At 42.9% G+C, this 72089-nt stretch overlaps 1 pseudogene across 1 annotated transcript; it reads right to left on the bottom strand.

Annotated features, from left to right (window-relative positions):
* Positions 1–14808: 14808 nt before the first annotated feature.
* LOC308421214 (proteasome subunit beta type-1-like) lies at positions 14809–70912 on the bottom strand (annotated as a pseudogene). The gene is made up of 2 exons: positions 70757–70912; positions 14809–15513 (listed from the first exon to the last, which is right to left on the bottom strand). The product of its transcript is annotated as a proteasome subunit beta type-1-like (transcript).
* Positions 70913–72089: the final 1177 nt, after the last annotated feature.

Here is a 72089-nt window from a genome sequence, read left to right as displayed (position 1 = left end):
TTTCCTCCACCCCCTCTTCCGTTTTCCTACCTTTCCCCTCCCCTGCCTATCTTTCCACTGCCCAATCATGTATCACCTTAACATCACTCCACAATTCTCCCTCACCTATCCCAGCCTCATCTGCTCTGAACCCCCCCCCCCATGATATTGATTCTATTCCCCGCTCCCAGGGAAATTTATGCATCTGCTCTTGTTACTTAGCCTCTCAGGCATGAAAGTACCTGCCTTTAATCTCAGCACTCCGGAGGGAGTCTCTCACATCCAGGCTATCCTGGTCTACAGAGTGAATTTCAGGACAATCAGGGCTACCCAGAGAAACACTGTCTCAAAAAAAAAAAAAAAAAGAAAAGAAAGAAAGAAAGAAAGAAAGAAAGAAAGAAAGAAAGAAAGAAAGAAAGAAGGAAAGAAAGAAAGAAAGTATTTTATTTTATCCAGGGTTCTTGTCCTCCCTGCTGCACTGGGCTGACAGCTTACCCCACACAGAAGCCAAGGCTGTATCAATGTAAATCACTTGCCCAAATGTTGATTCGGGCCTGGCAAGTCTACAAACAGAGGACTTTTAAAGTAACAAAATGAATTCTGTATGTTTGCCTTCTGTTTTCTTCTGCTTTCCTCTGTTCCCTAGTTGAACTTTGGAATCCTCCTGCCTTTGAAATGTATCTGTATGATCTACTGGCTACCCCATTTTCCTTGCCTTGGAATGCTACACGCCAGCAGTAACCTGTGGCAGCTAGATGCCTGTGTGCAGATGTTGAGGATTGAGTTTCCAGCCCCAGGGAGGATCTTGGCTCAGTGTCACTGGCTTACCTTATGTATTTTCCAGACTGTATTAAGTACACATTTCCCTCGGCGGGGAGCAGACTCCCTTTCTTCTCTGCAAGCGACTGATGCATTGCTAAAGCCGACGCTATCCTGCACAAACTGCACAACCATGCAGCTTGCACCGCTCTCACCAGGCTGGACCAAAGACACAGCCTTTACCACACACAATAAAAGGCCTTGTGCTGCCCATACGGAGGCCACAATGGGACCCATCAGCAGCTCTTTCCTTGCCAATCCATAACAACTGGTGATCAAATCCCTCTCTCCTCTCTCAGAGCCCAGGCTAAATTTTTAGTGAAAATCTCTGCACACACATCTTTAGCGAGCCACCTAGGAAAGGGTTTCTCCTTCTTCCACTGTGAGAGATTAAAAATGCTTTCTAGAAAACGGAACCCTCTACTAGCCAACAACTAGCCGAGATGCTCCTACGCAGTACCCCCCCCCCATTTCCCCTGGCTGCCCCTTATTTGCATCTGAGAAACTCAATATTACCCTGTCTGCTTGCCCTCCCAACTGCCAGTTACCCTAGCTGCCCTGTGCCTCCCAAAAGTACCTCTCCTGCTGTGTGAGTCCTCAAGGTGTCTAGAATCTGATACAGTGGTGTTCAGCCCCACAGCAAGGGGACATTCAAAACATGTAACAAGAACATCTTGTGAACAAGTGAGTTGAGCACCCTGCTGTACTGCGTTCATACAGAGGTAATGGTGAATCAACTGTCACTACAGAATCCACTGAATCTGGGGTATGAAAGAACAGCCGGCCTTACAAATCTGTGCTTTAAAAACACCCACAGGTTCAGTGAACCAAGAACTCAGAGTGCTATTTCTAACTTGAGTTGGAAAGAAACATCACCTCTTCTCTCTTTCTTTCCTAAGCGGTGTGTAATTATAATCTTTGCATGATACTGTCATGCCATTGGGAAATATAGAACATCCAGAGCCAGGCTTCTCAGAAACTTCCCACTCGCATTGAATGACCTCGGTAGGTAGGCATGCAAAACAAATATTTATTGGTGATAAATCATAAAAAATATACTTTCAAACAATCCTTTGTGGTAAAGGCAACTTTTATTCTTCTGCATAAACTGTTGTTTCCGAGGCTTATTGCCTCTGTCCACTAACCTAAACCCACTCCTGGAAGCTTCCAGCCCACACACAGTCTTATCTAGGCCTAGAATGTTTTCATTATAGACTTACTGCTAAATAAGCTCACCCTTTCTAGCTCATTCTGAGCCCTGGCTGGCTGGTCAAGTCAGCTGTTCTGACTCAATCTCCTCTCCATGCTACTGATTCAAACTGCCTTCTTTCCATTTCTCATTAAATCGCCCTGCTTGGCCTCAAGCTAACTCTAGCAATCTGTCCCAATCTTCTGGTTTCTTCTCATTCTCTGGCTATTGCTGTCTTTACCTGAGTCTAGGTTGTTCTCTCTTGAACCTCTCTCTGCAAAACTCTCCCAGTAAAACTGCCTGTGAATTCTATAGACTGAGTGAATGTAAGTAACTAGAACTCATGCCTCTGACTCCTGAGTGCTGGGATTAAAGACATGTACCACCATACCTGGACCTAAGCTCTTCTTTACCTGAAATTTCCTGAATACCAGGATGGCCTTGAACTCAGAGATCTGCTTGCCTTTGTCTCCTGTGATTAAAGACAGTTGGATCTCACAGACCTAGATCTTTGAAAGAGATCTCTTGCCAGAGCAGCCATATTCCAAATTAAAATTCCTCTACCCTTTGGTTTACGTGAGAATTTACCATTTCTTTGGGATGAAAGCAAACTTACATAGTAATGAGAGAGATGTGGTGCTTACTTTTATATAAAGAGTTACATGTTGATGGAATATTTGATGGGGTAAAAAGCTCTCTAATACTTTTTAAAAACTGATCAACATTTTAATTGTATAATTACCAATTCTGAGTATGCTGTTCCATATAAATACAGTACAAAATGCTGGAAATGTGTTTAAGCCCATTTCAAAAATTGTTGGAAATTCTATCCTATTCTAAGCCAAAATTAAATCAAACGTTCTAACACAATATAATCTCGAGATGTACTGAAAAAATGGCAATAGGAAGATATTTAAAGCCATTGCGTAGAGAAAACATTTTGTGTATTGCATAGATCGATAAAAAAGCCAATAGCCTATGGCTTAGGCAGGAAATATCATGTGTAGCATTTGGACGAGAAAGAATTCTGGAAGAGAAGAAGGCAGGGAGATTTTCCTGAAAGATGTGACCACACTGGCACATAGTACCTGAGCATAGGTAGCCAGCCATTTGTCAGATTGTAGACTAGAATAAATGGGATATTTTAAGTTGTATCTAGTCAGAAAAGGCCTAGATATATGGTCAAGGTATTTGTAAATATATTTAAGTCTGAGTCTTATTTCTGGGAGCACGGGGCTGGGAGGAAGAACTGGGGCTAAATGCCAACACTGTTGCTTTCTAGGATTAAGGCATTATATTTCTACAAGAGCAGAAAACTTAACTTATAGGAAGAGCATTTCAGTTCATAGCATCTAGCAGTTTTGAATCACGATGTCTCAGAAAGCATTTGTTGGTTTGCATATGATTGTAATGTGCAGTGCAGAGGTCATAGGAAGTGCTCTTGATCAAGGTTTCAGTGAAGCTGTATGATGTGCCTCGGGTCAGATCGGTCAGAAACGCCTCAGATTCAGCATCCACTTTTATTGATCTACTATTTGGTCAATGATCATTGAAACAACCTTTTTTTCCCTTCCTACATAGTTTGTGACACCAACCCTCCCCCCACACATCCATTGGCCAACGATGACTTTCTGTGGGCAGCAGTGGTGTTTCATGATGGATGTAAAACCAAACAACCTAACCCTGGCCATAATGGGGCCAAGAAAAATAAAAATTTGTTTCAGAATTAGTGGGGACTGGTAGATTGTCCTAAAGCTGTCCATATTTTAATGTTAATGCCACTTCCCCAAGAAGGGCTGCCTAGTCACATACTCATGAGGTGACTTCACCTGAACCTTCCCATTTTAATTAGAAAAATAAAGTGAAGCCAGTGATTAGGCAGGGTAAGGGAGGTGAAGAAAGAGGTCAGAGGACAAGGGAGGAAAGGGAAACTCTAACATGGAGATTCATAAAGACCAGCTAGATCCAGGTGGGCTTAATTGGCATTAAATAGCTATAAACATTTAAAGATTTTATAGGGCTAATATCTCATATAGAAGTGTAGTTTGTATCTTTGTCTATTTGATGTAATTTTGTTGTGTAGAGGGTTTGTGGATTGAGAATTGAATACATAAACCTGTATAAAAAGCTATCAGGCTGTAGAGTTGTGTTTGTGTTGAGTTTTGGGGTAAAAAAACACCCCAGAATGGAGGTAGTCACAGGCAGAGTAAGCAAGGGAAGGGAGTTGCACCAACAGAGAGAGATCGAGGTGGGTGGCTGGGTCCAAGGGACAGAGGTGCCTGCAGCTCCAAACTAGAAGCAGTGCCCTCGGAGTGAGAGGCACGGGGCCTATAAAGAGATAAACCATTTTTTATTTTTTAATATTTATGCAACAGGGACTGATAGTCCAAAGTTTGATCATGTGTCAGCAAAAGACAGAAACAGATAAGAACATGCATTCAGGCTGGATGAACTGGCCAAGATGGTGGACCGACAAGGAAAGATGGAAGATACGAGGAAGAGAAAGGACTTGCTGATCAGGGCTTGTGTTCTCTCTCTAATTATCAACTGTGATTGGAGACTTGTTTGACTTCATCATCCTCCGTAATGAGACAATTCAGGGAAGGGAGGCGGCACAAGATCAAGGATTGAGAATGCTAAGTAAGGAGTCACATCAGGAATGTGTGAAAAGTCAAACTCTGAGAAACCGAGGGAAAGCAGACATGCTTTCTGCTCCAAACTCCTACACTAAATGGAAGAACTTTGCTCTCACCCTGACTCCCGGTTCCAAAAGCTCTCAATTTTTTTTTTGCCATCCAACAAAGCAAAAATGCATCTTTCTCACCTGTGGCACAATGGATAAATTATTTACAAAGCTATAAAACCTTTTTGGTCAGTCATTTGAAGAGGCTCCCTTTGTTCCATGTGACTCAAAAGCAAAAGCACATTGCAGAGATGCCTGTTCAGTCGATCATGTAGTCAGAAAATGGGCTAATTTAGTCACCTATGCCTTTTTCATGTGAAATTATTCTTGCCCAATAGGCACAGAAAGATCCTGGGTTTTGTCTGACAACATCTGTTACAAAAAGCTGGGTACCATCACAATAAATTTCTCCTGTGTCTTTTCTTCTAAAGATGGTAAAGCCATCAATCACAGACATTCTAGGGGGCCAAAGCACCAGATATGCTAGTCTCCCCAGTCTGAACTCAGTATCTTAGACCAATATTTTCTCTAGGGATATCTTCCATGTCTGGAAAAGTCAGTCCACATAGTAGAGACAAGATCATTGATGGTAAACAACAGAATTCCAAAGGTCTACAGATAGTAGCCTATCAGAAACCATGACTCATTCCTGATTCTCTGTGAAATTTTTAAACCGTATTTAACTTGATAACCTCTTATGTATTTTTAAGTTGAATGGCTTAAGTAATATATAGGCTTGAAATCTATAATGTGCTAAAACCTCAAAATCTTAATCATTGATAAGATATTTCTTGTCACCAAATGAAGCTTCCAGTTCTAGGACTGGGTTGCATCTAATTGAACTGTTGGCCAAAGGGGTCCCATGGAAATTCCCCAACAACTCAGCTCATTGCCAAGACAATAGATTACTCTCTGTGAATTGATAGCTAGGGCCCATTGTTGAAGATAACACACAACTCATTGGACATGGAGAAGGCTAGCTAGTGTCTATGTGGAGCCTTCACTGCTATGATTTAGTGTCTTGGGTTACAGGAGCGTCTCTGCAAGCTACCAAAAGAGAAATGGAAACACCAGCACAGCCACAAAACCTTTGATCTATATTCTGTCCTGCCTGCAAAATATTTACACACAGAACTTGTGAGAATAACCAACCAATATCAGATTTGACTGAAGGAGCCCATATCTGATACCACTTGATTGACCGAGAACCAGTGACTAGATAGCCCAGACACCTGGGATAAAAACGAAAGTAGCAATAAAATGACTCCTAATGATTCTGCTGTACTCATAGACCAGTGCCAACACTAGAGAAGCTTCCTCCAGCAGTAGACAGGAACAAACACAGAGACCCACAGCCAGGCATTATGCAGAGTAAGACCTGGGAGCACATAGCTCTAAATGAGACATCGCCACCAAATCCCTCCCCTCAGAGCTCAGGGAACCCTGTAGACAAGAAGGCAGAAAGAGTGTAAGAGCCAGAGGGGATGGAGAACCCCAGGAGAACAAAGCCCTCTAAAACAACCGGGCAAAACTCTTATGAACTCACAGACAGTAAGGCAGCAATCTCGATGCCTATATGTCTTCTGCATTTATATTTAGCTTTCCATTTGCTATTTCTATGTGACTCCTGAATGGGTGAGCGAGCGGGTCTTTGATTCTTGTAACTTCTTTGGGCCTTTCTCCATTCTGTTGGTTTGCATTGTCTGGCTTTGATGTTATGGTTTGTGTTTTACTATATTTTGTTATGTTTGACTGTTCTCTCTTAGAAGCCTGTTTTCTTTTCTAATGGGAGACAGAAAGGAGGTGGATCCAGAGTGGAGAGGAGGTAGAGAGTTGAAAGAAGTAGATGGAGAGGAAACTGTACTCAGGATATACTTATGAAATGAGAATCAATTTTTAATAAAAGTGGGAAAAGAAAATGCTCTTGGTACATAATAGTCAAAACATTAAACATATAGAACAAGAAAGAACATTAAAACCTGTGAGGAAAAAAGACCAAGTAACATATAAAGAAACACCAATTAGAATAGTAAGTGGCTACTCAACAAAGACTCCAAAAAGCCACAAGGGTTTAGACAGATGTACAAATTCTAAAAGCCAGCCCAGAATATTATACCCAGCAAAATGTTCATTCACAATAGATGTAGACATTCCAAGGTAAAACCAAATTTTAAAAATATTTGTTTATAAATCTAGCCATACAGAAGTCACTAAAGGGAAAATCTAAAGACATTAACTACACTTAGGAAAACACAAGGAATAAAAAAATCCCAGACCAGCACATCAAAATAAAGGAAGTGTGTGTGTGAGAGAGAACGAGAGAGGTGCTGACTATTTTGCTTTAAAGCTGCAGACAAACAATGGCAGAAACAACAACAAGTTTACAAACTCATGGAAACTGAAAAACTCACCAATAAATAAAGAAAAAAATTGGGTCAGGGCTGAAGTTATTCATTCTAGAGTGAAGTGAAAATGTATACACAACATACCCAGATTTACGGGACACAGAGGCTCTAAGACAAAAGTTGGTAGCACTAAATGCCTACATAAAAAATTAGAAAGATCACACACTAGTAACTCAACCTAGAGCATGCCTAAAAGCTCTAGAACAAAAAGAAGAAATTATACCTCAAAGAAGTAAATGGTAAGAAATAATCACACTCAGGGCTCAAATAAACAAAATAGAAACAAATATTAATAAGAAAATAAATGAAACAAGAATTGGCTCTATGAGAAAATAAAAAAGATTGAAAAAATTTTTTTTGAATTAACTAAATTCAGGAGAACATCCAAATTAAAAAACTAGAGACAAAAATGGGGCCATAACAAGAGCCATTGAATATTTACACAATGGAGTACTACTCAGCTACTAGAAACAATGACTTTATGAAATTCCTAGGAAAATGGATGTATCTAAAGAATATCATCCTGAGTGAGATGACCCAGTCACAAAAGAACAGACATAATATGCAGTCACTGATAATTGGATACTAACCCCGGAAAGCTCTGAATAACCCAGAAACAACTCACAGGCTATATGAAGCCCAAGAAAAACAAAGGCCAAAAAGTGAAAGCTTCAGCCCTTCTTTAAAAAAACAAAAACAAAAACAACAACAACAACAAAAACCCAAAAAACAAAAAACCCAATAAGCGTATAGCACCCTCTCAGAGTGTGGTACACATAGACCTTAAATCATTAATAACTCAAGAGCTAAGAAGATAGCCTTGTGGCAATTTTTGGTATTTAAAAATCATTATGTTTAATCTTCACATACCAAGGAAACTTTGACTATTTCCATGTTGCATTTTGTTTTACATGTACTTTATGCTTATTGTAACTAGTAAGATTTCAATGCACACTATCTAACCTTTAAAAAAAATCAAGTACTAACAAAAATATATTCATATAGTTTTACGCCAAAATGCCTTTAAAAATCTGTACATGTATCTCTGTTTCTTTAAATAAAGTTGTAAGAAAAAGCAAAAAAGAAAAGAAAAAAAAAACAAAACAAAACAAACAAAAAAACATTGAGGAAATCCAGAGAATCATAATCCAAATTGAAAAAAATATGGATAAATTTCTCAGTGCATACCACTTACCAAAGTAAAATTAAGGTCAGCTAAGAAATTTAAACAGACCAGCAGCCCCTAGTGAAATCGAAGCACGAATTAAAAGCCCAGGGCAGGGAGGAAGGGGTCAGAGGAGTAGGACTGTGAGAACAGAAAGTGCAAGCTTTCTGCAGAGCAGAGCTTTCTGCAGAGCAGAGCTTTCTGAAGGACTCAGGACCTAGGGTAGGCAGGTCACTGCTGCAAGCACAGTTAGATCAAAGGTATCAACTTCAAAGACAGGATTTGAGGGGCCAGGTGAAAATGGCCCATCGAGGTGCATGTAACCCGACACTTTCACCTCTCAGACCCAAGGGTTTAGAAGCTATTCTCCCACCCACAGCTTGCTAACATCTTGTCTGGCTTCTGCTTCTGGCTGGTATCCCATTGCCTGGGTACCTGGCAAAGTCTCACTAATTTTTCCCTGAAGATCACATGAATTAGTTCAAGTTTCTTTCTATAATTACAAAGAATTTTGCACTCCAACCTCTACTAACCATCACGGTGCCCATTCGGACTGTGTATATGTGAAGCAGGCCTCCCAGCTGCCAACTCACCATTTACCAGTGAACTAGGGAAAATCCAGCAACCTTTAGGCTTGATAAGGGCTTAGTTTCTTTAGTCAAGTTTGGTAGGACATGGTCAGTAGTGATGCCAGTCTCTGATCAAGTGTGAGGATTTGTGCAGGGGGGAGGCCAGGCAAAAGCCCAAGAAACTGCAACACTAGGTGACCATCTAATGGTGCCTAAAGGATATCTAGTAGAAAAATGGTAGGGGTCAGATCAGGTTCTGGAATCCAAGCCCTGGTGTGAAAGGATGGAGACTCTGCCTTCCCAGAGATTTCAGGTTTAGAGCATTGGAATGAACTTAAATTAAAAGGGTTTAATATAAGAGTCTGTTTCCAGAAGCTTCCATCAAGTGAATCCCTAACGATCAGACCTGATCAGGGTCTGGCAGGGTATAAGATACTCCATGAACAGAAGCAGAGGCTTATTGATGTCTGAAATTGGAGCATTGTCTCTGGGCACCTGGCTGGTGAGTGGGAAGTGGGTTTACTGATAAGTTGGCCGGATTGGCTATCAGAATAGCGGGAGGCCCTTCACATGGGTCCTGGGCCTTCCAATTCATTCGCCATCCCTTCTCTCATCAGACCTGACTACAGTCCTAAGTAGTAGGGTGACTTATTACATTTTATTATGATTTTTAAGCACAAGCCATAACCTCAGCCGACGTGGATTATCCGACAGGCAGCATTAGGGATGAATGGTTACCAGACCTTGAATTCTTGCTGAAGCTAAGAGTAGCTGTTCCTTAATCTTCGCTGGATTGCAGGGTCACCGTGGGAAAACTGCTGTGTGATTTTCATTACTATATCACGATACCAGGACACTCTCTGAAATGTGCTGATACAAAGGACCATAAATGGCTTTTCACCTGCCCAGTGAGACCAGACCATAAGCTCCACTCTGGGTACAGGACTGCAGCTCCGTCCGTAGGCTTGAGAGGACAAGCGGGAGACCTTCCAGAGCCCTGGAAGGTATAAAGTACAGCTGCTTTCCCTCCTCCTTTCTATCGCTCTTACCCTTGCCCAGTAGACAAAAGGAAAAGACAGACAAAGGAAACGACAAGGGTAAAGCTCAGTGGCAGAGAACTCGCCTAGCATGCCAACAGCCCCAGCTTGCACACCCAGGGCAGGAGAGACAGCTATGTCTGATCTGCCCCTCACCAGCCATACTCTTCTCTCTACGCTAAATTACGTGACTGTATTTGCCAGCATGAGAAAATCTGCAGTGGGGTGGGGAAAAAAATAAGGTACTTAAAAATTCTGCTTTTAATGCAAGGGATGAGCGACAGCTGCCTTCTCATTGCCGGGATACACATGGGCAAGGCGACTTAAGGGACTGAGGGGACAGCACATCACAGTCAACATGGCAGCAGGAGTGTGAGGTGGCAGTTTCCCTGTCCCCAGTCAGGAAGCAGAGCTGGTAACTGAAGCTTTGCTTGTTTCCCTCTGTCCCTTCAGTGCAGGACTCCAGCTCAAGGGACTGTGCCCCTCACCCTCAGGGCGGATGCTTCCTCCAGTTAAACACCTTCATACATACATTTAGAGTGTCTGCCAGGTGATTCTAAATCTAGTCAAGTTAACTGTCAGTGTTAATTATCCCACATGTCCAACAACAGGAGCTCAGTAGGAGACAGAGCCATTCCGCAATCGTGAGTGCCGCATTAAAACAACAGGCAAACAAGAATATCTGGGCAGATCCTTATGAAGATGGGCTGCTAAATCTCAGAATATTGGAAAGAACCAAAGTTGTATTTTTAATTAGTTGATGTTTCTTTTTCAATGTCTAAATTATTAGTTTTTTAAAAATTAAAATTTTAGTCATTAAATGTATCATTAGAAAGTGTGAAGGCCTGGCTCCGGTATGTGTCTATTTCTGAAGAATATGTATGCTGAGTACTGAGCTTGAATCTGAAATGACCTCTGTACTAGTGAGTTTTTGCCAGCCTGACACAAACTACAGTTACCTGGGAAGAGGGATTCCCAGTCAGAGATTTTGCCTCTGTCGACTGGCCTGTGGGTATGTCTGTGGAACATCTTGATTAATAACTGTTGTGAGGGCACAGCCCATTGGAACAGTGCTACCTCTGAGCAATTGGCCCTAGGTTATATAAGGGAGCAATCTGGACAAACCATGGAAGGAAGCCAGGGAGTAGCTTTCCCCTATAGTTTCTGCTTCAAACTCTTAGGAGACTTGGCTTCCTTTAATAATGAACTATCAGTTATAAGGTAAAAGTAGCCCTTTCTTTAAGATGCCATAGTTCATAGTTTTTATCATTACAACTGAAAGCAAAAGAAGAAAAGCCCCAAAGATCTAGGAGATGGTGCCACACACCTTTAATCCAGGCAGAAGTAGTCCGATCTCTGAGTTCAAGGCCAGCCTGGTCTACAAAGGGAGTTCTAGGACAGCCAAGGCTACAAAGAAAAACTCTATCTCGGGGGGAGGGGGGCTTAAGCCCCAGTGATCAAGAGGCAATAGGAGTGTGGGATTTGAATGAGAAATGCCCCCATGGTAACCTTGAGGGGTATTTACGGTAATACTGGGTACACGGTAATACTTAGTCCCCAGTTGTTAGAACTGTTTGGAGGAAGTGTGTTACTGGAGACGGGATATGAAAGTTTCAATGACAAAAGTCATTTTCAGTTCATTCTGTTTCACACTTGTGGTTAAAGACACAAGCTCTCAGCTTGGATGGGCCACCACGTCTGCCACTTTTCCACGATGAACCCTTATTTGTTTTAGGATCATCAGCCCAAATAAACCCTTTCTTTCTATAAGTTGCCTTTGTAATGGTATTTCATCACAGTAATAGAAAACTAATATAAGAATCTTGAATGGGTTTGGCTAGTGGTCAGGTCATGGGGAATGCCTGGTAAAGAAAGATACTGCACACCCATCTCTTCTTTCACTTCCCAGGAGGTGAGCAGTTGCTGCTTCAAACATGCACAGGAGCAATGGGCCAGGTGGTCATGACTGGGAAGCCATGAACTACAATACATTTTTCTTTGAAATTTACTTCAGGTGTGTGTTATAGGATTGTAAAACTGACTACCACACCTACAAAATCAAAAGACAGAAGGCAAAATAAATATAACTGTGTTCTGGTGTTTTTTCTGGACTCCATTGATGAGCTGCTACTTTACACAGAGACTCCATTATCTGGAAACCACAAGCACAGTTCATGGAAAGCCCCAATAAATCTCAGCAATCCCACCAAGGGTAGAGCAGTAGGTCCTCTTCCATCTCTGCCAGTAACATAGGACACGAGGAAGCATATTTAGTAAGAAAAAATTACAAACAAGATTCGAAAAGACAAAAACAAAATAAACGTCAACAAAAATACCACCACCATCACTACCAAAGGGGGGCAATTCCTCTTTTTCCAGAGTCTAATCTCTGCAGTATGAGGGTTACCAAATTCTCATGACAGCCCCAAAGTTAGCCCAGTGCATGTAGTCAAAGTCACAGTGTCACCCATGAAAGGTTAAGAAAGTGCTGGTTATTTCAAAGGAGGGTGTCAACTCTATCCCCTGTTCTTAGGTGACAGAAATCTTGGAATCTAAAGGTCCCAGACTGCTTTGGGATAAACTGCACGTTGCACTAAGCCGTTGAGATGTGGGGAATTAGTTACTGCTAAAGCACAGCATGTCAAACTTCTTCTGATGTACCCACTGTACATAGTCAATGAGAACTCGAATCCAAGCTGGAAGACCGGCAAATGTCTACTTCCTTAATGAGGGGCAGTGATGACCCAAAGTGTCCTTAACCAGAATGCCATGGGAAACTAACACAAAGAGACGGTGGGGTAGGTGTGGATGGCACAGAGCTGTTAGTGGGTAGCACTTCCAATCTGGTCACATATGTATATACCTATAAGAGGGTATCTTCCCTAGCACAGGCTTGTTGAGGTTAGTCTGTGCAAAGCATCTCTGTACATTTTGTTTTAGTTGGCTTTCAGGTGAATAGATAATATATAAATACAGGCCAGGCAACACACAGATGTGCTTTCTAGTTTGTACATATGCCTCCAAGGCAATTATTATCATTAATATTATTAATATTGTTGCCTTTATTTTTATAGATGGGGAAACTGAGAATCAGAAATGTCAATGGCATGTGTCTTAGTCTTCTACTGATAGGAAGACACACCATGTTCATTAAATGAAATTCATATAAAGGAAAGATTCAATTTTGGCTTGCTTAGAGTTTCAGAGGTTTAGCTCATTATCGTGACAGGGAGTATGTGGGCACATTGCTGGAGAAGTAGCTGAAGAATCTACATCCAGATTTGCAGGCTGCAGGAAGAAAGACTCTGGGGCTTGGAATGTGTTTTTGGAAACCTCAGAGCCCACCTCCAGGGACATACTTCCTCCAACAAGGCCACACCTCCTCGTCTTTTAAATAGTACCACTCCCTGTTGACTAAGTGTTCACATCTATGAACATATTGGGGGGGTCATTCTTGTTCACAACAGGGGAGGCTAGGATCCCTAATCTCCATAAGTGCAAAAGAGTGTTAAGAAGTCTGATTGAAACCTTGTACGACTCTTGAGCTCCGGATAGCTTTTGCACATAGGTGATCCCACAGACAACCTTCTCTGTTTGGCATCCATCATGAATAAATCCACTTACCTAAACCCAGAATCAGCTGTAAGTGACAGGGACTGCCCCTTCCTGAAAATCAGTCTTATTTCTGCCCCAGCAGTGCCTTGGTGTCCCTTTTTATTAACTTAATGATGTTCCACAAAAGATGGCAATGCCTACTCTGAGAGATTTTCAAGAGAAATCTTGAAATGGCTGATCCAACAAAGCCATCAAATATAACTGTAACTTTCCAAGGTGTTTGAGGGACAAGAGTTAGTTTCCAAATGTTCCACTATCTCCCTGTAAGTCTGTGTTTCTCTAAACAGCTTAAAAAAAAAACCCAAACATTTTTTTTAAAGTTAGGAAATAAAATGTTTTTTAAACAAAGGGTGGAAGTCTACTAACCAGACTGCTTCCTGTTGAGTCAGAACCAGAATTAATTACCTCAACCACTCTCCTAAGCTGCTCCTTGTAAGTTGCCCATGCTTCCATTGCCCGTGCTCCTCTAAAAATCCCTAATTAAGTTCATCGGTCCTCCAAGTTACATGCAGCGAGTGCTTCTTCCCTGTGACAGCAGTGCCTTATCTGTGATGAATATCCGTTTATCTCCCTAGAAACATTTCACACAACATACGGAATGTTCAGAGCATTGCTTTTTCAAAAGCTACAATGATACAGGTTCCAAAGTGTTGAAGGATTTGGCAAGGAAGTGTGAGCCTGGATAAAGACTAGTGGGGAAAAGACGATTACCAGACACCTAAGAATGCCCGACTCTGCTTCTCTTTTTGCCTCTCTTCCTCCATCTCTTCATCAGCAAACACTGGTTGAGAACTCACTGCCACATTTGATGGGTTCCACTAAAGGTAGCTAACAACAAACAACAGGCTCAACCTGATCCCAGGAAGCCACCAGGTAGGAAAGCAAGTCATACCTAGATGAGCAGAATGGGAGCAACCCATGGTCCGCAGCAAGCTGAAGAAGATGCCTCCCAGGCATGTCATCTGATGTGACCTATAAGAAGGTTCCTTGGTTGCCATGGAGACAAAGTTGATGGGTGAGAGTGTACAGAATGCAGAACCCTGGGAACTTCAAGTCGACCATTTGCTAGCTGTGACCACAGCAGTCATTTTCTTGGTGTCCTATTGGAAACTAGCAGATACTTAACAAAAGGACTTTTTAAAATCTATGTACACCTTCTGAAAGCAAACTGCAGCAGACATTTTTCTGGTAGGAAATAGGATGTGTGTGTTGGGAAGGAAGAAAAGGCCCGTGGGATAGTAAAATCAGAAATAGATTGTTGGCTTAGATTATTATTATTATTTTTTTACTTTACATTTCTTTTTAATAAAACAAACTGTGCCACAGCTCCAATATAAGGCCCACACATCAGTCTTTGTGCAGGGGAACAGTCTCCTCCCTTATGCTCTCTTTGGTCACGATGTGGATTCTGAGGGCATCTCCAGTAAACACATCCCTCTCAGCTGCAGAAATGAAGACATCTCACATTCTGCATATTTTTTAAACCAACCTGGTTGTCAAGCAGAGGCTATAGCATGGCACTTGCTGATAGAGTCTCTGTGGGAAGAGCTCACTGGGTCAGAGCTGGACACAGCTTCCTTTCCTCCCTCATCAAGTCCTCCAATGATGTAAACGTAGTAAGGGAAGACCCGCCATGAGTTCAGCATGGTAGACAGCACCCGTTGTCATGGCCTTGTTATTGGAATGCTTGTACATCTTTAATCTTACTTCAATAATCCTTGCCAAAGCAAGACAAACTCCATGAAAGCCACTGCAACCAATTACTGTTTTGTCTGTTAGTTTGTAACTTTTGGGGCTATCTCAGGTATGAATTGAAAATCCTTCACTCAACAAAGTGTCTGAAGCAACAATAGAAAATTCTTCTCCAGCAATTGCCCATACAGTACCTCCGTTGAAGGTATACGGTGAGAAACGCAGCTGCATTGGACCAGCAGAGCCATGAGGCCCCATTTCCAGCTCTGGGTCCCCCAGTCCTGGTCCCCATAAGTAGAAAGCATTGCGCCTAACTCCTGCTGTCTCACGGAAAAATGGCCAGCTTAGATTTTTCAAAACCTACTTTAATAAGGGTTCTTAAATACTTTAACAAAGTCCTACTTCAGAAGATGAGCAAAGTTTATTTTCTAGAGGTTGTTCCTTAGCACTCAGATCTCAGCCATTGATCTGTCTTGAGCCCACAAGACTATCTTTGTCTACCAGGATGCCTCACGGAAGCCAGACCTAGCCACGCTCACAGTACAGCCCACCACAGCTCAGGAGCCTTTAAGAACAGCATCTGATTCTTAAAGTGTTATTACTTTTAACCATTCATAAAATATTTGAAATACCCAAAACGATAAAAGGGTCTTCTTGTGCTTTGGGGATGGGCTTTTTGTGATTTGCATTTCTTCTCTCTGTCATATTTCTTCACCTTTTGTTTTTAAATAATTACAAACTCATAGCAAGTTAGAAACACAGTTCAGAGATATCCTGAGCATCCCTCCCCTTGTTTTTCCAGTTTTCTAGATGAATCTGGGCAGCATCGGATTCAAAAGACTGAAGTCAGTAGCGTTCTGTGCACTTAGCTATAGCTACTGGTGTGTGTGTGTGTGTGTGTGTGTGTGTGTGTGTGTGTGTGTGTGTGTATTCATGTATGCACACGTATGTGCACATGCATGCCTGTCAATGTGTCTGATGTGTGTGTATAGTTCTACATAATTATACCACATATGAAAATTTGTGTTCTCAAATTTCAAAAAGTTATAATAAAAGTGTATATTTTCCAGTAATGAAGAAAACATTACTTTCTCCCAGAAAAATACTAAGTGTGTACATTGCTAGGCACAAAATATACATTGTTAAATTACTTATGATAGAAATTTGTAGGTCACTGGAGTGGCTTACTAGAAGTAATTAAAGGCAATTAGCTGGAATAAATCTGCTCAATGATGATTGTGCAACTCTACATCGAATTTAGGAGAAAGAAGAAGACAGATAAAACGCAAGACACTTGAGATGGGCAAAGTGAAAGCCGAGCTAGAAATAAAACTGTGTGCTGGGCTCTGGAGGAACCAGATGAAAACCGTCCTCCTGTTACTTCTGTGAACTCCAAGAGTCTGCCATAAAGACCAGCCTTCCGGATTTTAGCGTGTGCCACTTGGTGATCTTTATTAAAGCACCCGTTCTGTTTCCCTGTGAGAAAAGGTACCTGACTGTGGTGATGTCACTGCCGCAATGCTACAAGCTTTTGGGAGACCACAGTGAACATCTTCAATGAAAACTTCCCGCAGATACCAGAGCTTACCCTAAGTGGGGCTAAAACCCTTCTCTTCACCGATTCTACGTGAGTTTTCCGAGTGAAGACAATGGGGTGGGGGTTAATCTCGACTCGAACACCGAGCTTATTTTTATTGTTCAGAGTTATCTGACTGGGCGAAGATGTCACACAGGTCTAGTCGCCTTCCATCCTAACAGAAGCCTTGCTGGCTTACAGCTTTGTCATATCGGAGATCTGCCCTTGCGCTGAGCCACCTAAAGGATGGGAGGACACAGCTCCCCGGTGCTCCTCAGACATAGACTTCTGTGCTCATCCACCCCCTGCAGGTTGAAGCCTCAGTTTAACTCTACTTAGCTCTTTCTTGGCAGTCCAAACTGTGAGGCTCTTTAGTCTTCTGTTTTTCAGCAGGGGCTGTATTTGTTCTAGCTTTGCCAATTGGATGACGGCACAAACCTTCCTACTTATAGGCAAGATGTCTTCCTTATGAGCAAATCAAACAGTAGGTCACAGCTTTCAGTCTGCTTGTAAGTTATATATATATATATATATATATATATATATATATATATATATATATATATATACATATATGTATATATATATAACTTACAATACATATATGTATTGTATTACAATATGTATATATATAAAACAATACAATATATATATATATATATATATATATATATATATATATATGTAGTTTATATATAAATTCCTGCCTGCATGCTTGTGTGGCCAGCACATTAACTGCTGAGCCATCTTCTTAACCTGACCATATAAATTTTAAGTGAAAAACAACAAAGTCCTTCTCCTGTTTACTAACGATAAATGTATTTGACTACAGCCTCCCTGGCCCCATGAAAACCATGTGCGTCTCTTGTGTGTGTGGTAGAGGTAAAGGTACACTTGCCTTTGTGTGGATAAGTAGAAGCCAGTGTGGACTCCAGGCCCTTCCCTCTTTATTCTCCACTTGATTCTTTGATGCAGGGTCTCTTAGTGAACCTGGAGCTTGTCATTATGGCTAGACCATCTGACTAACAAGGCCTACGCCTTCTTCCCCAGAACTCCGTTAGAGACACACACTGCCACACCTGGCTTTTATGTGGGCTCTGGGGATCCGAACTCAAGTTCCTCATGTTTGCACAGCAAGTACCTTACCTGAAAACTCTGTAACCAAGCATGACTATGTTTTTAAAGATTTATTTATTTTATGTATATGTGTACACACACACACACACACACACACACACACACATACACATTGTCTTTGATCATACCAGAAGGGCATCAGATCCCATTACAGATAGTACTGGGAATTGAACTCAGGATCTCTGGAAGAACAGCTAGGGCTCCTACCTGCTGAACTGTCTCTCCAGCCCACGTGTCTATTTTTTTTTTTAATGAAAATGTCACACTAAAAGATACTTTTGTAATATATTTTTCAAAAATGGACCTGCAGAATCACTGGGGGAGGACAAATAGTATCAATTCCATGTCATTGAAACTGATTCATCCATGATAACATTTCATGATGGTCTTTGTCAGCTATAAAGACTCATGGGGCTTAGTCCAGCGTCTACGCAGCCCTCCGTGGTGGCATACTTTCTGTCTTAAATGTCTCCTACATGCCTGAAATGCTATTGGAAGGTGGCAGAGCCTCTAAAAGTTGGGATCTTTTAAGATGTCTTAGGTCAGCAAAGTTGTGACCTTGAAATCCCCTTGAAACACAGGCCTCTTGCGTTCTGTGCTTTCTGATTGTAACGAGGTCAGCAGTTATGCTTCGCCACGTGCACACTCTCCTCATACACGCCACGTGCACACTCTCCTCATACACGCTGCCTTTCCACCGTCTCAACAGAGTCAATATCAGCATGGGAGAAAACTTCCAAGACCATGAGTCAGTCTTCCCGCCACGTAAGCCCATTAAGTTACTTTCTTACAACAATAGAAAGTTGGCTGACACACTGGTAGTAGTGGCTAATTCTAGTTGTCAATACACCTCAGAAGAGGGACCCTCAAGTGAGGACTTGTCCCCAGATTGATAGTATGTCTGTGGGTCCTTTACTGATTGCTAATTGAAGTGGAAGGGAACAACCTGTGGGTAAATAGGTCTGGGTTGTAAGAAACATAGCTGAACACAAGTCTTGAGAGCCTGTGGGTAAGCAGAATCCCTCCATGGTCTCTGTTTCAGTTCCTGTCCCCAGGTTCCTGCCTAGAGCTCCTGCCCTGACTTCACTTCATAATGGAATGTCACCTGTAAGCTGAAAGCCTTTCCTCTCCAAGTCACAGGGTTCATCAGCAACAGAGAGCAAACCAATACAATAATAAAAATGTGTTCACAGTTTCAGTTGTTGAACAAACACACCTGCATGAAACAGACTCTTAGAGCACAAGGGAGTACTAATTCCTAAATGTGTTGGATGAGATGGATTATGGAGGGACCCTCCACTAAAACGTAGTTGCAGAGATCAATAAAGCTTTTTCTATTGAGTCTAAGAACATGACACTGATCAGAAGTGTATCAAAACTACTCTAACAACTGGTGGACACACAGAACAGCGTGGTCTTTTCTGTAGTTACCCTGTTAGCATGGAGGTCAGTCCTCAGAGACACAGGAAAGAAGCTAGCTGCACTCCTGCATCAAGGACAGACTCCCAGAAGTGCACAGTGGACCAAGAAGTTCTTTGGCCATAGGAAGGAGCTTGGAATAAGTCTAGAAGCCTGGCTAGCATCATTTCTGAGTCTGGATGGATGTGTTTACTCAGGGACTTTTTTCTCTGCTCTGCCATGCGTGTTTAGAAGTCTACTGGTTTAGGACTGAGAGCCAAGAGGGCGGAAGGCAAGTCTGTCTTTGTAGCCCACATAATCTGACCAGGGGCTCTCGTAAAAAAGACAAAGGGTCCCATTCTCTCCCATTATTTTATTGTTTTAGAGTTCAAATCCAACCATCCAGCTGAGCCAGGCTGACCTAGGAGGAAAAGTTCCAATCCACAAGGCTTGCTTTTCTGCCACCTGGTAAGCACTGGACCATTCGGCACTTTAATGCACAGCACTCAAGATGAAAGAACTCGGGCTTTCAAGTTTCAGTCAGACCCTACGACATGATGGCCATCTGCCCTCCATTAGCCGGTGCTCCTCAGAAGTGCATAGCACACTGAGAAGAAAAGGACGGACCCTTCCATTTGTTAGAGAGATCTCTAGCATCTTTGGAACTGGTTGAAATGAGTGGGTGGTGCACAGAGAAATGGAGGTCAGCAAAGGGTCTAAGTCATCAGCAGCTGTCAATGAGAAAAACTGAAGCAGCTCCGTTGCTCTACAGTATCCTCAGCTAGTGACAGTGGGGACAGGAGAGCCAAACAGACCCTGGAACTGAGGCCAGCTCAGTCTGCACACCAGCTGTGTGGCTAGAGGCAAGGAGCCCACACCCGAGCCTGTTCTCCCAACTTGAACAAGGCTAAAAAGTGATGCCGAGGTGAGTTGTATGAAGAGATGATGCATAACTAGTGGGCCGATGTAAAACTTTGGCAGGTAGCAAGTGATTCATAAACTATCTGTAGACGTAACATTCCTTTGAGCTTTTATTTATCCAGAAAACGGGAATGAGCAAGGGCCCCTCCTGGCATCGGGGATGAAGGAGACTTACACGGCAATGAATGAGGCTGAGGCTGGTCTTCCTCCTGCAGTGTCCACTCCAGTGACTGAAGGCAGAAAACCAGGAGCTGAATACATAACTTCTAAATACATCAACAGAGGCTAGTGCAGAACTCTGTGAGGGGACATGCAGGATTTGACCCTTTTCACAGAGGGCCAGGGGAATTTCTCTGAGAAGAGTGTTTGATCTGAGCCATAAAGACAAGAGCAGGCAAACCAAGTGGAATAGAGGGCGGAGGGGATCCAATGGACAGAGAGGCCAGGCAGCAGGATCATGGGGAAAAGGATGGGCAGGAAGCAGGATAAAGGGTAGGCAGGGTTCAAATGAGGGGAGATGGTGAGGGGAGTAAGGGGTGCTGTCAGGAAATTTGATTCTGAAAGCCAGGGGAAGTCAGGACAGGAACTCAAGACAAGGAGGAACCTGGAGGCAGAGGCCATGAAAGGTGCTGGCTTGCGGGGCCTGTTTTCTTAGAGAACCCAGGACCACTTACCCGAGGATGACACCACTCACGATCGGCTGGGCCCACTCACCAGTCACTAATTAAGAAAATGTCCTATGGCTGGATTTTATGGAGACATTTTCTCAATCGAGGTTCACTTCTTTCAGATAACTCTAGCTCGTATCACGCTGACATAAGACTAGTTATGGCAGGCATGAAATATTACTTGTAATCCAGTAGCTTCATCGTAGATAGTGTTTGGGGCAGGAGCCGTGGAAGGATGGTTGGGAAAGAAATCAGTGAGGAGACTGTGAATCTCTCTTGGGAGCTTGGGTGGTGGTAGGATGGAGGAAGCAACAGGTAGAGAAAATTCTGATGGAAGAAAAGCCCGAAGTGAGGGAAGGAGATAGGAAGGAGTTGGGAGTGTAGGGAGTGTGCTGTCTGCAGTATGAAAGGTAGTCAGGTCTGGCGTGATGGCGGAAGCATATGTGCAGACGTCAAGCAGGAAGCTGGAGATGGGAGGCGACATTTCAGGGAAGAGACAGTCCAGACTAAAGACAAACTGGGAATTACAGTGTAGGTGTCACAGAAAGTCTAGGACACTAGATAATGTCTCAGGGAAGGAGGATAGAATAATAAGGCTTATGCTGAGCATCGCCAACATTTAGACCCTCCAAGGAGGGGAAATGGCAGTGGTTTTTACATACACACACACACACACACACACACCACCACCACCACCACCACCACATTACACACATACTACACACACACCACACACACACACCACACATACACCACATACATACCACGCACACACCACACACTACACACATACCACACACACACCACAAACACCAACCACAATACACACTAACACACCACAAACATCACACCCCACACACCACACACATACCACACCACACCACACCACACCATACCACACACACACACACACACACACACACACTACCACCACCACCACCACACTACACACATACTACACACACACCACACACACACCACACACACACCACACACATACCACAAACACCAACCACAACACACACTAACACACCACAAACATCACACCCCATACACCACACACATACCACACCACACCATACCACACACACACACACACACACACACACACACCAGAGAGAGAGAGAGAGAGAGAGAGAGAGAGAGAGAGAGACAGAGAGAGACAGAGAGAGACAGAGAGAGACAGAGAGAGACAGAGTGCTCAGGAGTGCTGTAGCAATTGGTAAATCTGAGTTTTCAGTCATGGAGAACATGGAACGAAGTGAGGGAGTGGTGAACTAGGTTGAGGCAGGACGCTGAAGTTTTCTTTTCGGAATTGGATCCATTCAGATTCTAAGTGGAAGAGAGCAGAGAGATAACAGGTGGCAGGCCGCAGAGCCTTGGCTTGTCCAGTTTGGCACAGTGAAGACCTCTTCTTGGCGGGAGCCATATGAGATGTCCAGCCCTTCCTGCAGGAGGGATATTTACAACTGTCCCCCTTGATGTGAGGGTGGTGGTATCTTCATTGTAGATGTGAATTGTCTAACACACATCATCCTCTGTTGATTTAGCCAAAAGAAAAAATTTCCAGAAGCCACTAATTCTTGAGTACCTCTGACAGAATGGGACCTAAGTTGTTTATAAGAACTTCTCCCAGCTAATGGGAAAGAAGTATTCACTGGAGCTAGGAGTATAAACAGGAAAGGCAGGGCAGAGCTGCAGTGTGGGAGGGCATGTTTGCTAGTGGAGGTTTTTGGTTTTTCTTTTATTAGATGTGAAGTCGTGCCCACGAATGGAAAAATGTCTTCTAACTGTGACATTCCATGTTGGTAGACAGTTCCCAAGTAAAATCCACAAGTTCCAAAGGGCAGGGACTGGCTTACTCACGTAATTAACCTGTGCTGAGAATCTTGAATGTAGACTAAAAACTAAAAATGAGTGAATGATGGTAAAATATAAAAATTTAAAGATATATTTGAGAAACAAAATGTAACAAACCCCTTCACACGGTGGACTTCAGCTAAGGAAGAAATGAAAGGCAGATAAGGTGTTCTTATGGTTACCCTGTCTTTGCCATTTGGTTTTCTAAAAATTTGGTTACCCAAGGTTAACTATCATCTGAAAATGTTTAAAAAATTACAGATATGAACAAATCAGATGCTTTTAAATGGCCTGCTAAGTGGTGTGTGGAAATATCAAGCCATCACACCAACTCACCAGGAAGATAAAGTAGATAAATCATCAGGTAGGAGATGAAGAAGTCATTATCATGGTTTTAGTTAGAGTTTCCATTGGTGTGAAGAGACACCATGACCAAGGCAACTCTTATAAAGACAACATTTAATCAGGGCTGGCTGACAAGTTCAGAGTTCTAGTATCATCAAGGGAGGAGCATGGTAGCATCCAGGCAGGCATGGTGCAGGAGGAGCTGAGAGTTCTACATCTTGTTCCAAGGGAAACCAGGAGAAGACTGTTTCCCAGGAAGCTAAGAGGAGGGACTCAATGCCCATCCTCACGGTGACACATTTCTTCCAGTAAAGCCACATCTCCAACAGTGCCACTCTCTATGGGCCAAGCATATTCAAATTACCACAAGCATGTTGCTCATGAAAGGAGTTAATGACTTCTCATGAGACCCTAGGAAACAAGGTTGTTATAAAGTGAGACTACCCTTTGTCCTCATTCGGATATGGCCATTTCTCTTCCCAATTTTCTGCCACATTGTGATGCTATGAACAAGACCCCTGCCAGGGACATAAATGTATGGGCCTACCTGCTTTGGGCCTTTCGAACTGTGAGTTAAATAAATCTTCTTCATAACATATGAGGTATTTTTCCTATTCTCAGAAAACAGACTAGTGTCTCTCCAAGAAGGCAGAGGTTACTGCATACAGGGACTGAAGGACTGGGGGGGGGGGCAGGATCCTAACAGGGCCAACTGACACAGCACATGCATGGGAATAATTTGCACAGGAGGAAGGCTCTCTGAAGCTCAACGTATCCTGGAGAAGTGGCTCTAAGAACCAGCCTGACATATCAACAAAGAAATGTCTAATTGGCCTGGAAAGCATTCTTCATCTCAACTCTTTGTGTTTAACCCAGTATTGTCAGAGAGACACCATCTTTGATCATGGAATCTTTTCTGGTTTGCCAACACTTGTAAGAAGCAACTGTTACTCATGATTGAGAATCTTGTTGGCTTCCAAGGGCTCCTCACAGGATTTCATTACATCAAACTTCAAATAATATGGAAAGGAGCATGTCTATCTGCATGTGGAAAACCCCTGGCTTAATTTCAACTATTTCTTAAGGATACTTGGGCTCTGAAAATATTAAGAAGTACTTGGTGATAGTGAACCCTAGTAGCCAAGACCCACAAATGGGAAAGAGCCATTAAAACGGAGACCAAGCAGCAGTGGGTACCGACGGTCATATTCTGAGCATTCTTCCCATGAAGTGGAGACTAACAAATATGAATATGTCACACTTTGTTGTGTCTGCTCAGCCCTTGTTACCACAAGGCATATGAGCAACATGTTGTGTGCAGAAACAAACAATATTGAATAACTTCATTTGCATTAATCCGATGAAACCCTGGCCTCTTAGCATAGAGCTGTATAGAAACATACAATAAGATCTTAGCAAAATGTTTTCAACAATGATCTCAACTTGATGACATTAAAAATGGACCTTACAAATGATAAGAAACTTAGATTTAACACATTACATTCTGTGAGTATGAAATGGTATGAAATTAGTCAGGGTCAACTCAAGTTGTATAACAGCTAAAATTCCAACCACCATTCAGTATTTTAGTTGCGTGAGAAGTTTCATTTTAATAAAACAGGAGAAATGCTGGGGAACAGATTGGGACCTAAACTTGCATTACACAACTTTTAACTTTTAACAGCATAGCATTCACAAGACACAGACAGTGTCAATCTATACATGTGATCCAGGACTTTGTTAAAATATAAAGTATTTTCTGAGATATGTGATATGAAATGCCTTTCTCATGGCTAGAGGGAAAACTCAATGGTTAAGAGTGTGTGTTTCTCTCTTGAACTTTTTTAATTTAAAAATGTCATAAAATATATTTTGGTCATATTCTTTTTTCCTCCCCCAACTCTCCCCAAATCTACATCTCCCTCACTACCTAAATTCATGGTTTTTTTTTTTTTTTCTTTTTTGGAAAAAAAATAGAAGAAAAATCAAAATCAAAATAGATGAAAAAAAAGAAAAGACAAAGGAAAGAAGAGAGGAAGGAAGAAAACCATTAGATGAAAATACTTAATAACTTCTGTTTTTATTAGCCCTATTCAGGTCTTGTGCGTACTGTGTCTCGGTTCTCTGGTATCTGGAAGGCGCTGTTTCCTTGTAGTCATCAACAACCTCTGGCTTTTACAGGCTTAACGACTCATCTTCTGCATAGAGCTGGGCCTTAAGGGAAATAAAGATATTGCACTTAGAGCCCAGGGCTCTAGCATCTCATTCTCTGCACGTGGTTCGGTTGTCAATCTCTTTGTTAATTCCCATCTACTGTAAGATTTCTCTGGTGTGAGTTGAGTGCTGCTCTATTCTATGAGTGCAGCAGTATGTCATTAAACAATCACTTTACTGTTCAGTTCCTTCAGCAGAGTGATCATGGTAGATTTCCACAAGGCCATGACCTATCTAGTCTCAGGTCCTTGGTCACTTTATAAGTATCGTGTATATGTAGCATCGTATGGAGTGGGCTTTAAACACAACTTTTTAAAAGTGGTTGGTTATTTCCATAACATTTGGGCCATTATTGTTCCAGTGTATCTCACAGGCTTGGCTTGTAGGTTACAGAATTTATAGATGATATTGATGATTCTTCTTCTTCTCCAATAATGTGCAAAGTGCCTTCTAGCAACATGAATGTTCGTCGATAAGGGTGAAGCTTCCAGGTGTGCTACACATCTAGACAGTAATTTCCTATCAGGAGTGTAATTGGTAAAGATGTCCCCATTGTTGGGTGCCACTTTGCTCGAATGGCAGTGCCCTGCTCTGTTCTGAAGCTTTTTAGTGTTGTGAGGTCCCATCGATTAACTTTTGGTCTTAATGCCTGGGCTGTTGGTGTCCTGTTTGGAAAGCTCCTTCCAGTGCCTTTGAACTCAAGCCTATTCCCCCACTCTCTCATGTAGCAGATTTAGGATATCTGGTCTTATATTGAAGTCCTTGATCAGTAGAACTTTATGCCAGGTAATAGATATGGATGTATTTTCATTAATCTACGTGTAGCCGTCCAGTCTGACCAGGAACATTTGTTGAAGTTGCTTTCTTTTTCCACGGTATATTTTTACTTCTTTGTCAAAAATAAGACATCCATAGGTAGGTAAATTCATATCAGGGTTGTTAATTTGATTCAATTAATCAACTTACCTGTTTTTATGGCAACCCTATACTGTTTCTATTATTATAGCCATATAAGACAACTTGAAATCTGGGATGGTGATACCTCCAACAGATGATCATGTCATTTCTGTCCTTTAGTTTGTTTATGTCGTGGGCTACGATGATTGATTTAACATATGTTGAACCATCATTACATTAGGATGAACCTAATTTGATTATAGTGGATAAGCTTTTTGATGTGTGCTTGACTCTAGCTTCCAAGTATTTCATTGAGGAGTTCTGCATCTGTGCTCATAAGAGATATTGGTCTGAGGTTTTCTTTTACTGTTGGGTCTTTATGTGGTCTTGCTATCCGAGTCATGGTGGTTTTGTACAAAGAATTAGAATTTTTTTTTTAGCTTCTATTTTGAAGAATAATTTGAGGAGTATGGGTATTTGTTCTCCTTTGGAAGTCAGGCAGAATTCTGTGCTAACTCCACCCTGCCCTAGGCTTCTTTCGGTTGGGAGACGTATAATCTCTGCTTCTAATACAGTAGGGGCGAAGGTGCTGATTTCTGTCATCTGGATTTAACTTTGGTGGGTTGTAAATATTAAGAAATTAATTTCTTAATTTATTTTTATAGGTTTTTCAGTTTTGTGGAATACAGATTTTTAAAATACATTCTTGTGAGTCTTGGAATTTCTTTGGTATCTGTTGTAATGTTTCTATTTTGGTGTCTAATTTTATTAATTTGAATCTTTGCTCTCCCTTTTGGCTAATTTAATTAAAGGTTTGAAAACCTTATTGATTTTCTCAAAGAACCAACTCTTCATTTTATAAATTCTTTGTATTATCTTATTGTTGTTGGGTTTTAAATTTCTTTGATTTTAGACCTGGGTTTGATTATTTTTTTTTTCATCTATTTCATTATTTCTTCTTGTGTCTCTAGAGTTTTCAAGTGTATCATTAAGTTATTAATATGAGACTTCTCCATTTTTAATGTAGGCACCTAGTGCTATGAACTTGCTTCTTAGAAGTGCCTTTATTGTGTTCCAAAAGTTTCTTTCAATTCTTAAAAGTGTAAAATATTATTAATTACCATCTTGTCCCAATTTTCAATGAGTAGCAAGTTGTTCTTCCATAATTTTGTATACTTTTGGCAAGTTCTATATCCCATCTTTAATCTATGATGTCAGCTTGGATGTAGGGTGTCATTTCAGTTTTGGGGAAAGTTACATGGGTGACGATCTGTCTGTTGGTGGAGGTGGGATGTTAAAGTCACCCACAATCACTGTGTGGATGTCAATATATAATTTTAGCTATAGTGGTGATTCTTTAATGAATTGTGTGCCATTGTGTTTGGTGCATGAATGTGTAGAATTATAGAATCCTCTTAGATATTTTAATGTATCATTTCCTAGCCCATCTAATTAGTCTTGTTTTGATGTCTGTTCTTTTTTTTTTTTTTTTAATCAGACATCAAGCTATGTCTGCCTCTTACATCCACTTACTTGAAATATCTTTTCTCATCCTTTTACCCTTAGGTAATGTCTGCTCTTGGTGATGGAATAAGTTTCTTGGATACAGCAGAAAGATGGATTCTTTTTTCTAATCTAGTCTCTTATTCTACCTCTTTTTGTTGGGGAAATAGATAGCATCAATACTGAGGATTCTTGATGAGCAATGTTTACTAATTCCTATCATGTGGTGGTGTGGGGCTGTTTTCTCCCTGTTTACTAATTCCTATCATGTTGTGGTGGTGTGGGGCTGTTTTCTCCCTCTTTTGACTGACCTGGGATTACTTATTTCTTATGTCCTCCTGGATGAAGTTAACTCTCTCTTCATATTGAACGGGTTGGCAGAAAGAAATTACCTAAATATGTTTTATTAGAAAATGTTTTTCAGGCTGCAGTGATGGCTCAGTAATTAAGAGCACTGACTGCTCTCCCAGAATCCTGAGTTCAATACCCAGCAACCACATAGTGACTCACAACCGTCCACAATAGAATCTGATGCCCTCTTCTGATAGGTCTGAAAAGAGCTACAGTGTACTCATATAAATAAATAAGTAAATCTTTTAAGTAATGTTTTTTTCTATCTTGTGATTGGTTGTCTTGCTAGGAATAGTAGTCTGAGCTGGCATCTTTGGGCTTTCAGAGTTTGTAGAACATTCATCAAGATTTTACTGGCTTTCAGAATTTTCAGAATTGAAAGTTGGGTGTGTTGTCCTAATGTGTCTACCTTTATATGCGCCTTGGTCTTTTCTCCCTTCCCGTTTTTAATTCTTTGTTCTGTATACCATTTAGTGTTTGACTATTATTTGTTGTGTGTTTTTCTGTGTCTTTTGTTTTTTTTCCATATGCTTCTTGCGCCTTGGTAGGCATCTTATTCCTTAGATTGAAGAAATTTTCTTCTATGGATTTTGTTTTCTGTGCCATTGGTCTGGGCTTCTTCCTCTATTCCTATTATTCCTATATATCCTGTATATTTGATCTTTCCATACTGTCCCAGATTGCCTAGATATTTTGTTATATTTTGTATATTTTGATTTAAAATATTCTTTGACTGACCTATTTCTCCTCCCTTGTCTTCAAGACCTGAAATCCTTTCTCCCAATATTTTCAACTCTTATTTCAGTTTCGGTTGTCTTTGGTGATTCTGTTTCTTGGTTAAGTTGTACTTTCTTGTCTTGAATTGTTTTCATTGTTCATTGTGTCATTTCAACGGTTTGTGTTCCCAAAGTTTACATTAGGCGTCCATTCAAATTCTCTCTGAGGTCTTCACACATATGAGCCATTACTATTTTGAAGTACTAGTCTTGCATGTCAGCTAAATTGCTTTGTGGGGATCACCGTGATAGTGTTGGTGGCTTCTGGAGTCCACATGTCACCTTGGTTGTTCATGTCTGTTTTTCTCATTAGGATCTGTGCATCTGGAGTTAGGATAGTTTTGAAGTTTTCTGATGTAGACATGCTTCATTCTTGTCCTATTCTTTGGATTTTTTGTTGTTCAGTCTGGGGCCTAGGAGGTGCAGCAGTTATGGGAAATCCCTGAATCCCAATCAAGGGGAGTGGCTGTGGTGTTCTTGGTAGAGAACAGTTATGTGGCTCAGTGGGGAGTCGCAAAGGAACGACTATGAGCTAGAAGAAAAGGTCAAGAGGAGCAACAGGAAGAACTAGGAAATCCTACTTAAGCAGCTCCGAGAAGCCAAGTCCCCAGGGAATGGAGGGGAGTCGGAGGCTGCCACAGAATAAGACTCTAGAGAAATGGAGGACAGGAAGGAAAATAAAGGCCCTGTACTTGGGTCCCAGCCCAGTGTGGCAGCTTTGGGTCCCTAATAGACAGGGATTCTGAGGGTTTGTGGAGTCACAGACCAGAGATGAGCTAAAAAGAAAAGACTAGAAAGAATAACCATGAAGAACTGTGGAACCCAGCTCTACACCAAGAAGGTAAGTTCCTGGGGAATGTGTTTAGCTGGAAATAAATGCACTTCTTTCTCTTTCTGAGGACCCAAGTTCAATTTTCAGCACCCACAGGGGATTGTTGCAGATAATTATCAGTAACTCCAGCTCTATGGGATCCAATACCCTCTTCTGGCCTCCGTAGGTACCACACACATACACGGCACACAGACACACATATAAAATAAATAAAATTCAAAACTAGTTAGAAATATTCCCAACTCTATGGTCCCACAGGCCTACATTCTTCACATTTTCATGGCTTGAAAAGATCCTGAGCTTCCCTGGAGTCGGTCCTGTGAACTGGGAGAAACTAACTTCCTGCAGACTGTGTGTTTTACGCTTCATCCACAAGGCTGTTCAGTGAATACATGTTGAATACCCATCTTAAGGGAAACTATCTAAAACTTGGAAATAAATGCTGGCAACAGCATGTCTTTGTATTTACTCCAAGGAAACTTATGTTTCTAGGAAAATGCATCTAACTTTGATGCTGCTCCTTACTGACTGAAGCCCACTGTCTTAGTTGGCGTTCCCAGTGCTGTGATAAGACATCATGACCAAAGGCAACTCGGGGCAGGAAGCATTTATTTCACTCACGGTTCATCATCAAAAACAGTGATGGGAAGAACTCAAGCAGAGCAGGAACCTGGAGGCAGGAACTGATACAGAGGCCATTGGAAGGTGCTGCTTACTGGCTCATTTCCATGGCTGGCTCAGCGGTCTTTCTTCTAGAATGCAGAACTGCCACCAGGAGTGGCGCCCCACAATGAATTGCTCCCCATCAATCTCTATTAATAAAATTCCCTACAGTCAAATTTTATGGAGGTATTTCCTCAACTGAGTTGCCTTCCTCTCTGATGACTCTATCTGGGTTGACATAAAACTAGCCAGCACACCCAGACTCTGCAAGGCTACTCAGAGATCTGTCCATTAGAAACACTAGTTTTGTTATCCTGTAACCCTTTCGCCGGTGCCTGATACAGCAGTCCTATCCTGACCCTGTGGTGTGGTTTGGAACTGAGCTGTCAACATGTGCTAGAGACTTAATCCAGCTGGTGGCACTGTTGAGAGGAGGAGGCAGAGCCTAGTCGGAGGCTTGGCTTAGGTCATTCAGGGTGTGGTTTCACAATTGTGGGACTGAAGAATCCACATCTTTTCTTTACCCTTTCCACATTCTAGGCACTGTAAGGGTAAACAACATCATGGGTGACTTCACTTTGTTGTTCCAAAGCAACCATGGACTGACACTTCTGCAACCAAGAGATAAACCAGAAAATGAACATTTCTTTCTCTTAAGCCAATTATTTCAGGTATTTTGTCCCAGAGAAGACTTACCAAAATACATGTTTATTTTTTTAATTTATGCATTGTGTGTGTGTGTTTCAGTGTGCCCACATGTGCGTGTGTATGCCTACATGTATGCACAAGGACGAGCCATAGTGTTTATGTGGTAGAAGTTAGAGAAAAACCTTTTAGAGCTTTTATCCGTTCTCTGTATATAGTTCCTGAGAATCCAGCTCAGGCTATTTGTCTTGATAGCAAGTTTCTCTACCCTCTGACCCATCTCAATGGTCCCATATACTTTTCTTTTTAATTTCTAGAGGTGCCCAATGCTTTTTGAACTAATGATCTGTTCAATTACTAATGGCTTAATCTATCATTGGCAAAATTCACTCTAGATTTATATCTTAATTTGTTTGTGGTGCTATAACAAAGTACCTCAGGCTGAGTACTTCTTAAAGAATAGATATCCATTCCTGTAACCCTGGATTGTAAAATGCTAAGGTACAAACCTTTATGTGTGTGTGTGTGTGTGTGTGTGTGTGTGTGTGTATTCATATGCCTGAGCATGGAAGGAAAAGAGAATGAAATCTGTCCTCCTGTGTCAGAGAATGAAAGAACAACCCAGTCCACAGCTGCCTAAGGCCTCTTTCCCAGTGCCTTTAACCACTTTAACCTCATCGTGAAAGAAGTGCCCGAAGTCTAGCCCTTCCAAAAGATCTCACCTTCATTACTACCACACTGGAACACCTACATTTTGGAGGTGATGCAGTCAAATCTTAGCACTCGGGCTGACACAGCTCTAGCATTCTGAAAGTTCTGTCCCATACCATGAAAGGCACCCAGGAACACAAATGACAATTTCTGCCTCCCCAATATTTATAGGAGCCAAATAGGGCAGCGGGTATCAGCTGCCACAGGGAAGAGGCCAAGCAAATACAGTGGGAACTGAGAGAAATGTAAGTGGATTCTAAAAATAGATTTTCAACAGAGACTGGGATGCTGGAGGAGATGGGTGGTAAAGAGAGGCAGGCATGGGCTCTGACATTTGACTTTCTTAGGGGATCTGTGATGTCCCCTCTCTTCCGCTTGCCTCTTCCTTTCCTTTTCCTTTATTTTAACTTCCAATACTCTCTTCCTCTTTCGTTTTTTAAATTGGATTTTAACAAATTTACATTTTTAATGTTATTCCTTTCCTGGTTCCCCCCCGCAGAAACCCCCTATGCAACCCCCCCTCCACCTGATTCTATGAGGGTGCTCCCCCACCCACCCCTTCCCACCTCCCCACCCTAGAATTCCCTACACTGGGGTATCAGGCCTTCACAGGTCCAAGGGCCTCTCCTTCCATTGATGCCCACCAAGGCCATCCTCTGCTACACATGCGGCTGGAGCCATGAGTCCCTCCATGTGTCCTCTGTGGTTGGTGGTTTAGTCCCTGAGAACTCTGGGGGAGAGGGGGGTCTGATTAGTTGATATTGTTGTTCTTTTTATGGGGTTGCAAACCCCTTTAGCTCCTTCAGTCCTTCCTTTAACCCCATTCTCAGCCCAGTGGTTGAGTACGAATATCTGCCTTTGTCAGGCTATGTCAGAGCCTCTTAGAAGACAGCTACATCAGGCTCCTGTCAGTATGCACTTCTTGGCAGTCTGGGTTTGGTGATTGTATATGGGATAAATCCTCAGGTCAGGCAGTCTCTGGATGGCCTTTCCTTCAGTCTCTGCTCCACACTTTGTTTCTGTATTTCCTCCATGAATATTTTATTCCAGATTCTAGGAAGAACGGAAGCATTCATACTTTGGCCTTACTTATTCTTGAACTTCATGTGGTCTATGAATTGTATCTTGGGTATTCTGAGCTTTTGGGCTAATATCCACTTATCAGTGAGTGCATACCATGTGTGTTCTTTTGTGAGTGAGTTACCTCACTCAGGATGATATTTCCATCCATTTGCCTTCAAATTTCATTGTTTTTAGTAGCTGAGTAGTACTCCATTATATAAATGTACCACATTTTCTGTATCCATTTTCTGTTGAAGGACATCTGGGTTCTTTCTGGCTTCTGGCTATTATAAATAAAGCTTCTATGAACATGGTGAAGCCTGTGTTCTTGTTATATGTTGGAGTGTCTTTTGTGTATATGCCCATGAATGGTATAGCTGGGTCCTCAGGTAGTACTATGTCTAATTTTCTGAGGAACTTCCAGAGTGGTTGTACCAGCTTGCAATCCCACCAGGAGTGGAGGAGTGTTCTTCTTTCTCCGTATCCTCACCAGCATCTGCTGTCACCTAAGTTTTTGATCCTAGCCATTTTGACTGATGTGAGGTGGAATCTCAGGGTTGTTTTGATTTGCATTTCCCTGATGGCTAAATGTAGGGAGCCGTTTGTGCGGCACCCAAACATGGCGCCGGCTCAGCAAACAGAGCTGCTGCCCAGCCAAGAGACTTAATGCGCATGCGCCACATACGTCATTAGCCCACTCTCGGGGCATACTATTGAGTTACTGGAGGGCGCACCAATCAGGTAGCGACACAAGTCTCCTAGGCATATATAGCAGTGCATTTCTTCCCCCACGAGGAGAGGAAGGGAGGAGAAGAAGAAGACAGTGGGGAGATTGCGGGAGACCCCACGTGGAGGGATGGCGGAGAGGCACCACGTGGAGAGAGACTAGGTAAAAGAGATTGCGGGAGGTCCCGCGTGGACAGAGACTGGACAGAGAGATCGTTTGTGGGGAACTGCGCGTGAGAGGCCGTCTAGACAGTAGAACTCGGTAGGGAGTCCCCGACTCAGAGACAAGTTTCCTGCTCAAGAAGCCCCTGTTCAAAGTACTGTTCAATAAAGGTTATCCGCAGAAGAATTTGTTTGTTGCACGCCTGTTCCTAGCGGCGGGAAGCGTGGGCCTGTGACAGCTAAAGATGTTAAACATTTCTTTAGGTGCTTCTCAGCCATTCAATATTCCTCAATTGAGAATTTTTTGTTTATCTCTATATCTCCCTTTTAATAGGATTATTTGATTCTCTGGAGTCTAACTTCTTGAGTTCTTTGTATATATTGGGCATTAGTCCTCTATCAGATGTGGGATTGGTAAAGACCTTTTTTCAATCTGTTGGTTGCTGTTTGTCCTATTAACAGTGTCCTTTGCCTTACAGAAGCTTTGCGATCTTATGAGGTCCAATTTGTCTATTGTCTTAGAGCATATGCCATTGGTATTTCTTCAGTAAAATTTCTCCAGTGCCCATGTGTTCAAGGATCTTCTTCACTTGCTTTTCTATTAAAGTGTATCTGGTTTTTTGTAGAGGTCTTGATCCACTTGGACTTGAGCTTTGTACAGGGATATAAGAATGGATTGATTTACATTCTTCTACATACTGACCACCAGTTAGATCAACCACAATTGTTGAAAATGCTGTCTCCCCCCCCCCCCCTGCTGAATTTTTTTAGCTCCTTTGTCAAAGATCAAGTGACCATAGGTGTGTGGGTTCATTTCTGGGTCTTCAATTCTATGCCATCGATCTACCTGCCTGTCTCTGTACCAAAGCCATGGTTTTTGTTTGTTTGTTTGTTTGCTTTTTTTTTTTTAATCACAATTGATCTGTAATACAGCTTGAGGTCAGGGATGGTAATTCCCCTGGAAGTTCTTTTTATTATTGAGAATAGTTTTTGCTATCCTGGGTTTTTTGTTATTTTAAATGAACTTGCAAATTACTCTTTCCAACCCTATGAAGAATTGAGTTTGAATTTTGATGGAGATTGCATTGAATCTGTAGATTGCTTTAAGAAAATTGCCCATTTTTGCCACATTAATCCTGCCAATCCATGATCGTGGGAGACCTTTTCATCTTCTGAGTGCTTCTTTGATTTCTTTCTTTAGAGACTTCAAGTTCTTGCCATACAGATATTTCATTTGCTTGGTTAGAGGTACACCAAGTTATCTTGCCCAGGATCAGGCGAGGAGGCCACAAATGACACCAGGTATTTAGGGACTCAGGAACCTCTGCCTGGCCCTTCCAGTTTGAACCTGCACCTGGAGCAGATTTCTTCTGCTACCTCATTGACTTCTCTGTGTCTTCCCTGATGATTCTGCACACCTACCTTTAGAAGAGCAGTCAGTGGAGAAATCCAGCAGGGGCTTCCCCAGAAGAGAGGCTGGGCAGAGAGCACCAGTACAGTGAACAGGAGCTCATTATAAAGGAAAGGATTTCAAAGAAGCCAAGGATGAGAAAGGGGGCTAAGGAATTGTCGATCTGCATTTATTTAACATGCTTTCAAGGCGCCAGCCCTTCTCTCTAATAGGCAATTTAGAACAATCATCAATGTTTCAGAGCTGTTGCTGCAGCTGGTACCAACACTGCAGCACCCTTGTCCTCAGGCACTCGAGGACTATAAAGACACTGCTCTGATTTTTTGGATGATTAGAGCAAATTGCTCTCTGGAGCAGAATCCATGCTTACAGGGCACAGTGAGCCATTCTGAGCTCAGGAAGAGGCATCTACTCACTGGTCCCCGACAACCTTGCTCGGTTAATGCAGCTCCCAGAGCAGTGGATTCGTATCACCCACCAATTTATTCAGATTCATTATCTTGATGACAAGCCAAGACCCAGAGTGCTCGAGAGACCAGAGAGTCTTCTCTTTTGCCTAACAAGTGAAAGCATGCTCCGGGCTGTGTCAGAGCAGAAAGAAAGCTTTGTATCTAAGTTGGGCGTGAGCTCTGGTGTTCATTAAATACTTAAAAACAGAAAGATCAAACTTAATTGTATGTTCTCCCAGTGATAGTGGGCCTAGATCACTGAGGATGCTCTGTGTCATGTCCAGGAAAGTTGAAGACCCTGGTGTTCTTGGATTTGCAAAGAGACATGGGGATTATCAAAATGCAGTGGAAGTGTGGTCGTCCACCGTGGAAAGGCTCTCCCAGGCAAGATCTGTTAAGACTTTCCCTTTGACCAAACGAATACTTTGCATCTCTCCTATGTGCCCTGATGTGTAAATGAAATTTTATGTAATGCACAGTAAGGAATTGCATCTCTCAGAGTAACAAGAAGACAGGCACCCTGAATGCCCGAACTCCAAAAGAAAGGGGGTGGATCGAAGGTTAAAGTAATGGGTATGCCAATTACCCTGATCTGATCACTGCATCAGGCACACTTAAGACAGAAAAGACATCCCAAGCTGCATCCATACCCTCTGTTCTTGAGGTGTTTCCAGTACATGCTGGCTAGATCAGATATGTCTGCATGCAGTGGTGACCAGCTATGCAGAATGGCAGAGGTGACTTCCACATGGTAGTGTATGAGGGGACAGAAAGGACACAGTCTTACCAATGAAAGGCAGTTTCCCAAGAAATGTTGACTCAGAGACTACCACTTCTACTCTTAAAACCTGCCCTGCTGTCCACATGCTTCTCTTTTCAGCATCCTTGGGCCAGCATCTGCATCCCTTTTCTGAGATGATAATCTCACCTTGCATCCTTCAGGAAGGCAGGGAGTGCACTGGTTATCAAACGGTAAGACTGCTCAATAAACCACCCTTAGGTACTTTTCCCAAGAAAGTGGTTTTGTGGATATGAATTCCAGTTCATCGTTCGCAGGAGTTGCTAAGTGTGCCCAACAATGTCTTCTCTGACATTTTCCTGACCACTTTCCCCTCCCTCTAGCCCAAACCCATGTTAGCATAACCACATATCCAATTCAAGGCCTGATTCTGTGGGAGCACAAAGCTAAGATGCTCTCCTCCCTCTTGCCTTCATTCAACATCATGCTTATTTCTCCAGAAAATCCCTAAGGGAAGCTGCTCCCCAGGTTCTAGGCAGAGCTACACTCTACTCTGTAGACAGGTGTGGTGCGCTTCTCGACCAGCGAGGAAAGACGACCACCACCAGAGAATTCTTCTCAGATCACATGTTATTGTGGGAGCCTCTTGGTTGAAGGGGAGAGCAGGAAGCGAGGGGCCCGAACTACCCTAGGTGTCCGCTTATATAGGGAGAAGCACATATGGGCTTGCCATGATTGGTTGTCACCAGTCTGCTGACACCAGAGGCCTCGGGATTTGCCGGAGATAGGTTATTTACTGCGCATGAGCAGGGTGCAGCGCCTTAGCTGACAAGAGCATTACTATATATGGAGTTGTTTACCTCAAACCGTGAGGGAGCAGAGATTCTGCTTCCTCTCAAGAACTCCAGACTACCTGGCTGGCAGGGCCCTCACTGGCAGCTGGGATCATCCCAGGGCTTGGCTCCTAGGCTCCTGTTCCTCCCACACCTCTCCCACTATACAGCAGCTCCAAGAGGAAGAGGGGAAGTTCCAGTGTGGACAAGGGCTGGGGGTGGGGCTGGTGCCGTAGAGCTGTAGGCTTTCACTACAAGAATGGAAGAACTCATGCCAGCCCTATGAGAGGAAGAACCTCATTTTGGAATCAGGAAGGTGATCCCTGGGTTTATCTGGCTTCTGTTTCCTCAAAAGATGCAATACTTAGGCAAGCCTTGGGTCTTGTAAGGCACCAGCACCACCACTGCTTTCAACTCTTGGTGACAAAACTGCAAAGTCTCAGGGTTCTGTCATGATTCTTAGTCCACATTCCCTCTTCCTGGTCCAATCACCAAAGCCTTGCGGCCACTCGCAAAGACAGAAAGGCTCTTTGGGATACTTTGCTCCTTAGTAGCTTTCTTTGTTTTTCTTCCCCCACCTCCTAGCCACCCCTTCCTTTTTCTATCCCTCTTTCCTTTGGCTTCCCTGTTTTTGTCATGTTTCCTTCCATTTCTTATGACTGTGTTCTCTTACTTTTAAAAACTGTCTTAGCTGCTTACGTACAACAATTAGATATCAAGCTCAAATGAGCAGACATCAGGAAGTGGATGTCAAAAGTTTGGTGGGGTACTTGGTATAAACTCTCAGGGCCAAGGTCAATCCTTCAGACTAGACTGACATTTCTCAACCTGTGGGTCACAACCCCTTTGTGTGTGGGGGGGTCTCACAGCACATATGCTGCATATTAGTTATTTACATTACAATCCATAACAATAGCAGAATTACATCTATGAAGTAGTAACAAAAATAACTTTATGGTTGGGGACCACCACAGCATGAGAAATTGCATTAAAGGGTCACAACCTTAGGACGATTAAGAATCATTGGTCTAGGGCATAAAGCACTGTCTCAAGTGATGAATTTTCTCTTGGGGGGAAATTTCAGAAATTGAATTTTACACAAACTCAGTTTGCTGAATCAAAATTCCATTTTTTTAAGTTTCTGTGGGTTAAAAACCTCTTTGGAAAGTGGTTGTTTCATATTTGATTCAAGAATCTAAACCGCCTAGGTAGAGAGGCGCCGTGTAGAAGGACAGAGTGGCCAGAGATGCAGCTCAGGGGAAAGTGCTCATCAAGCACGAGTGAGCCCTTAGGTTCTAAACACACAAACACAATCGATGGTTACACAATCGATGGTTACACAATCGATGGTTACACAATCAGTCAGTGCAGAAAGCTGCCTGACCTTTCCATTGGGAAGAGAATTCAGATATAGTTTAAGTATTAAATAACTTCAAGAATTGAAATAGTCCTACATTTTTATATATATTGTATTTCCAACTATTACATTCTAAGTCTTGTTTCTGTTTGGAAAACCAGTAATAGAAGCCTAGAGTGATAGAACACACCTGGACTCTCAGTTCTCAGAAGACTAGGGCAAGAAGATATTCAGTTCAAGATCCTGTCTGTACTGGCTGGTTTTGTGTCAACTTGAAACAAGCTAGAGTTATCACAGAGAAAGGAGCCTCAGTTGAGGAAATGTCTCCATGAGATTCAGCTGTAAGGCATTTTCTCAACTAGTGATTAAGGGGTGGGTGGAGCCATCCCTGGGCTGATAGTCTAGGTTCTATAAGAAAGCAAGCTGAGCAAATCAGGGTGAGCAAGCCAGTAAGTACATCACTCCATGGCCTCTGCATCAGCTCCTGCTTCCTGACCTGCTTGAGTTCCAGTGCTGACTTCCTTTGGTGATGAACAGCAATGTGGAAGTGTGAGCTGAATAAACCCTTTCCTCCCCAACTTGCTTCTTGGTCATGATGTTTTGTGCAGGGATAGAAACCCTGACTAAGACACCATCTCACTGTTTCAGGCACACGCACACACACACACAGAGGGGTGTGTGTGGAAGAAACTTGGCTAGGTGGCACCCTCCCTATAAGTACTGTGATATCAGGCTACTCTGGGAATCTTGCTCGTTCCTGGTAGTACTTTCCTTCAGTACTCGCCACACATACAAAGAGGACCTCCCTCCAGAAAGTCTTCTTTGCCTCCATCTTGGCCTCACTCCCAATTTGAGCATGTTACTACATCTAATACATGAAAGCCATTAAAGACCACAACTTCCCAGATACAGCAGTTAAGCTTTGCTGTGCTGATGCTTCACTTAGGCTAGGACAATGTAGGTTTGCTGGCAGTGGTGACAGAGACCAGGACCATAAGACTACACAGAAAATTAGACTTGTGCTTGTATATTGTCCTGAAGCTGTTTGTATTTTAATGTTAATTCCACTTCCCTAAGAAGGGCAGCTCATTCATGTACTCAAGAGGTGACTTCCCATTTTAATTAGTAAAATAAAGGAAAGCCAGTGACTTCACAGGGAGGGGGAGGTGGAGAGAAGGGAGGTCTGAGAGGTTAGAGGACAAGAGGTCAGAGGACAAGGAGAGGTCATGGCAAAATGGAGGTTCCCAAGGACCAGCTAGACCCAGGTGATATTGATTGGCATTAAATAGCTATGAACATTAAGGATTTTACAGGTCTAATATCTCATACAGAAGGGCAGTTTGTATCTTTGTCTATTTGATGCAATCTTGTTGTATAAAGGGTTTGTGGATTGAAAGTTGAATATATAAACCTGCACAGCTCCATATCAGGGTCGGGCCTGAGGAGTGAGACCTCAGGGCCGATAGAGAGATAAACCAATTTTTATTTCTTAATATTTACTACAACAGGTGCTACCTGTGGCTTCTTCTCTTTAGATCTATGTAGTCCTTCCCTAGATTTCACCTGAGCCTATCCAGATGGCAGTGAGGACACATACCAGCATCTCAATCCCTATACCACTGCTCTGTCTTACAGACAGGCAATATGGCCTCTACCTCAGCTGGGAATTGAGATGTGAGCTGTTGGGTCCTACTAATTAACTCATACATTGTTCTGGACAGAATTGTCCCCTGAACATACTCCATTACCACTAGGAAATACATTTTGCTAAATATCTTCTGTAGACAAAGTAAAAGCCCTACTGTATTCTCAAAAGGGTCCAACGATTGGGGGTGGGGGTTCTCTCAGCTACAGATGGTATCTTCTTCTGAACAGACAGAAGCTCACTATCTATAAATTGCCTCAAGCACCACCAAGAATAGATGTTTTTGACACTTTTCAGCCTTTTGGCTGAGAGCAAGTGATGATAAGTTTCCAGAGCATGTGCGGATCCAGGAAGATCTTGCCTCTGAACTTACAGGACACCCATCGTCCTGGATCTATACTGTCCTCAGAAGCCTCTAAACAGCTGAGCACCAGACACCCGACTTGTCGGGAATTTGGACTGATAAAACTCATGTGGCATCCTTCACTAGGATCAGTTTGAATTATAGGATTAACAGGTATTTCAGGAGTTAGGGACCATGAGTTATCACCGGCTCACGGGCAAGCAGCTCAAGTTTTGTCTAAGAACATTGTTTCCAGAGAGCCATCACAACACAGAAGAGTTTGGAGATAGACATGGCTAGTTTGGAGGAAACTAGAAGTAAGAAAGAGAAGTAGTGTTTAGGAGAGAAGGAATGCTGGGAAAGCCAAGATCTGACATCAGAAAAGCTGGCAACAAAGGCTAAACCTGGCCTTCCGATGTGTCACCCCTCAGGCACAGAGGCAGAACGTCTCTGCTCTCGGGCCGCTTCTTCACTGACAACACAGAGCTCGTTGTCCAGAATTGCAAGTGGCTAATAATTCAGGCTGATAGCCCAAAATTTCTCTTAAGCCCAAAATAATCCTGGCTTCCAAAACTCTTCAGAAACAATCTCTGTCCTTACTAAGGCCACGTGTCACCATGTGCTGTGCTCTTCATGCTTTCTAACACTTAACGTCAACAGCTAAGCCACTTCCTGTGCCTTCTGGCTTAAATGCATCTAGTCTGAGATGTGTGGTTGTATTATTTAGTCATGGGTATCCAGAGACATAGCTGCTCAAATAGATACATAGATATATGTTATAGATACCATTAATGTGTGTACTATATATAACCAATAAGTATTATTGATGATATATAAATAATAATATACAACATGTAGAAAATATGTTTCATGTAAGTAGAAAAAACTTCAGTACTATTCCATATGAATCTGTGTCATATATATGTGTGTATATATTTTATTATGAGGATATATGTACTAACAGATATATGACGTTAAGCTTGTAATCCCAGGCTGAGGCAGGAAGAGATGTGGTACAGGCCATTCTGAGCTAAGACCCTGTGTCAACTGATCAATTAATTGATTATTTGATTAATGAAAAGAGACTAGATTATCTAATTGTGGACACTGAAAAGTCTACAGGCAGCAAAACAGACACCCAGGAGAAGGAATGAGCTACTTCAGTCCTGGTCTTAGTCCAAAGGCAAGGAAAAAAAAAAACCAGCCATTGAGACAGTGGGCTCTCTATGACTAAACCATATATATACACACACATGTAAGTACATGCACACACAAGTGCACACACATACATACCACACACACACACACATATAGCCATATATATATACACACACACATACCATATACACACACATATACCATATACATACATACATATACATACCATATATATATTTACATATATATATATACACACACACATATGCAAGTACATGCACACACAAGCCCACACACATACACACATAGCACACATATGCATACATATACACACACACATGCAAGTACATGCACACACAAGTACACACACAACTTATACACTCACACTCACAGACACATACAAACAGAACTTTACACATGCATCCTCACACTCTCAGACACACATGCTCACAAGCACACATACGCACAGAGGAGGGGGGGTTAATGCCTTGGCTATATCTAAGGTCTAAACACCAAAATTATTTTGGCAAACCATGTAGAATAATATTGCATGCCCCAGGTTGTGGCTTTCCACTGAGCGGCTCTTCTGAGGTGGCCTGAGGTGGCATCATTTCAGCTACCTGACCCAAAGCCTTCCCTCCTCTCACTCCTTAGCTGTCCTCTGGAAATGGAGGACCTCCCCACCCCCGCTATTGGCTGTCCACAGGACACTGATTATACCAACCACAGAGCCACGCAGAGGTTGCTGCTGGAAGTACAGTGGAGCCATTGTGTCCTTTGTTCAATGTCAGACATTCATGTCTGTTTTCCCCTCCTGACAGGAAGGAAAATGCAGGAATGCTCTGAGGCATGAAATCCTTGGCATCAGATCTGACATTTTTTTTTTTTTTTCTGTTTCGAGAAAGCAATTCCTAAATGAGCTATTGTCCCCATGAAACTAGCCCTAGTCAGCATGGACTTAATGTTGACCTTCCTCTTCCAAAACCAAAATCATCTTTATGGATAGAGAGGCTGGTGTGGTGATGGGGGATCAAAGCACAGCAGGTTAATCGGGACAGACACACAGCATGGGACAGTCATTGCTGCGGCTGGAGCTGCCGGCCTCTGATCACATCTCAGGGACACAGGGGACCAGCACCTAACATCCAACTCACTGTTCTGGGTGGAGAATAGGCCTTACCTTGGAGCTGGTTCCAGGAAACAAGGTGATGTCTCCAGGACCAGAGAGGCCAAGCGCCCCACCTAAGGTCACACAGAACCTTTGTTCCTCAAACTGCCCCCACACCTTTATGCTTATACATCACTATTTTGCGTCTATCTTGAGTACTTTAAAGCATTCTTTATTATTTTACCATGTAAGAGAATACATTTTGTAAGATCTATGAATGTTAATGCGTGCTCACAACTTAAAGTTTCGTGAACTGTTTTAAGAGCCCAGTTCAGTGACAATAAGCACATATATCCCGATGTGCTATTGTCACTACCTTTCCTATCTAGAACTTTCCTCTCTTCCCAAACAGAATTCTGTCCACGTCAAATACCTCCGAGACCTTCCTCACCCAGCCTTGTTTCTCTCTCTGAATTTTCCTTTTGAAAAGTGCATACATGTTTACGTGTTTTGATCCCACACGCCCTATTACCCATTTAATCCCTCTCCTATTTCCACTGGATGTTTCCTTCTTCCCTTTGTCCTCCCTCTACTTCTATGGGCCTTTGGTAGCTCACTGGCTTTGAACACGGTTGCTTTCGTGAACATGGTTATTTACTAGAGCACAAACACTTATCAGTAGCGACACCACAGACAGGAGATGGCTCTTCCTCCCTCAACAATACCCCTGGGACGGTGGGGACTCATAAGTGCCTCCCCACCCATGATAGTGTTGGTGGGCTCAGCTGGTAAGAAGAGCTTGTGTGAATCCATGACTTTAATGTCACATCCAGAAGACGTCACTTGCTAACTTTCTCTGGCTCTTACATTTTTTCTGTCCTCTCTTCCAGAATGTCCCCTGGGCCTTGGATGGAGTGATCCGGATGTGTGAATTAAAACAGAGCTGTCATAAACAATTGCTTACTCTCGCCCCTTGCACAACTTTATGGATCTGCCTTACACACTGATCCCTGCAAATAGAAGCTTCTCTGACTAAGGCTGAAAACAGAATTAATCCACGTGTGCAAAAAATGAGAAGATGCTTATTTAATAAAACGGAAGCATTGGTTCCTTCATATAACCTCCTAAGCCACGGGTTTTGATCAGGTTCACAGCCCTAGTGCAATCAGAAAGCAAGTGGTTATTCCTGTAATAATCATGTCACTGTTGTACCCTACTGCCTAGAAGACTAGTACGTGGCACACACGGATCACAGCTGAGCCATACTGTTGACGAATTTTTCTCTTTCAGGAGCCTTCGTAAGCCTTGTCGTACAATGTAAACAAGGCAGTATAAAGGAAGCTTCCAGCTCCCTCTTGATATCTGGCAACCAAAGCGTGCGCTGTCCTCAGCAAGGGAGTCTTAACATCTGGTTCCGGTAAGCATCCGAGAGAAGTGGCAATACCCAGCAGTCTTTTGTGTACCCCTGGTGTTTCCCTGACCAACAACTAGGGGGAAATAGCCCAAACATGACCATAGAATTTGGTTTAATAAACTGTGCCTTCCAGAAGCAGCTTTCTTTACCTATGCAGGATGTTTCCTTTCAACTTTTAAACATGGCTTTTCTTTTTAAAAATGCTTATGATTATTGTGTGTTTATACACGTGTGTGTGGGTGTGCTCACAGCAGCATGCACACAGTGGTCAAAGAATGACTTTGTGGAGCTGGTTCTTGCCTTCTATCTTTACTTGAGTCCTGGTGATAAAATTCAGGCCATTAGGCTTGTGTGGCAAGTGCTTTGACACGGAGCCAAATCGCTGGTTCTTAATTGTGTTCTCAATTAGCTTACAATGTAGTGGACGTCCATAGTTTTTCATATTGCCTTTGTTTGGCTACCCTCCCCCCACCCCATCTCTCCCATCCTCATTTAAGCGTGTCTACCCCTAGTCTTATTGTTCTAGGCTTTCATGGCCCGTGTACTTACTGTCCTTCCAACCCTACCACAATGGTTCCTTTCAGCTTCCTGTCCTCTAAACTACACAAAGTTAAACAAATCTAAGAATGTAAATCTAGGATCAATGTATGGAAGACAGCAGGTAATATTTTGTCTTTTGGGACCGTTTTTAGTATAATGTTTTCCAGGTCCACCCATTTTCCTGAAAATTTCACAATTTTGTTTTTCACAGCCGAATACAATTTCATTATATAGATGTACCACATTATCATTATCCAGCAATCAGCAAGTAGACATCTGACTTAACTCAGATTCCTGGATATTGTGACTAAAGCAACAGTGAATATGATCTTGCAAGTGTCTCTGTATTAGGATATAGAGCCTTGATTATCACCTAGGAAGGACATAACTGGGATTCATGGAAATCCTATTTTCCTCTTTTAAAGAACTATTCACACCATTTCCATACTGAATGTACCAATTATCATGCCTGCCACTAGCAGGTGAGGGTTCTTCCCCCCACCCCCGACATCCACATACTCACTGGGATTTGTTGTTGTTTGTTTCCTTGATGATACCCATTTTGACTAGAATAGGATGTACTCTCAAAGCAATATCTATACACATTATTTTAATTATAATATAATTGAAGCCTTTTCCTCTTCTCATTCTTCCCTTCATGTGGCTTTTATTCACATTTTCCTGATGACTAAGACTGTCAAACACTTTTAGAAATGTTTATTAACCATTTGTATTTATTTGAGAACTTTCTATTCAGTTCTGTAACCCATTTTGGGAAGATATTTGTTTCCTTGACTTTTAGTTGTTTTTTTTTTTTTTGTTTTTTTTGTTTTTTTTTTTTTTTTTTTTTTCTGGATGTATATTTCTATGTTTTAATCATTTGTAAGATGCATTGCTGGCAAATATTTTTTTCCAGTTCTGTAGATGGTCTTTTTATTTGGTTGACAGCTTCTTTAGTTGTACAAAAGTTTTTTAATTTTATGGCATCTCATTTGTCAATTGCTGGCCTTTTTATCGGAATGACTGCAGTCCTATTTAGAAAGTCCTTACCTTGATTTTATCTTGAAGTGTATTTCCAACATTTTTTTCTCTAACATTTTCAGAGTTTAGTTTCTCTAACATTTCCATTGAGGTCATTGGTCCATTTGGATTGATTTTTGTGTTAGTAGAGAGATAAGAATTTAGTCTCATTAAGCAGTAAGTAGATATAAAGTTTTCTCATAACCAGTTTTTTTGAATATGTTATCTTTTCTCTAATGTGTTTTTTGCATTTGCATTTGTGTCCAAATTCAAGTGGGTCTAGTTGCATGGACCTGTGTCTGAGCGCTCTATTCAATTTCCCTAATCCATCTGCATGTCTAATGCCAGTACCATACCATGCTGTTTTTGTTACTTTGGCTCTGCAGTCTAACTTGAAATCAATTATGGCAATACCCCTGTTATATTCTTTTTCCTCGGTGTTTTCTTGGCTGCCCAGAATTATGATGATTATGGCCACTTTTCATTTTGACAGGATATAGAATCACCTTGAAGACTTAAGTTTCTGGAATACCTTTGAGTTATTATCTCTAGGTTGCATTAACCTCTGTGTATGCCCATGAAAATCAGTGTGGACAATTTTCAAAAGGCTAAAAGTCAATGTACCTCATTGTCTTAATTGGGGTATCATTGCTGTGAACAGACACCATGTCCAATGCAACTTTTATAAGGACAATGTTTAATTGGGACTGACTTACTGGTTCAGAGTGTCAGTTTATTATGATCAAGGCAGGAAGCATGGCAGGGTCCAAGCAGACATATTGCTGGAGGAACTGAGACTTCTACATCTTATTTCTAAGGCAAAAGAAGACTGAATATCTCTTCCCCACTGGACAGAACTTGAACTTAGGAGACTCAAATTGCATCCTCACAGTGGGAAGCATCTCGAACCATGCTACGTCTCCCCCATGAAGGCCATACTTCCTAATAGTGACAACTTCTCATGAACAAAGCATACTCAAATCACCACACACATGTCTTCGTTGTACCACTACTTGGCATATACGTAAATAATTCAATATAGCACTATAGAGATTCTTGTTCAATCAAGTTTATTGCTACTCCATTCACAGAGACTAGATAATCGAAACAACCTAAATATCCTTCAACTGGTAAATGGGTAATGAAAATATGGTACACACACACAATGTAATTCTATTCAAATATAAAGAGAAATGAAATCATGAAAATTTCAGGAAAATCAGTGGAATTGGAAAATAATTTTGTTGACTGAAGTATCCAAGACCCAGAAAGAAAAATGTCCTGTGCTCTTTCTCATTTGTGGATTCTAGGTATAAATCTTTTGATCTGAGGCTATAATCTGAAGTAAAAGGAGAAAACTGTGGTAGTTTGAATAGGGTTGGCCCCATAGATTCATGTGCTTTGATCCTTGGCCCATAAAGAATGCCAATACTATGAAGCATGGCCTTGTTGGAGTAGGTGTGGTTTGTTGGAGGAGGTGTGGTTGTTGGAGGAGGTGTGGTTTGTTGGAGGAGGTGTGGTTTGTTGGAGTAGGTGTGGTTTGTTGGAGGAGGTGTGGCTTGTTGGAGGAAGTACATCGCTATTGAGGCAGGTCTTGAGGTTGAGTATACATAAACTTGAGTTCTGCTCAATGAGATAGCCTTCTAGCTGCTTGCAGAAAACAATTCGATGTAAAATTCTAGGCTGTACTGTTATCAAGTCTGCCTGCATGCTGCCATGGTTTCCACCATGGTGACAATGAACTGGACCTCTGAAACTGTAGGCCAGTCCAAATTAAATGTTTGCCTTTTTAAGAGTTGTCTTGGTCATGGTGTCTCTTCAGAGTAATAAAACCCAACCTAAGACAGAAGTTGATATCAAAGGACAGAGGTATTGCTGTGATTGGCTTGAGCATGTTTTTGTTTGGAGGAATCTGGGTTTTGGAACTTTGAACTTGGAAAGCAGTGAAGGATTTAAGTGAAGCTTAATGGGCTATTGTAGTAGGAATGTGGAAGACATTTGTGATGAGGGTGGTTTAATCTCTGAGGCCTGGCTCAAGAGGTTTCAGAGGAGAAATTTAGTATTTCGCCTAGAGATTATTCTTCTGATATTTTGGTGAAGAATCTGGCAGCTTTTGGCCCTTGTCTGAAGAGTCTGCCTGAGGAGAAGGTGAAGAGATTTGAATTAACTGCATCAGTGAAGGCAATCTCAAAATAAGACTAGCATAGACTATGTCTTGGCATTCATCTTTATGAAGAGCATTTTGATCAAGCATAGCAAGCTGAGAAGGGAAAAATACCAAAGACATGGTTGAAGTATTAAAGGAGTACCGGGAGGTGGACAAGAGCTAATCCTGTGTTCAAGGATATTAAATGGAATCAAGAGTGTGGTGACCATGGGGCAAGATTATTGCTCCCAGCTAAGCTTATTGCTTATGTGTTTACAGTTGTATGAGGGACAGTTATATAATATTAGGCATCATTACAACCTGTATATTGTTTTCATTTGGGCATAAGGAGATATTGTTGTACATCACATTTTCAAGGGATAGGTTGTGATGGCTATTCTCAGTTGTCAGTACAACTATATCTGGAATGACCTATAATCCAGAACTTATAAAGATCTTGTGAAAAGGAATTTAAGAAAAGCCTAGGTCCAGCCATGGTGGTACACACCTTTAATGCCAGAAACTGAGGCAAAGTTCAAATTCAGCTTACAGAGCAAGTTCCAAAATAGTGGAGCTTAGGCAGTAAAGGAAATTGTAGAAAGGAGAAAACCGGTGAAGATGCAATAAAAGGGGCCATGTTCCAGCTCCTCAACAAGCAGCAGAACTTGGCAGCTTTGAACACGTGGCTGTGGCTTTAGTGTCAAGGACACACCAAGCCGACACCAGCATTCGTCAAGTTCTCTTTCCGACTGTGGCTGTGCTTTGACCTTCAAGATTCCGCTGCCTTCACCTCCTGACTGTGATGCACGGTGAGCCGAAATAAACTCTTTCCTCTTTAAGGTGTTTCTGTGAGGTATTTTGTCACAGCCACAATAAAAATAATGGATACAGCATGACATGCGAAGTGGGTTCCTAATGTGGCAATTAGTGGGGGATGAGAGAAGGGGAAATCAGACAAGTAGGCTGGTTCAGATCACCTGGACGGAAATAAGAGTCGATGTTCTTGCTAAGCCAGTGTTACTATGGAGAAAGATGCCAGAGAATTGGATGCCATATTATGAGCTTCTGTACAGCCTTAAAGCCCGTTGACGGGGTGACCTTTGGGTCAATGCCCATGATTTCCTCTCTGTCTGCTGGTGTGACAGGAGGAGACTGTGAGGACAGTGAGTGAGGACAGTGAGTCATCCCAGCTGATTCGCTCACAGTATGGCAGAGGTCACCTGCACATGAGGACCATGCAAGGTCAGCTCCGCAACACACACTGCAAAACAACCATCTCCTGCACAAGAGCCGTTGCATACCCTGCATGGCAACCATTGGAGAGCTTTGTCTCAGGGTGCAGACTCCAAAAAGAGTCCCGTGAAGCTGGGGAAATCAAAGTCTTCAAAGATGGATCTTTAAAGATAGGAGAGGGCCCACGCTCTGTGGGCGCTTTCAGCCATCATACGTGGACAAAAGAATGGTAGAGTTCTCAGACAAAGATGAGCATTGGGAACTAAATAAGGAAGTGTCTCACCCCATGCTTGTGGGCATATGTCTTTCACAAACTACTTTAATAAGGGTTCAACCTCCCCTTTAGCCCACCACCTTCTCAGTCCAGATGCTGAAACGCATTCAAGAACAACCCTGGCTAGAACTCCCAGGGAAATAACGGTACAATGGTGACTTAACACTTCAGCGCCACGCTGATGCCACTGAATAATCTCATCCCCGTCATCCCACGTGATGCACAAAACTTAAAAGAATCTGATGCTTATGAACCGAGTGTCTGTGACATCCAGAAATTCAGTGTTGAAATTCAAATCCTTGGGGCCGTGAGATAGCTTACTTAATACACAGCTTGCTTCTGAGCCTCAGAACCCATATGAGAAGTCCGGCACAGTGGTGTGCAATTGCAATTCCAGAGCCGGGGACGTGGAGGGACATAGATGCCTGGGGTGTGCTGACCAGCCAGCCTACCCTACTCAGTGAGTTTCATTTCAATGGACACTCAAGTCTCTCCCCAAAATGAGGCAGGCAGAGCTCCTGAAGAACAACATTCAAGACTGACTTCTCTATCACACATATACACACGCGCGCGCGCACACACACACACACAGAGAGAGAGAGAGAGAGAGAGAGAGAGAGAGAGAGAGAGAGACAGACAGACAGACAGACAGACAGACAGACAGACAGAGAGTAAAAGCCCCCAGTATGTAGTATGAGAAGTAGGATGGGGGTTCTTTGGAAGGTCATTAAGTCCCAGTCATGGACACTCATGAACAGGATCAGTGTCCATAGACATGGGTATCTGGGGTCTCCTTTGCTCTTCATGCAGTAAAAATATGGCTATCCATGAGCCAGGGTCTGTATCTTCACCATATATAAAATATAGCAGCATCTCCATCTTCGACTTCTAGCTTCCAGAACTGTGAGAAATAAGTGTGCTGTTCAAGCCACACAGGTTCTGTTACAGAAGCCTGAATTCTAGGTGATAAACATAACAAGAATTGCAGCCCATGCCTTCGAGTTGTTAACCACGCCAGGCCTTACAGTCGTAGATGAGAAAGTGGGGTTTCTAATATAGACTCAGGCAGAAACCTCCGCTTTGTCTTACTCTGAGTCTGATTCTCAGAACTTGTATTTGGCAGCGCAGACGGCAGAGGGGAGAAGCAGTAGAGATTTCAATGTGTATTTAAAGGTATTCTATCCGGAAGGAAGATGTTCCTTTCAGCTGTCCTATCTCCTAGAGAACCTAAGGGCATGAGACCTCAGAGGCTCTTATGGCACCACCAATCATGAGGACGTTTCAGGGACATCATGGTTTTCTCTACTCCACCTCCCAATTTCTTCAGATCAACCTCATTGTTCACATTGGATCCTGTCATTTTTAACCAAGGAAGCTAGAGTCGATGTGACACCCTGAAGCCAATACAATGGGAAACAAAGGCCAGTGTGATGTTACATAGTCCAGAACAATGGGAGACACACATGGGCCAATGTGATGTCACAGAAGCTAGTGCAGTGGGTGTTACAGGCCAATCTAGTTTCACAGAAGCCATTGCAACAGGACACACAGGCCAAGTCATGTCTCCGAGGCTGGTTTAATTTTTCAGTGTTTTCTCTGTCCCAGATGACTGGGTCTCTCAACTCTCTGATCATGTTTGATATATCATTGTGCTAGAAAAATGTTTTTTTTTTCATATCCCAAAGCTGGACTGTCTCAGTTAAAAGGCACTGTCCAGACACGGTGACTTGTCCCAAAGTTCAGATGTTATCCTTTTCTGTTTGTGTGGTCCTAAATGAGAAGTATGGATTTATTTTATGTCTGTCTCTCATTCAGCTGACCCCATGGGAGGTATTAGGAAGGTTGGCTTAGGTGACTATCTGCTGAAAATGGGATTCCTAAGGCCCAAAGGAGGTCAGAGGTCAATCAGTGGAAACTAGAAGCAGAGAACAAACTACATTCTGAGCTTAAACTAGAGTATTAGCAGGATACACGGTTTAGTGCGAGCTTAGACTAGAGTATTATTAGCAGGACACACGGTAGAGTGTGAGGTTAGACTCGAGTATTATTAGCAGGACACACAGTAGAGTGCGAGCTTAGACTCGAGTATTATTAGCAGGACGCACAGTAGAGTGCGAGCTTAGACTAGAGTATTATTAGCAGGACACACAGTATAGTGCGAGCTTAGACTAGAGTATTATTAGCAGGACACATGGTACAGTGGTAAAAGCAGAGGAAGACATAGGAAGCTGGTCTCAGTAACTCCAGGGTCAGGACCATAAATAACACAGCGCTTTCCTGTGGCCTTGGAAGATGATGGTTATATTGACAAAGGCAACACCTGCTTTCTGGTCAGAAAACCCTCAAACTTGGAATCCAGTTCTCAGCTAAGATATTGATTGAGTCACATAGACTTGAGGACTTCTGGGAATATTTTATTCACACAAGTCATTCAAGATAAAGAACAGGATGGAGTGACTACAACGTGAGCTGGGGATGCTATGTAAGAAGGAATGTGTGTGTGTGTGTGTGTACACATGTGGTTGTGGTTTGTGTGTGCTGGTGTGTATAGGTATGTTAAGTAGAAGTGTGTGTGTGAGTGTGTGATGATGGAGTGTGTAAGACCACATGTGAGTGTATGGTTGAGTGTTGTGTGATAGAAGTGTCAGTGTGTGAGAGTCACATGAGTTTGAATATGAGTGTGCATGTGAGTACATGCTTGTATGTATCTGGTAGGCATATGTATGTTGAAGACAGTGAGAGTGTGAATGTTGAATAGATTATCCAAAAACATCCTAGCGTGCGCCTGTGTCACAGGGGTTTGACTTGCTATGTGCATACCCTGTACTTACGTCAATAAGGAATATTTAAGGAATACCTTAATCATAAAGTTATACGGAAATCAAAGCTTTTGGTGGGCAGTGGATTGTTTCAGAAGACTAAAATCTGTCTATCAAATGTGATTGGAGTCTTCAAGGGCAGACCGCAAGTCTTCAAAAGTTACTTTGCAAGGTTTAACAAATTCAAGTTATACCAAAAGCCGAGCTACTCCACAGTGGCGGAGGAGGGGGTTGTTCATATTCAAGTATAAAGCATTCTTGGTTCAAAGGAGCAGGTGTATATGTAGAAGTTACACCAGCCCATTTTAACTGCCACTTCCTGTGGACTCCTAAATGTACCTGTTCTTAGGTTAGAAATATGTGCATATTGATCTAAGAAGGAAAACATGACTTGGTGTAATTCAATGAAAGTTTAGTGTGATAATTAAGAGACTAGGAACATTTGAACATATTGCGTTTACACGATTAATCATCTAAAATGTTTTTTTGTCCTATAATCTTTGTGATGCTTTCTGTTTCTATTCAATTAAATTTACCTATTTATCTATGCACTGCTTCGATCGTCGTCCTTAAGAATGATTTGTGGGGTGTGGAGGCAGCTCAGTCAGTTAAATGCTAGTCCTGCAAGTTTGAGCACCTAAATGCAATCTCTGGAACCCACATTTACCAAGCCAAGCCAGAGCAAATCAGTAATGATGAATCTCCCTGGTAATCCCTCTCAGCACAAAAGAGACAGAGACAGGCCAGTTGAGGCTCACTGGCTAGGCAGCATAGCCTACTCAAGGACTTTCAGACACACACACACACACACACACACACACACACACACACACACACCAGGAGGTGGTGGTTGTTTATTAAGATGTGATTTAGAGGAAGCAGGTGAATTCCTGTGGGCTGTCTATACTTCCCTGAAGTCAGTAGAGAAAGACTTTCAGGGATGAGTAACCCCACAGTCTTGACCCTGAGTTTAATCTTTCTGTCTCTGTCTGGGACTTCTGTCAGTCTATCTGTAGAAGTGTTTTTTTTTTTTACAGCTTGCTCAAAGCATGTGCTTTAGCACCAGAAGGGTGGCTACTTGGTAACCCTTTCTCCAGGATACACGTGTGCTCATGAACATTTCCTTAGCTACAGGTTGTTTGTGTAGAAGGCTATGGAAAAGCATATCCCTGAAATCCACTTCAGCTGTGATGCTTTCAGAACATTCCATAGGACTTACTGGGTTCTTCTGTCTTTGGTTTTTCCCTCCAGTCCCAACACTGGGTGTGACGGTGATGGAGAGACTCCTCTAGCAGTGGAGGCCCGAGGTCAAGACCAGTGAGCTCACAGTGATGTTTTGTGCAGTTTGGAGATTCTGTGGGTAGACAGAATCTCAAGGTCCTCAGTTTTCCCTGTTTTACTAGAGTCTTTTTGTTCCTGATTTCATGTAGAACTAGTCATTTAAAAGAGGTGTACAATGTATCCTTCATCCACATCGCTTTTGAATGAGGATCAGTAGGTGTGGCCAAATGAAGGCAAAGGCACACATCCACTCTCCCCTTTTCTGATATTTTCTTCTAGTCTCTGTATCCAGGCCAAATCTTGGAATTTTCAGATCCCCAGTCTTGTGTATTTTCACCGTGTGTCACTTTGGGCAGACTTGAATTGTTCTGCTGGCTTCCTAAAATTAGGAAACTGACTTGTCCCCCATACCACCTCTATTGGCTAGTTTTGTGTGTCAACTTGACACAGCTGGAGCTATCACAGAGCACCTCCTTTGAGGAAATGCCTCCAAGAGAACCAGATGTAAGGCATTGTTTCAATTAGTGATGGGGGGGGGGGCAGCCCATTGTGGGTGGAGCCATCCCTGGGCTGGTAGACCTGGGTTCTATAAGAAAGCAGGCTGAGCAAGCCAGGGAAAGCAAGCCAGTAAGTGACATCCCTCTATGGCCTCTGCATCAGCTCCTGCTTCCTGACCTGCCTGAGTTCCAGTCCTGACTTCCTTTGGTGATGAACAGCAATGTGGAAGTGTAAGCTGAATAAACCCTTTCATCCCCAACTTGCTTCTTGGTCATGATGTTTGTGCAGGAATAGAAACCCTGACTAAGATACTACCTTACTTGAGCATCTAGAGTCACATAGGAATTCCCCACTGGAGACCTCCAATGCTTCTATCTCCTGCTATAAGCTTTGTGGAATGAGGGTGGCTATGAGGTTTCCCATACTTCTTAAGTACCTGCCATATACCTGGAGTCATTCAGTAAATACCTCAGGAATAACTATCACTATTCCTGTTTCTCAAACATCCTTCTTAATTTTCCTAGAATGTCTCCAACTCTCAGGAATAAAGAACGTGCCACCGAGTAAATGTTTCCTGTCCGGCTCCTCTGACTTCTGTGTCAACTTTTGTGTTCAGAGGAAGCACTGAGTTTACTTTTGTTCTAGATGAACACACTGAGGCAAATTGAGTCCACTGCCTTGAATCCTTCAAAGTTCCCTCTGAAGGAAAAACTGTGAAGAACTTCCCCCTTGTCCCTGTAGCTCACCTGACCCTTGTCTGTCTGCAGCTGATCATCGGAGGTTGTCTTGAGCTGTCGATAATATGGGATGTTATCCATCTTTAAAATGTATTCTTGTAGTTGCAGTTTTGTCTCCAAGAGTTGTAGTCTTGGCTTTCCTCTCCTGGGACTTCACAGTATGCATTCCTTTTGGAGAGATCTTCAGGCTGTTTTCTGGGGGGGAGTATCAGCCGCTATGGGAGGCAGAGTTTTAGCCCAAGAGGCAGCTGAAGCAAAGTAGTGCTTACTGGTAGGAATCTGATATGAAATCTTCAGAGGCTCTGCAGAACCGTACTGATACAGAGGAGGATGCTTGCAGTTAACCATCAGACTGAACCCCAATGAAGGAGCTAGAGAAAGGACTGAAGGAGCTGAAAGGGTCTGCAACCCCATGGGAAGAACAAAATGATCAACTAACCAAACCTACCACAGCTCCCAGGGACTAAAACACCAACCGATGAGTTCACATGGAGAGACCCATGGCCCCAGGTACATATGCAGCAGAGGACAGCATTGTCTGGCATCAAGGAGGAGAGAGGACTTTGGTCCAGAAAAGGCTCAAAGGCTTGTTTTCCCAGTGTAGGGGAATGCCAAGGCACTGAGGTGAGAGAGGGAGTTCGGGAGAGGGAGCACCTTCATGGAGGCAATGGGAGGGGGATGGGGGATGGAATTGGTGGAAAGGGGATAACATCTGAAATGTAAATGCAGAGAATATCCAATTTTTAAAAGAAGGCAGAAAAAAAAGAGGGGGGCATAGCAAGCCAGTTTAGCTTTATGTTGTGTGTGTGTGTGTGTGTATGTGTGTGTGTGTGCATTAAGACTCACCTTTTCCACACACTCTTCAAGCACATCAATTTATCGAGCAATAGGTGAACTATGAGACCAGCCTGCCGCCGCTGTTTTTCTCTCTTTCCTGCCATTCAGTGGACATCTGGGGTCTCTTAGCCTGTAGCCACTGAGTTTTCTCCCCCAGCAGTGAATTTTTTTTTTTTTTTAATAATTTGTAGAGAGGATAAAGAACTAGCTCTTAGAAGACTCTACAACCGAAGATTTGTCTCCAGTGAGTTCATGGCCCCAAACCAATTCAGAAACAATTCATTGGTAAAGGGAACACCTGTGTTCTCAGAAAATGAAGCTACAAAGTGTTGGCTATCACACCTGAACATAGCCAGTCTCCCTATAGATATAACAAAAGCAGAGGCTCTGGGTGAGAAGATAAGGTATGTGTTTGGTGGTTTGAGTGAGAAATGTCCCCCATAGGCTTGGGTATTTGAACACTTGGTCCCCAGTTGGTGGAGCTTTGGAAAAATGTTTTGGAGATATGGCCTTGCAGGAAGAAGTGTGTCACTAAGGACGGTCTTTAAGTATTTAAAGTCTTACGTCATTTCCAGTTTTGATCTGCTTCATGCTTGCTGTTAAAGATGTGATCTCTAAGCGTCCTGGTCTTGCCAACGTGTCTGCCACTTACTACCATGCCTCTGCCCTGCTATGATGGGTGATCTCCCTGGAACTGTAAGACAACATAAACAGCTCCCTACGTTATTTCTGGTCATACGTGATGCACGTAAGCAGTGCATTAGGTTTGCTCACCCACCTTGCCCCTAGTCTTGTCCTCTAATTCTACGAATGTCCTCCATACCTGTGTGGGCCTAGAACACTCCTTTCTGGAGTTCAGACACAGTTTAGTTCATCTATAATAACTTCTGTAAAAATGTTTTTCAGACATTAATTTGGAGTGCTTTTAGTCAATAGACTTTTTTTCTAAAGTTTTTTTTTTTTTTTTTTTTTTAATGTTCAGTTACGTGTCTATTTGGTGGTATGTGCCTGTGAGTGCAGGTGCCTGCAGATGCCAGGAGATGGTGACAAATTCCCCTAGATCTACATTTACAGGCTGTTGTGAGCCACTGGGTATGGGTGCGAGGAGCTGAATTCAGGTCCTTTCCCAAAGTACTAATGGTTCTCAACCGTTGAGCCATCTCTTCAAACCTGCAAAAAAAAAGACTTTTTAAGCCTCCCATACCATACAGGGGTCACTGAAGTTTTCTTACTCTCACTTTCCCTGTCCTTTTGGCAATTTGTTGTTTTGTTTTGGTTTGGTTTTCTGTTTGTTTTTCTCAAAAAAAAAAAAAAAGCAGGGGAGGGGGAGAAGAGGAGGGCAGGGCAGGGAAGCAAGTGGCTCTCAGGACTGTGTGGAGCACTTGGGGACTGAGATAGGTGGTAATTTAAGCTCTGGCAAATAACAAAGCTTTAGGAAGCTCCCACCTCCTCAGTGGGGACTGAGGTGGCACTGATGCTAAAGATGAGGCCTCGGGAGCGCTCAAAAGTGTGGGCTGTAGGAAACGTTTGTGGCTGGTTGGATATGGTGCTTTGCCTAGGCAATCTTTAAATCTTTTCTACTGTGGACTCATTCTGCAATCATACGGCAGGGGAAACCTCTCATGAATCTTGGGTCCAAGACTTCTTTTCCAGAGTCCCGTATGACTGCTCTCTAGTCCCAGCAAGTGGGGAAATAACTTCTCCCTGCTTGAGCACTTTTCTCACAGCAAACCTGGTCGAATATGGCAGACATGAACCCTCACGTTTCGAAAAGAAAACAGTAAAATGAGTTGATCAGAAACCTGGTCTGCTAGGATTTCAGGTTATAAGTGATGGGGGATGTGAGTGTTGGAGAGATACCTCTTGGAGGGAAAATGGCAGGAAGCTGTGGGAGGGGCATTCTTGGTGGCTGGATGATTCTCATCACCCTGAAGACAATAGCCAGACATTAAGCCCACAGAACCAGATATGTATGGCATTGTGCCTATGGCCAGGAGATGAGGGAGAAAACAGAAAGAGAAGATCCAGAGCTCCATCAAACCTATTTCTGGACCTTCTTTGAATTAGGCCATAAACAGACTTCATATTGATACCTTTAACAGCCCCTACCTGTATGGATAACAGGGGTGGGTTAGAGAAGCTTCCAGAGCAGGGTGGGTCACAGGAAAAATCATGCTCTGCCTCACTGGGCTACAGGGGTTTGGATGTGGGACATGGTAGCCTTCAAACAAACATGTCAGTAGATAGGGGGACTCAGCCTACTCAGACCCACACAGGTCTTAAGCCCGAGTCTGTTCACTTTTAGCATGCCTCTACCCACTGAAAAGAATGAATTTCCTTTTGGCTTGACGAAAGTGTTATGTTTACAGACTACTCTCTGTAAGCCACCATTTGTCCCCCAATGTGAATGAGACCAGGAGAATTGGAATAGCGACTAGGACAGACAGACTAGGACAGACAGACACACTCCAGCTCCAACCCTCGGAGCTGCTGCTTGGGTCCTGTTCTCTTTCCATAACAAGGGCCCTGGGATGGGTGAATTAAAAAGCTGAAGATTGATTTTTGTACAAAGTTTTAGAGGTCAGTACGTGGTTGGTGGGTATCATTGCTTTCAGAACCCCAGCGAGTCAAGACATCATGCTAGAAATAAGTGGAAGAGGGAGGAAGTTACATAGATCCCCCCAACAGACAGAAAGGCAGAAAAGGCGGCCATGTCTAAATGATGTTAAAACAAGCTTATAATCCTAGCACTTGGGTGGTAGAGGGATGAGGATCAGGAATTCAAGTTCAACTGTGGCTATATATAGAGTTCAAGGTCAGTCTGGTGACGTGAAACATCATCTTAAAAGAAATGGGGGGTCTTATTAATTTATTTTATATTGAATTTATGTTGAAATAAAAACCATATTAAAATTTAAAATTTACTTTTAAAGATGCAATTCTTAGGGAATTTATAACTACATCTCTGCACTGCTTTGGAGAGGAATCTGAGATCCTTTGTCAAATTTTATGTCAATCTGAGCCCTTAAGGGAGAGCTCCCTGATGATTCCAGCGTGTTCTGTTCTGGACCTCCAGATCCCAGTGCCTAAGACCCACTTGGGTTCGGAGCACATTCCGGCCAAGCAGATGTTTCTGCAGTGAGAGGCGTTTGTCCCAGAGTGGTTTTCCTGGGACAGTGGCCTGAAAAGACTCCTCAGCAGTGTCTAGGACTACGGAAGCACACCTCCTTTCATGTCGGTGTTTCTAAGTTGTCTTCCTGGTAGAATCGTCGAGACTGTTGGTATTAGGAAACTCAGAGCACAAAGAACTGGTCCAAAGCCCACTTTCTCACGACTCCCCAAACAGCAAAACACTGCAGGTGACTATGGTGGTTGACATTGACTGTCATTGCGGCAGTATTCGGAATTGCCAACAGAAATCTGATAGTGTCCGGGAGGAATTTTCTCAGTTATATTGAGGTGGGGGTACAGGATAAAGGAGGGTGGCACCGGCCCATAGGCCAGGACCCAGCCCGGATGAAAGCCCAGCAGGAGCCGAGAAGCAGCATTGTCAGTCTGGGCTTTCTGTCGGTGGATACAATGTAACCCCCCTCCTGCCCATTCTGCAAGACCTTCCCTGTCTCAGATGCTGTATCCACTTGAATCTTAAACCAAAACACTCCTGAAGTTGGTCTAAGCTACATCTTTTGTCACAACAGGAAACTAAAATAGCAACATTCCAAATGGTTAAAGACAGATGCCTGCTTTTTTTTTTTTCTCCAGCCACTACTGAAGATGCATTGAAGGGGGTTTGTGTGGGCTGTGATTTCTGCGTTCCCAACAAGGGTCTCTTCCAGCCTACACCCCCAGGCTTTTCCCACTCCGAAATGTTCAAAGGTCTAAGGAGAAGCAAAGCTGAACTCCCTGAAAAGAGCAGTTGTTTCTACATTTTGGCATTGTGCTCACCATCACTGACTGCATTTAATATACCAGTGACAGGGATTTGTTAATACTCAGTGGAGTGAAACCATTGTTTTTGACCTGGTTTTGATATTTCTTTCCACAGAAATATGTAACTGCCCTCAGGCTTATATGCTTATAGGAGATCTGGAAATTATACATCTATGTTTATATGTGTACATACGTATGTGTGTTTAATTTTATATAATTCAAGTACTGGGGGTAATGGAGAAAACCTTATAGCAATACTTAATTCACTTAACTCTGGTGGAAACTATGTAACCAATTTCTAACAGATGACTTTAAGATTGTAAAGTCTTAAGAGCCTTACTCAATAGTCATCAGGATTATTTTACGTGCAGGCTCCAGCCATCCCAGGGTGTGGTGGTACAGAAAAGCCAATCTCCAGCCTGGTTGCAGAAAACTGCCAGCCAACGAGGGCTGAGTTTGGCAGGAAGGAAACCAAGATGTTCATCTGCCTCTGTCGGCCTTCTGGGTACTGCTAGCTGGTCCTGCTGTTTGCCCTCTCAGTCCCTCACCCCACACAAGTCTGGGGTGCCTCTCAGGTCCTCAGTTCAGCTGACCACTCTGCCACAGTGTTTAGCTTCAGAGTCTCATATCTAGAACACTTTTTACCTGTAAGCGTGGTGGTCACTCAGGCCTCTTCTTCATCTTGCTTCTTTGGTCCTTTGGTTTTGTATAAACAACCATTTATCAAACATGATGGTCTCACTGTACCAGCTAGGCACAGGGCTCTCTGGGAGTCACAAGGTGTGTCTCTGCTTGGTCTGCATATACAATACCCTCCTTGCCTGAGGTTTCAGTCACCTTTGGTCAATAACAATCTGAAAACACTCAATGGATAGTTCCAAAAATATAAGAGTCCTAAGTTTTTAACTGCACACGATTGTGAATGGTATGATGAAAATCTCAACCTGCCCTGTTGTGCCCCTTCTGGGCCACGAGTCATTCCGTCATCCAGTGTCCTCACACTGCATGTGTGTCCATGTGGAGGAAATCACACCTATCAATATCAAAAAGACAGTGAGTAGATGGGACTATCCAGTTTCAGGCATTCACTGAGGCTATACAGAGTATTCCCTGGAAGTGAAGAGTGAGGGAATTGTGAAAAAAAAAAAAAAAAGTCAGTGGGTCTGGGTTCATTAGATTTTTGTCCTTCCCTCTTCTGCATCGTCATGACAACAAAATTAACTGCCGACCTATCTTGTAGAGGACATCTGCCCATAGCTTTAAATTACTGTACCTTCCCTTTGAAATGGGAAGATTTCAGTGCCTTTGCCCTGCAGAGGACCTGCCTGCCCAGCCTCTTCCAGCCATGGTGCCTTCCCTCTGTCCAGCCCCAGAGCAGAGCTCTGTCAGGACTTGGCATTTGCAGGTTTGAACAAGGCGAGTCTGGCAAAAGACTGCAGACACCTGGTTTCAGCTGCCAATCTCACATCACAGGTCAGGAAACAAAAGAGCAATTCAGCTCTTGGAAAACACTCGGCAGATTTCCACGTGGCAGTTTCCTCCTTGAAACCACTTTTATTTATTTATTTTTCCATCACAGAAATGAGTCAAAGAAAATTGCTGAGCTATTCAGAGCCACTGGCCCCCCCCCACACAAACAGGGTTGTTTCCAGCATGAATCCATTAATTTTAATTTACAGAGTTTTCAAATGTAAAACAAATGTTTGATGTAATCTGCACCACTGCTCTGTGCTAATTAACCACTTCCTGCTGTCTAATGGGAGCACTTCATCGATCAGTAATAAATTTGGTCCATAGGAGATCATTTTTATATTTGTTTGACTCATGGGAAAATGGCAATAAGTATTTTGTGAGGGTCCTTGGCTGCTGTTCTCTCCTATAACAGTAACCGCAATTCCAGTTTTGCCTTCCTGTAATCCTCACTGACTGTGAGAGGGCTCAAAGCACAGAAGCTTGAGGGGGAGGGGACGAAGAGGATCTCCAATTACTGTTAAAATACATTCAAGTCCAGGAACACTTCCTCCCCATCCTGAGCACAATTTATGAAGTTTCCTCTGTATTTTAGGAGGTAGTTCGAGGGCGAAGATTTGAGTCCTCCTGCAATTCAAAGAATGTCTTATATCATCCACGTTCCCTCTTCTGAAAGATACGAACGGCTGGGTTCCTGCCAGACTTCACAAGATAGAGAGACTCAGCTGCTCACTTGCAGCAAATGAGAGGCCTGAATAGATTTCCAACCACCATTTTCCCATTGTTCAGTTGTTGGGGCTACTGAGCTGTCATATGTAGATCAGGCCTTTCCCTGGTCCCAAGGAGTAAGTCTGGGCTGAGGCAGGAACACATGGGCTGTAGGTGTTTCATTAGTCTGGTGGTTAATCGTAACTGGCTTTGTTATGGCTGAATGGCAAGGTTTCTACCTGAGTTTTCTGACAGTCCGTCCTCATGTTGCTCTCCCTTGGAGTTCAGTTGCAGAGAACAGAATCTGCTCGAGCTGGTTTAAATCAAAAGGGTTTATCATAGCTTGCTAAATGGCATGAGAGCTCCGGGAAAGCTGAAAGAACACATTGTAGGTCACCTAGTAGAACCTGTTTCCAGCAAAGATGTTGGCTGAGAAACCTCCCAGCGTCCATTCTCTCTGTCTCAGATCCAGTCCCTCTGTCCTGATCTTGGGAGCAGACATAGCCAGGTATAACTTTCTGATCATTTGACTGGTTCTAAATCAAGTGTCCCCACATTACATCCGTAGGTGGATCTTCAGTGAGGTCAAGAACTCTGGTTTCAGGAGATTTGAAGAAATGACCTCCTCACCCACTACCTCAGTAGACTCGAAGATTCCAGGCATGTGTTGGTAGAAGAGATGTTGAGTGACTGCTGTGTGCATTGCCAGTTTCTCAAGCAGCTGATAACTGTGTCGATATTATATTTTTATAATCTATCTGTATAATAACTTTAACCCTGAGGGACACTGGGGACCTATTTTTAATGGCTAGAGACAGATAGGAGTCATTACGTGTTAGTAAATTCTAATTCAACAACCTTTTCAATTAAACACATTTCTTTGCACAATTCTCAAATTTTCTGAAGTGCCATTTTTTTTCTCTTCAGTCCCATGCTACACTGCTTATGACGTGAAACTCCACCCAACAGTCAGAATAGTGATCCAGAACTTAGCAATTCCCTGAGCTGAGTCACCAAATCTCCTCTGCAGCCTGTGGGTAAGGTACTTAAAGTTATAGAAAGCACCTTAGAGTCACTCAGCAGTCTTGAGTTCTGATGTGCAGAGACATTGACAGTGGGGTAAAGATGAGAAATCGCAAGAGCTCCTTGAAGTCACTTTAATGCCATCTGTCCCTCCTCTACCCCAGCACACACATGCTTTGGGCCCCATATTTCAGTGCCCTTGTAATACCCTCATTCACTTCTTGAGTTATCCTCTGCCTTCTGATGTAAGGAGCTCAGAGCAGTATTTACTGAATGCATCAAGGGTGACTCTTGTACGGCCATCATCTCTTCTGGACCATTGTCCTTAGAGACCCACGATTGCTTGTTCCTAACTTACACATGTACACACATGCACATACACACACACATACACACATGCACGCACACATGAACACTCACACACACGCACACACATACATGCACACATATACTCATACACACACATGCACACACACTCACACACACAGACACACACACATGCACACACACATGCACACACACTCATACACACTCATACACACACATGCACACACACTCACACACACACATACTCACGCACACACACACATACTCACGCACACACACATGCATACACACACATGCACACACACATGCACACATACACTCATACACACACATGCACACACTCACACACAGAGACACACACACTCATACACACATGCACACACACTCACACACACATGCACACACACACACTCACACACACACACGCACACATGCACACATACACTCACACACATATGCACACACACACACACACACACACGTGCACACACACACACCTAGTTGGGGTTCTCATTCATTTACTTCTCCTTTCTCCCTCTTGCAATGGTTCCCTCTCAGGAGTGACTCCACCGGTGACTCCCTCCACATCTGATCTGTTTCCTGGATACTCCAGGCTTTCTGTCCTCATCATGGGCTGTCCTTCCTGGTCACCATTTGTTTTGTTGCTTCACCTTCGTCCTGCTGTTGTTTCTTGACCCCATTGCGTTTCTTCCGCCTGTTTTCTTTGACTGTTCTTATCATAGGAAGTTTCACTTCCCATAGACTCTCTGGTTATCTGCGGACACTGCTGGTCACCAGGCCACACCCAAGACTCTCCACCATCCACCTCAAGGACAAGTTTGCAAAAGGAGTTTATTAGGAAGCAAACTGTGGAAAGGTGGGGGTGAGTAGACACCAATCAGCCTCCTCAAGATGGAGTTTAGAGGTTTTATATGCTAAATGGACGGGGTAAATGTAGGAAATGGGGAGTGGGCTGGAAGTAAAGGCAGGTGGCATAATCCTCTGCCTGCACACAGATAATCAAAGTTCATGGCTTTCCATAGGACACAGGATAGCAAAACAAAGCTGTTGTCTGTTCTGTGAAGATTTTTGGGGGGCCCTATAACACCAAAGTGTTGGCCACAAACACATGCAGAGGTTCAAGTGAAGAAACAGGTCTTCAGGTTAAACTATACCAGGTTTATCTCCATATCTCACAAGGAAGTGTGAAATCAGTTACCAACAATACCACAGGAAGTGGAGGTGTTTCCTGAAACTGGGCTGGAAGGGTCTGTTACTTTACTGTTGGGTGAAATGGCTCCTAATAGTAGTGGTGAACTCAGGTAACTAGAAACAACCCAGATGCCCCTCAACAGAGGAATGGGTACAGAAAATGTGGCACGTTTACAGAATGGGGTACTGCTCAGCTATTAGAAACAATGACATTTGAGGGCAAATGGATGGATCTAGAAAATATCATCCCTAGTGAGGTAACTGAGTCACAAAAGAACACACTTGGTATGTGCTCACTGACAAGGGGATATTAGGCAAAGAGCTTGAAGTGCCCACCATACAACTCATGGACTACACGGAACTCAAAGGAAAGGAAGAACAAAGAGTGGACGCTTCAGTCCTACTTACAAGGGGGAACAAAATAATCAAGGGAAGTAGAAAGTGGGGGGACTTGGGAGGGAGAGAGGAGGAGGAGGGGACAAAGAGGGGCAGAATCGGGTGTGGGAAGAGGTGGAGGAGATGGACAGAGGGTCAGGAAACTGAACAGAGGTCTGTAGCAATACAGGATGGGGAACTGGGAATAGCCACCAGAAAGTCCCAGATGCCAGGAAAGCAAGAGGCTCCCAGGATCTCAGAGATGACATTCACTGAAATACCTCACAAAGGAGAGGGAGAACCTGGAGAGACCATAACCAGAGGTTAGGCATGGCCCCCCTCCCAGTTCCAAAATTTTAACCCAGAATTGCTCCTGTCTAAAGGAAATAGAGACAAAAAGTGGGACAGAGACTGAAGGAAAGGCTATCCAGAGACTGCCTCACCTGGAAATCCACCCCACATTCAATTACCAAACCCAAACACTGATGCCAAGAAGAGCTTGCTGACAGGAACCCGATACAGCTGTCTCCTGAGAGGCTCTGCCAGATTCTGACCAATACAAATGTTGACGCTCAAAGCCAACCACCGGACTGATCACAGGGTCCCCAATGGAGGAGATAGGGGAAGGACTGAAGGAGCTGAAGGGAACTTATCTGGCATCAGTGGGAGGGGAGGTCCTTTATCCTATGAATGCTTGATGCCACAGTGTAGAGGAATGCTAGGGCAGTGAGGTAGGAGTAGGGGGGGTGCACCCTCATAGAAGCAGGGTAAGTGGGGGAGGGAATAGGGCCTTTGCAGAGGGGAAAACAGGAAAGGGAATAACATTTGAAATGTAAATAAATTATCCAATTTTTAAAAGGCCAGTGAAATTAATGGGTTTACTCAGGCTTCTGTGTGGTTTAAAAGACGAAGTGTGCTCTGTCCAGTTTCTGAACTCTATTAACGAAGGGCAACTGACTCCCGAGTTAGACCAAGGTGGAGCTACAGAAGCTCCGCTTTCAGAGGATTAGCATTGTTTATATCCATGGGGTTTGACACATTGTTAAAGTCTCCTCAGTCACTTTTATTATGACAGACTCTATAGGTTTATATCATCACTACTCTTCCTAATGCTCATTTTCCTGTGTCAAAGCACAGTCACTAAGGGTGGGGCAGTTTGACTCCCTAAGTGACAACTTTGGGGCTCTGCCTTGCTGCCTTGAACAAAAAGACTTCCAGTCTAACAGCCAGAGACAACTGTGCAAGACTGCTGCTGGTCTTCCATGCTCCTGAAGGCGTGGGCCCTGCCGGGGAGGTTTGTTTGAACAGTTCTTACCAGGCATTTTGGAATCGCAAACATGGCCAGGGAGTGATTGGCAAAGTGATTACCCCCCCCCCCCATGCCTGATTGGTTCAGATGCCCTTTCTTCAGCCATATAAACAGGCTGTTTAAACTCACACAATGAGTGTCCTGTTTTCCCTGGTGTTACAATACCAGGTCCAACAAAGACAGGCTGAGCTAGAAACAAAGGTGGCAGAAAGACAGACTGTCTAGGGGCAGCTGGACAGGTAGAGTAAGTGCCAGCCTAGAGCAGTGGCAGCAGCCTTCACAGGACATACACTGGGTTGCCGGTGCTGGGTAGACCACGTGGAGGCTTGAAAATGGAAGCTAGCACCCACCTCTCTGGTAACATGGTCCCAGGTAATGAACAAAGCTGATTTCCCTAGGACCACGCACTGTCCGCAGCTGGGTGGCTGAAGTCTTGCAGCACCCTGAAAAGATGGCTATCCTGAACCTTGTGAACCCAACAGAGCCAAACACTACCCCTGAGTTCATTCCACTTCTGCTGGCCCCGGTCCTTCTAAACAATCTATTGTGGTGCTTCCTTCTTTCCCCTTCTTCCTTCTCCTCCTCCTCTTCCAATCCTCTCCTCCTCGTTCCTCTACCTCCTTCTAAATACCATTTTATACTACGTGTACTGGCGTTTTGTCTGCATTGCATGTTTATAGAACATTTGGTACCCGAGGAGGCCAGAAGAGGGCATCTGACCCCTTAGAACCGGAATTAGAGCTCTTTGTGAGACGCTTCACAAGGTCTGGAAACTGAACCTAGGTCCTCTAGAAAAATAACCAATGCTTTTAATGGCTTAGATATCTCTTCAGAACCCTGTTCTATGCTCTTGAACATTAGACTTTCTGTCACAAAAGGTTTCTACAACAACTTGGCAGATGAAAAGGTTCTGTGGCCTCACGGTAGTTTCAGTGGCCGACATCCAATTATTAATACCCCACGCACGGGGAGCTTTATATCACAAAGCACCTGCAACTGTTGATTGCTGAGAAAGCACCGTGGAGGACGTACGTGGTCACCTGTGACCTACACTGCCATCAGTCTACTTAGACTTGAATATGTCTTGAGATGACAGTATAGCATTTTAAAATAAGGACTCTGGATTACAGTAATGGCTCTTCCTGTAATGTGTGGAGCTGAAGACACAGTGGCTGCTGACATCTCAAGGGGAAATGAGCTCATGGTTTGCATGCATTACCCTTTGAGCTGATATGGTCACAGCTTCAGAAATGGAGTGCAATAGGCCAACACATTGTCTCAGGGAAACCCTGCTTATCTTGCCCGTGATTGCATTTTCCAGAGAGAAGAGTGTTGCTTGGTCCCAGCAGGCTTCCAGGTCAGGATTCTTGAAAGGGATTTTCTGATTCAGAAATTAGCATCTGTTTAATTGGTTACTTGATGCTTAACATCCAGGACGTTTTTGGCTTCTGCCAAAGGCTGTACAACTCTCCAGGTTTCGTTCCCACCAGAAGTCAGATTTCCTGGGCTCCACCCAGACACTGCAGGGGTATGCTCGGCATCTTGATGAATCTATGTTACCGAGCTTCTGGTGTCTGCTAACGTAGAGCCAGGACTGTTGCTCCACAGAGCGTGGGTGTGGAGGTTAGGTCACTTAGAGTGCCACTTCCTGTATCTGAATTAAAACTTGAAGTAAAAGTCAAGCAAACATCTCCACTTTGGGGTTTTGTTTTTTCAGTAGGCTTTTGTTTGTTTGTTTGTTTTAAAGTCAGATAACTTCTTGAATTTGGGCAACTCATTAATATTTGGATAATAGTACACACTATTCAGAGAAGACTTACTGGGAGTGGATAAATGCATTTTATCCATTTCCACAATAGATTTATTACTTGGTAAGACAAATGAGTGAACTGGAGGCACAGCCATTGCTTTTCCTTCTTATCAGTAGGTGATGGGGAGGAAGAGCTGAGAACAAAACAACTCTGCGTTAACGTCACCTAAATAGAATTTTAATGCAAGCTAAAGCCAACTCTGCTGCTCAGGCGTCTTCCACAGGAGCTGAAGCAGTGGCCAGAATGCAGAACAAGCAATTCCAAAGTGAGAATAACGGTCCTCTCTGTGGGGAAGAACGGTCTCAAAGGGGAAGAAATTTACAGGTAATGGGTTCTGGGGCCCCAGTAATATTCTCAGGCGTGTCCAAACTTATGACATTGCATCATGCCATTGTTACTTTAAAATCCTATGCTCTGGAACGGTGTGATTAAATTACCAAAAAACAAAACAAAACAAAAACCAACAACAACAGAATAAAGCCCAGGAAAGACTCTTGTGCTGCGCTGCACAAAATTATCCTTAGCTGGACGTGGTTCATAGGGCACGGCTGGACATGCGTCTGCAGTCCTTTTCTTGATTTGGGTGGTATTTGTGGGTATTTGTTTTACAAACATGTTAAATGGGGGTTGGGGAGTTGGCTCAGTCAGCAAGGTGCTGATTGTGCTTGTGTGATGACCTGACCTTAAGTCTTCAACACTGACCTCAAAGTCACACTCCACAGTTTGCACATGTCACCCTAGCAGTGTGGACTTCGAAGCAGAAAGATCTCTGGAACTCACTGGCCCGACAGTCTATATGAACGGCAGGTCCAATGAAAGACGATGCTTCAAAAATTGAGGGAAAGACCCCTGGCTTCCACATATGTGTTATACATGTGAACATGACACGAACACCAACTTGAAAACATAAAATGTACTACACAAATAGAGAAGTCTGTTTTGTATTTGTAGGCTGTATCTCACAGTAAGATGTTTTCACCTTACTCTGAGAAAGGAGACATCACCTGTACAGTCAGGTACGGAGGGCCCTCTGCTTGGCCACCGCTTCTTTCCTTTACTCGGGGTGGCTTTTGACTTCGCTGTTAGTCCTTGAGTTCATTTTGTGTTCTTTAGTTAGGCGTATGTCTGCACGTACACAACCTTAGTGTGTGCAAGCCTGCTCTGCGTGGTTTTACACTCATGTGGATAATCATGTACACTACCTGCCTCTAACTTCTCTGAGAATTTTCAGTCAATGGCTAACTCGTGCGCACTCTCTCAGCCATGCTACTTATGAGGACTGCCCATCACACCATCTCCTTAGCGCCTGTGTTGTTGGTGAACACTTAGTTGTTTTTGGCTTTTGCAATCTGATCTAAGCAGTATCACTAAGAATACACTCGTCTTCCACAGCCTCTGTGCATTCACACAGGTTTGCTATGCTCTGCATACAGCGGAAAAGTCCATTTATATATATGGAAAACAATACATTACGGGATTATTTATACTGTTGACCCTCGGCACTCATGAAGGAGGGGGGCAGTAACTGTGTGGCTACTAAAATGTATACGTTTGCAAATACCTTATTTAAAATGGCATGGTGTTTGCATATAATGTATTTATATCTCAATTACATATTTTAAACCTTCGTTGTGTTACTTTTAACTCACAATGCAATGTAAGTGGTTCATCAATAGTTGTTATATTGTTTTGTTTAGGGAATAAAAAGAAAAAAGATATGTACATGTTTAGTACCAATGAGATCTGTTCCAAGTTACTTTTCAATCTGTGGTGGGAATCTAGGGAAACAGAGGACAAATGTTGTTGTGGATCCATCCGTACATCCGTCCTCCATCCATCCATCCATCCATCCATCCATCCATCTATCCATCTATCCATCCATCTATCCATCCATCCATCCATCCATCCATCCATCCATCTATCCATCCATCTATCCATCCATCTATCCGTCTATCTATCTGTCTGTCTATCTGTCCATCCATCCATCCATCCATCCATCCATCCGTACATCCATCCTCCATCCATCCATCCATCCATCCATCCATCCATCTATCCATCTATCTATCCATCCATCTATCCATCTATCTATCTGTCTATCTGTCCATTCATCCATCCATCCATCCATCCATCCATCCATCCATCCATCCATCCATCTATCTATCTATCTATCTATCTATCTATCTATCTAATCATCTATCTATTTATCATCTATTTAAAATCTATCATCTCTCTATGTATAGAATTTTCTGGTGTGTTTAGCAGTAGAAGATTTTCAGCTTGATTATAATATTGTTTATCTTATTTGGGCTGGAACAATGGCTAAGTGGCTAATAGCACTGGATGCTTTTCCAGAAGACTTGGATTTGATTTCCAGCACCCATCTAGGTGCTAACAACCATCTGTAATTCCAGTTCCATGGGATCCAGTGTCCCGCTGACCTCCATAGGTGTCAGGCACACACATGGTGCACAGACTCAGATGCTGGAAAAATTAATATTGTAAAAAAAAACCACAAATTTTAATAGATATTGTCCATAAGACGTTGCTTCAATTTCTACTTTTGGCCTGGAGATTTAGTTCAGTGTTAGAATTAACTGGGATGTGCGAGACACCGGATTCAGTCCCTCAGACAGAGCGTATTCCCCAACAGCCACACACAGTGAACCCCAGCGTTATACACTGTAACTGGTGTATAATTAAAAGGTGGAAAATTGATTTAGTTTCATTTTTGTATGTTTTCTGATTCTTGTGGACATTTATGTCACCTTGGCTATGCATTCCCTTTTGCTCATTTGTACAGTGAGCATATTGGTTTTTCTTTTAAAGCCCTTACTAGTGAAACATATTAACCGTTTTCCTTTCAGTGCTAACCTCGTCTTTGTAGCTTCTGCTGTTTGCCTGTTTGTTTCTGAGATTGAGTGTGGCCATGTTTCTAAGGCTGGATTTGAACACCTGGCTCAAGCCATCCTCCCACCCCCTCCTAAGTAGCTAGGAGGAATGGTAATCCTGTTTCTAATGGGGGTCACCTTTGCCTTTTTTGCCTTTATGCTTCCCATGAAGTATAAATTACTTTCATCTCAAGTTCATCAATATACAGTTTTGCAGCATTAACTATTTCTTTTCCTGTTATGCCGTTGGTACTGAATTACCTGTTCTGTGATAGGAATAGGGTTAAGTGTGCGCAGCGGGGTCTGAGTAGGCTGCTTCTCTCCTCGAACCTGCAGTGTTCCTCCCCAGACTTTTCCTCCTTTCAATACCTCAAGGCCAGATATCCGAAGGGCAGCAGGACACAGACCATCCTCCATTTCGCAGTTTTAAACACTACCTATCAAATTCCCATGATGGTAGACAAGATGTACCTTTCATGATGGTAGACAAGATGTACCTTTCATGATGGTAGACAAGATGTACCTTTTGGGCCTGTAGGGGTGAAATGTTTACACAGCTTTCTTCTCTTCTTTTCTCCCATTTCTTGAAGCTGAGCATCCCTGGAGTAATTTGACGTTTTAGTTCTTGTATATCCAGTCCTGTAGTTTCCCTTCTTCCATTTTGGAAAATCTCATTATTGTCCAATCTACTGAGTGAGTTCATCTTGTTCTTAGTTCCCAAGAGCCCATTGCTGGCTTTCCCGTCTGACAGCATTTGATCGTTTGAGTTCACTTTGTTGTGAGTATAATACTGTGTGGAACTTGGAGACCAAGATGGGGGGAACTGGGGTATTCAGGCAAGCAAATGGCCCAGAGCAACACTATCACACAGAATTACAGTGTGATTAAATCATGTCATTTAGAGATGTCTAGTAGACACATTTGAAAGTGAAATGAAAAATATTGAAATGAATTTACTAGTATTTTATTAAGCCCAACATTTTCAATGTATTATGCTTTCAACATGTAATCAACATAAAATCTTATGAGATAGTTTTTATTCTTTCTACATGTGGTATGACTCCCTCACAAATTTGTATGTATTAGCACTTAAGTGGGTCTTTATTCAGCTGTGTCTAGTGTCTACAAGTGATCTTTGCTGACGGCGCAGGTCAGTTCAATTCTCAGGAAACACTAGCCTGTGGCTCACTCCTAACTTTGCCAGGATCAAGAATATCCCCAGCCTGCGTCGTTTTCCAGGATGATAATCCCTGGGCAGGTCATCCTCACTCCTATAAGAATGCAAGTCGACCAAGCCATGGAGAACAAGACAGTAAGCAGCATTCAGTTCCTGCCTCCAGGTTCCTGCCTGCTGCTCCTTCCCTAACGTTTCTAGACAACTGATCACAACATCTATGTTGAAATATAGCCTTTACTCCCCAGATTGCTTTTGGTTAGTATGTTTTATCACATCAAATATTGGAGATATTAGAGGTATTGGCTACTGGCTATAAACTAGGTCAGATTCTGTGACCCTAACCCACTCTTGAGCTTTACTTTAGACCTCTGCCTGCTCCATTGACCTTGCCCCCTAACTTCTGCCTGGCCAATGGTC

This window comes from Micromys minutus, assembly GCF_963924665.1.
Source record: "Micromys minutus genome assembly, chromosome: 5".
Lineage (NCBI taxonomy): Eukaryota > Metazoa > Chordata > Mammalia > Rodentia > Muridae > Micromys > Micromys minutus.
This window is presented reverse-complemented; position numbering and strand designations above follow the sequence as displayed.